The sequence below is a fragment of the Salvelinus alpinus genome, chromosome 3 (assembly GCF_045679555.1).
Source record: "Salvelinus alpinus chromosome 3, SLU_Salpinus.1, whole genome shotgun sequence".
NCBI lineage: Eukaryota > Metazoa > Chordata > Actinopteri > Salmoniformes > Salmonidae > Salvelinus > Salvelinus alpinus.
Window position 1 is genome coordinate 22,189,189 of NC_092088.1, and position 72,089 is coordinate 22,261,277.

At 42.9% G+C, this 72,089-nt stretch overlaps 2 protein-coding genes across 5 annotated transcripts in view; one reads left to right on the top strand and one right to left on the bottom strand.

Moving 5' to 3' along the window:
* LOC139570295 (PDZ domain-containing protein 7-like) overlaps positions 1-7,553 on the top strand; it is a 15,122-nt gene extending 7,569 nt beyond the window's left edge. Inside the window, exons 4-16 of the mRNA XM_071392064.1 lie at positions 1,024-1,198; positions 2,039-2,221; positions 2,402-2,549; positions 3,334-3,394; positions 3,581-4,003; positions 4,146-4,313; positions 4,516-4,637; positions 4,745-4,836; positions 5,023-5,114; positions 5,239-5,310; positions 5,530-6,156; positions 6,388-6,488; positions 7,028-7,553. Of these exons, the coding sequence (XP_071248165.1) occupies positions 1,024-1,198; positions 2,039-2,221; positions 2,402-2,549; positions 3,334-3,394; positions 3,581-4,003; positions 4,146-4,313; positions 4,516-4,637; positions 4,745-4,836; positions 5,023-5,114; positions 5,239-5,310; positions 5,530-6,156; positions 6,388-6,488; positions 7,028-7,171 (2,408 nt within the window). The 3' untranslated portion in view covers positions 7,172-7,553. The remainder of the gene's footprint in view (positions 1-1,023; positions 1,199-2,038; positions 2,222-2,401; positions 2,550-3,333; positions 3,395-3,580; positions 4,004-4,145; positions 4,314-4,515; positions 4,638-4,744; positions 4,837-5,022; positions 5,115-5,238; positions 5,311-5,529; positions 6,157-6,387; positions 6,489-7,027) is intronic.
* An 862-nt stretch (positions 7,554-8,415) lies between these two features.
* On the bottom strand, positions 8,416-51,156 carry LOC139570296 (leucine zipper putative tumor suppressor 2 homolog). Of its 4 annotated transcripts, none has more exons than XM_071392065.1 (6): positions 50,783-51,154; positions 28,477-28,597; positions 14,846-15,439; positions 14,074-14,679; positions 13,531-13,800; positions 8,416-10,906 (listed from the first exon to the last, which is right to left on the bottom strand). In XM_071392065.1, exons 3-6 carry the CDS (start codon positions 15,404-15,406, stop codon positions 10,166-10,168), a joined length of 2,178 nt encoding a protein of 725 aa, XP_071248166.1. In that variant the 5' UTR covers positions 15,407-15,439; positions 28,477-28,597; positions 50,783-51,154; the 3' UTR covers positions 8,416-10,165. The 4 variants fall into 4 exon arrangements, with proteins under 4 accessions (XP_071248166.1, XP_071248168.1, XP_071248170.1 ...); XM_071392067.1 differs by lacking the exon at positions 50,783-51,154 and adding an exon at positions 28,869-28,888; XM_071392069.1 differs by lacking the exon at positions 28,477-28,597 and having other exon boundaries at positions 50,783-51,156.
* Positions 51,157-72,089: the final 20,933 nt, after the last annotated feature.

The window sequence follows — 72,089 nt, forward strand, 5'->3', positions numbered from 1 at the left end:
TAGGTAATGCTTATCATGTGAAACAAAAAATGGCTCGAGACTTCCTTAGATATCATGCACCAGCTGTTGTTTACAAAAATACATACACCGCCGCCCCTTGTCTTACCAGACGCCGCTGTTCTATCCTGCCGGTACATCGTATAACCAGCCAGCTGTATGTTGATATTGTCGTCGTTCAGCCACGACTCCGTGAAGCATAAGATGTTACAGTTTTTAATGTCCCGTTGGTAGTTTAATCTTCCCAATAACTCGTCCATGTTATTGTTCAAAGATTGCATGTTTGCGAGCAGAATTGAGGGGAGTGGGGGTTTATTCGATCACCTCCTACTCCTCAGAAGGCAGCCCGCCCTCCGGCCTCTCTTTCTCCACCTCCTCTTCACGCAGATCACTGGGGTCGGGGCCTGTTCCCGAGGGAGCCGTATTTCCTCCGCCTTGGCTCGTCAGAGTTGTGAAAGAAGAAAAAGGATTCTGCTTGTCCGTGGTGAGTAATCGCAGTCCTGATGTCTAGAAGTTATTTTCGGTCATAAGAGACGGTAGCGGCAACATTATGTACAAAATACGTTTAAAAAAATAAGTTACAAACAATGCAGATAAACAAACAAAATCACAATCGGTTGGGGGCACATAAAACGTCTGCCTTCTGCTCCGGCGCCATTTTTAAAATGGCATTTTTATCTCTGAATGTCCTTGAGTGGCCCAGCCAGAGCCCGGACTTGAACCCGATCGAGCATAGCTGTGCAGCGACCCTCCCCATCCCACCTGACAGAGCTTGAGAGGATCTGCAGAAAAGAATGGGAGAAACTCCCCAAATACAGGTGTGCCAAGCTTGTAGCGTCATACCCAAGAAGACTTGAGGCTGTAATCGCTGCCATTGGGGCATTAACAAAGTACTGAGTAAAGGGTCTGAATACTTATGGATTAAAACATTTTTTTTTTTTTTGAAGAATAAGGCTGCAATGTAACAAAATGTGGAAAAAGTCATGGGGTCTGAATACTTTACGAATGCACTGCATGTGTCCACAGAGCAGGCAGGCCTGTGTGTGGGGGACAAGCTGGTGGAGGTGAATGGGGTGAGCTTGGAGAGCATCACTATGAGCAGTGCAGTTAAAGTCCTGACAGGGAACAACAGACTGAGGATGGTGGTGAGACGCGTGGGCAAAGTACCCGGTATCCGCTACTCCAAAGAGAAGACAACCTGGTAAGCACCGACCTCTGATTATAAATTACACATTTTCTCTGTCAATGGAGCCACATTTTGGAATCCCTTTCACCCCTTGTGAGTCCCTTTCACCCCTTGAATTGTCTTACTGATTTGATTGTGTCTAGTTAGAATCCTGTCAATGAAGCAACTTATCTAATTTATCTAAAGCAATTTATCTAAATTATAAATTTATCTAATTTATCTAAAATTTCAATTTATCTAATTAGCAACTTAAATTCCATAGTTTATCTTTAAGTACTTATATAGGTCTGATCATGTCTTTACATGTATTTGATACATGTATACAGTATATATCAATGGTTCGATTACTCCTAGCCTAAATGTTAGTGAGTATAACTCTATTGCAGTATATATCCTTATGCACCAGTATACACTGAGTGTTGAGTGTAAAAAACCCAGCAGCGTTGCAGTTCTTGACAGACTCAAACCCGTGTGCCTGGCACCTACTACCATACCCCGCTCAAAGGCACTTCAATATTTTGTCTCGCCCATTCACCCTCTGAATGGCACATACACAATCCATGTCTCAGTTGTCTCAAGGCTTAAAAATCCTTCTTTAACCTGTCACCTCCCCTTCATCTACACTGATTTTGAAGTGAATTTAACAAGTGACATCATTAAGGGATCATAGATTTCACCTGGATTCACCTGGTCAGTCTGTCATGGAAAGAGCAAGTGTTCATAATGTTTTGTACACTTAGTGTATGCCAATGGTTTGATTACTCATAATAAAGCAGAACTCTACTACAGTGTGTATCCATATGTGCCAGTGTACGTCACGAAAACATTCGACCCCATAACATATCTCCATTGCAGGGTGGATCTGATCCACGGTAGGATGGTGGTGGAGGAGAGTGGGCGTACACCCTCCGCCTCGGTGGCCAGTTCAGATGGGGCCCTGCGGAGGATCATCCACCTCTACACCACCTCAGATGACTACTGCCTGGGCTTCAACATCCGAGGGGGCAAGGAGTTCGGCCTGGGCATCTACGTCTCCAAGTAGGCTCATACTGTAACATCTCCGGCTTGAGAAACAAAGAAATCATTCAAAATAAAGTTGAACCGCTTTTTGAATTCATAATTTAAATCCTTGCTTAGTTTGCAGTGTCTGTGTTTCCTGTGCTGTGCCGGACTTATGCCCTTCGCTGTTTAGTGATATTATGATGTGTGCTGTGTCAGATTGGATCCTGGTGGTCTGGGTGAACGGAACGGCATCAATATGGGCGACCAGATCCTTGCGGCCAACGGTGTAAGCTTTGAGGACATCAGCCACAGCAGTGCCGTGGAGGTGCTGAAGAGCCACACACACATCATGCTGACCATCAAGGTGAGTGTGGGTGACCTTTGACCTTCTACCTTGAACGTCGAAGACTTTGAAAACAGACAATTGGAGCTTGTGATTCAATATAGATCCAAATGAGATTATAGATTTTTTCCACCGCTGTGTTCATATTTACACGTGGAGATCCATGCTTCTTGGTGTATTGATGACCTGGTAATGAAGGTGTATCACCTTCCAGAATGAACCATGACTACTCTCCATTGAGAAAGTGTGTAGCCCAATTGTACTGGTCAGTGAAAATGGCCCACACAGTCACTCACTCACTGTCTCTCTCTTTCACACACACCCACGGACACCGTTGCTACAGTACACACACCAAGAGAGCAGGTTGCGTGGCAGGGCAGACAGCTGGCGTACAGTCGTAATATTGCTCGCTCACTTTACCTGTGGCGGGTTGGGTTTCACCCTGTGAAAAATAGCCAGGCCGCATGCATTATTCACCTGGCAGCTCGGCCAGGATCAGGTGATGATCAAAAGCACACAGGCGCATTTTGTACCTTAATGTTCTCCAATTCTTTACCTTGCCTTGGCCCCTCTAAGGGAAACACCATTACCAGTACTAGGGAAAATAACAGTACGAAGCATGTCAAAGGTGGAATATGTGTTGGGAATAGAACCATTTCCATTGCTTGTTGTCGACCTTTTTGCTGCTCTTTCTCTACGTTATATATGACTCTGTCTTTGTGGTTCTAGAGTTACTCTTGATCCTGTGAACGGGTCAAGAACTCTACTGTAACCTATTTGCATATCTCTGGCCGCATCTTTGCAGGAAGCGGGACGATACCCTGCCTATAAGGAGATGGTGGCAGAATACAGGTGGCTTAACAAGTGTATGTAACCATCTCCTTACCTCATGTAGCCTATATTATGTTTCAGGTGTGTTTTTGAATTATTTAAGAAAGCAACGTGCCACTGGTGACTTTTGCTAACTTTTATTTTTGAATATAGATCTTCCACACAAACAATTCAAAACAAACACTATATCTGTACTGATGTATGTGTCTCCTCTCTCTCAGTGGCCAGTGGCAATGGGACTCGGCCGTCTTCCTCCCAGGGCTCGGACTCCAACTCCTCTGCCTCATCCTTGTCCTCTGGGACTCCTATCTCCTCTCTGAGCGGACTGTCTCAGGTCATGTTCCCCCCCAGCCTGCCCTTCGGCATGGACATGGTGGACGTCTGTATCTCTACTGAGGACCAGAGGTCTGAGTCTGGCCAGTGCACTGACACCGCCATCCAGACCGACCCCTCGCCTCACAGGATGGGTGCGGACACTAGCCACAGCCTGGGGGCCACCACCCTCCTGCAGGACTCGGCCATCCGGGGGGAGGGAGGGGAGGGAGGCAGGGGGAGAGGAGAGTCCCCAAAAACGGCTGTCCTAATGGCCCTCAGTAGACCGAGTCAGCCCATCCATCGCTCCCAGAGCCAGGTCACTGTAGCAGGTGAGGCCAGAGGGGTGGACTGGTTTAGATAGAAAGGGAGTTTACTGCAATGATTGGACAACTCAGAAGACCCTGTTTTTGTAAAATGACTGAGTATAGTCTTGTTTGGTTGAGGCCCTGTCTCCTTCCTGTCCTGCCATAGAGGTGAAGCAGACGAAGCAGAGGAAACAACAGCAGAAAGGAGGGAAGAATCCTGAGAGGAGCACTCTACAGCGCTCCAAGACCTTTGTCAACCTGCTGTTCAGGGGTCGCAGGAGAGACACCTCCAAGGGGCGCTCCAAGTCCCCCCCCAAATCCGGGGCAGGCGGAGGTTAGTAGTACCTTCAATCATCCTGTAGACTATAAGAGAATAACATTAGTCGATGGTGCAACTAGCTGTTATTTCAACCGGAGTTTTACTCTGTCATTGTGAGTCAATGTGTCTGAGTATAAGTATGGCTAAAACCAGAGTTAGTTTGTTATAGAGTTGAGTTGGTATACTACAATCAGCTGGGTGTTGGTTATGTCCCTAGATGGGGAGCGCAGGCGCAGACCCAGCGGGCCGGACCCAGAGATGCTGGGGGTGGTGGAGGGCATGGCCCGCAGGCTGCTGAGTGAGGACGAGGTGGCCTCCGTCATGAAGACCTGCCGACGGGTATGGAGCCTGGGGCCTGGGCAGGAGAGGCACCGAAAATATGAACTGTTATCATCCTTATTCCATGGATTTGTGCATGCTGTGTTATAGTCACTATTCTCTTGCAGTACATAACAGAGCGTGTGGTGGAGAACCTGGTGCGCCACCTGCTGGCCGTGCTGGACCGGCCTGAGAAGCTGTTGCTGCTGAGAGAGATCAGGTACACAGAGAGGCAACAACAATAGTAACAACATTCACTTTAAGGATTTAGATAGGAAGGGGAACGGCCAGTTGAAGGATTTAGCATTCGGCTTAACTCACAAATCCAATTATCTGATGACTGGACAATGAAAACAATCCTGTTCTTTTTATAAGCTAATAACTCTCTCTCTCTCTTCCACTTTAGAATGCTGCTGCCTCCAGCTGACCTAGGGCTTTTCAACAACATGGTGGTCCCATTCGAAGTGGAGGCCTATGATATCTTGAAGTACCGTTCTGGTGAGGAAAGACATGAATATTCATAGAGTAATGTACACACTACCCCACACATTCAACAATATATTTAAAGGAAAGCGTTTCCATTCTTTAAATTACCCCTTTTCTCCCCTCCTTTATCATGTAGTCAGATCCCCACTTCTGCGCTCCCCCCAGTCTGGACGAGCCCCCAGACGACACCTCATCACCCCCATTCCAGGTCAGTACGGTCCCATCTACAGTATAGCAGTGTTTCTTTCATTCATTCTTGGGGAAGTGCAGGCTTTTGTTCCAGCCCGGCACTATCACACCTGATTCAACTAATTGTGGTTCAGGTTGAAGACCATGATTGTTGGAAACCGGTTTTACAGTCATGTTGGAACACAAGTCTGCTCTTCAGGATCTTGGTTGTTACACTGACTCCTGAATCCCCATGTAGACTTCCAGGGTGGCTTTGAGCTCCACAGTGCCCAGGAGGTGGAGAGGGAGAGCCAGCTGCTGGAGGAGCTAGAGCGGCTGCGTCTGTCTGCGTCCCAGAGCCCCCGGCAGCAGCACACCCATACCTCCAGAGCATTCCCCCCCCTGCTGGACGTCCCAGTGGATGGCTACGCCTCCTCAGACTCCCTCCGTCCTCCCTTCGTCAGCCCCCTGCTCCCCAACTGGCTGCTGGCCCACAGCAACACCACCGATCCCCGCTCCACTCTACGAGGACACAGTGGTACGGTCCGCTCCGTCCACTTTGATGTGTCAATGAACCAGGGAGATACCATCTCAGAGCGGGGGAGGTCTCCCTTCAGGAATGGGACTTCCAAGGGTAAAAAGGAGAAAACTGATAAAAGGGAGAAAGAAACTGTGTTCACTCTGCAGAGCGCTCCTCGACGCAGCAGGCCCCTGTTGTCCCAGGTGTTTGGCTCTGGCCTGGACGCTGACTTCACAGCAGAGGGGTTGGGAAGGGAGCGGTTGAACGGGCATCCCAGCTCCTCTGAGAATGGCCTCAATGGCAGCGCGCCGGTCATAGAGTACGAGTTCAAAACCGTCAGCATCTCCAAGACTAAGCAGTCACTGGGTGAGTTCATGTAAAATTCTTATGTCACGTTGTCAGTTTGCCATCCGCATGGTTTACCAAACAATTGCACCTCCAGTACTTCTCTGTAATATGTATTTATTAATTATTATAGAAAGGGGTCAGCAAAGTTGCTTACAACAGAGCCAATACAAATGTGATGTTTCACTCATACAATTCAACACATTTTTGGTTGTTTGTGTATGAAATAATGCCTTTGTTTTCCTGGTCCAGGCATCAGTATCTCCGGTGGGATGGAGTCCAAGGTGCAGCCGGTGGTGAAGATAGAGAAGATCTTCCCAGGAGGAGCCGCCTCCACGTGTGAAGTCCTGAAGGTACAGCTGTTCTAACCTGTGTTATGACCTGTTATAAGCTCCAAGGCGTCTCACTACAACCTGACCCATAAACCACCATTCAGATAAGCATTTCACCTTATGAACATCACACATTCCATTCAGATCTTTTCCAACTAATTTGATTTGACCTGATTAATGGAAATATGAATGTAGCTAGTGATGAAATCAAACATAGTGATGAGATGGAGGCCCAAGGTAATCTCAAGGGATCCTTGTTATAATAAGCCTTTTGAAGGAGCTCTTTTATTTGAGGGCAGAGTACTGATCTGAGGGGGGGGGGGGGTTATTTGAGTAATGCATGTTTTGAACCGGGGCATTTAGACTCTTTGGCACCACATTATAGAAAGAACAGAGAGCAATGCAATCAGAATTATGTTTTTGAGCTCAAATAACAACGCAAAGTGATGTTGAATTGAAAGATGGCAATGTGTGTGTGTGTGTGCACAAACTAGAGCAACAGAGCATGCACAAGACAAATGTATTCACTCTAACCTTCCTTCCTCTGGTTGCATCCCCAGGCTGGATTTGAGCTGGTGTCAGTGGATGGAGTGTCCCTGCAGGGCGTGACTCACCCCCACGCTGTGGAGATCATCCGCAGGGCTTTCAGCAACAAGGCCAAAGACCCCATGGTGTTTATAGTCAAAGTCCCCAAAAGCCCTTGACCCAAGACTGACTCACTGCAGAGAAAAATAGGTCTTTGGCCTGGAGGCACAAGACCTAAAGAGACTAGAAGCAACACAAACAGAACTACAGTGTGTTTGTTGGAAGAAGAGGAGAAGAGTGAGGAGTGAAAAGTGACAGTCTGATGGAATTCTGTGGGTTAATAGGAAACTCCTGTTTCCTCTATGGTGAACAAGAAGGATCCGGTCAATCAAATGAGGGGACTAAGAGACCTGCTGCCATGGGAACCAGCAGCCAGTGATGTGTGTGCTGTCCTAGAGCGCCAGTTCACACAATCCTTCACTTTTCATTATTTGTTATAATGTATTAATAATCGCATCAGACTTTCACAAATGTAAAATAAATACACATTTCTTAGGACAATACTTTACTTAAGTCATTTAAACAAACTGGCTAATTTATGCAAACTGTAATCCGAGTGCCTTCCAGGACCCCTGTGAACTGAACGAATGGTTGTCTGTCCGAGCCATAGAGATAGATAGACAAAGATGAGTCCTCTACGTGCCATTATAGCGTCTGTGACAGCATGGGCAGCGCCATTGAGGCAATCTCCATTTTGAAGTAGTCAATTTTCTTCTTCAAGATTGGCAGATCCCTCCTGATGACTTGGTTGAACATGACTCCAGTCACCAGGAGGGATCAGCCCATGCTAATTACAGCCTTTTGGCCACTAGAGGCCTCTATCATTGGCTATGGTCTGAGCCAGTGTGGAGCGGTGGCTAGCACACCTGCTTGTGATCAGAAGATGGCAGGCTTGGATCCACCTGTCAGTTGATGGTAATGTTAATAACATGTATAGACACACCGAGCCATAAACTGATAGTGATCATCTTGATTGGAAAGTCACATGTTAATATCTGGTGTAAACATGACCTGAGTTTCTCCAATTCTTGGTGAAACGTCTACAGGCCACACAATCTGGATACAGGAGAGTGACATGTTAGCACACTGTATAAACAGGACTTAATAAAGAGCCTCTGACTATTTATTTTACTACTGTGGCTTGATGTTCCTTTTCTGACCTACTCACAGAATAAACCACTTAATACATGCTTTTTGATAATTACATTGTTTATCGCACTGCTTTGATTTATCTTGGCCAGGTCGCAGTTGTAAATGAGAACTTGTCCTCAACTGACCTACCTGGTTAAATAAAGGTGAAATATATATATATATTTTTTCAATAACAGAAATGTCAAATCAGTAAGCCATTTAAAAGCAGCTATGCGTTTTTATCAATGGTTTTTATTAAAAACAGTCGGTTGGTACAATAAATTTACAGCATGAAAATATACATTTAATGTCTTCATACAAATACTGTGGATAAAAAAAATAATGGAATATAGAACCATGGAAGGGGTATTCACTCAAACGTCAATATGCCGACATGGTACTGTAAGGACCCAACAGGACATGTGACATTGCTTTGGTCTATTCACAGTGACTATGTTTATTTTGAAGTAGATCATATCTATATTTCACCATATGTGATTTATCAGTATTAGGGATATCTACAATGAAGGGTTAACAGCGATATGGGGACATGTAGAGTAAGTGTCTTTCTCTTGTGAATGGGTGTGCTTCGTTATACAGAATTTGATGAAAAGTTAACAGTCATAGCTTGGCCAGTCTAATTTAACTTAATAAAAAGACTAAGCATCTCTCACTTAGTGCATGTCCTCTCACCTGTACAAAAAGCATGTTCGCAAAACGGCCAGAGCTGCATACAAATCTTTTCAGAGAAACAACGATCCATAGAGATGAATACATCCATGCTATTGTACTTCTGCGGGAGACAGATCACAAAAACGTCAAGCAGATTATCTTCACAACAATAGAAAGCATATCGGAGTGTGCTTTAATGACATGTCTCCTTTTGAATTTCCACGGTTTCTGTTTTTCTCGCTGAAGACACTGTGCAGATACCGAATGAAATGACATCCTGTGTGTAATAGGGAAATTCGAGATCACTAATGTACAAATTTAGATACTCAAATATGTCATGGAATGAGGAGACTTTTGGTAATTGTGACATTGAAGCGTTTCCCTTCTTTTTTGCCAATTAACCTGTTGTATTTGAGAACATGCCGAAGAAAACAAGTTTTATAAGGCTCTACCTACCAAGAACACCCACAGTGAATAAGGAGGAAGTACACATTTCTAGGGAATAGGAGGAGTTACATGATGTTCAGTGAATACCACAGAAAGACAGGATGTATCCCCTCCACGCTGTACAAGACTCATCTGACTTCACCATCACTCTCCCTGTCAGCGTACTCTCCTATTGTCACATCAGATCACACACTGTTTGTACAATTTCAAGCCAATAAGGGTCAAAATTGGGTTATCTTTTCAGAACGCTGAGGAACTACCTGCAACTCCTCCACCTGCTCCAGTTTCAGAAAGGCCCAATAAATTCAACCCTCCAAAGCTGCTTGCCGCAGTGGTACGTTAGTGTGCTTAATATCAAGGTCTTAGAAATGTTGGTAGTCTATTAGATTTTACACAATAAGCCCAGCTTAATCTTAAAAAGGTAAGGAAACAAACCAAATTAGCAATATCTGCTTAGAATGGCCATGTTTTGACTAGATGTTCACAAGCGGGAGGAGCCTACTGTAGCACACAGAGAGCTTCAACTGCATTTTAAAATATAGACTAGAAACAGCTGCTGTGTGTGTGCGCATTCTTTTGTGGAAGAGTGTGTGTGTGCACGTGTCGACATTAGCCAGAGGGAGTCAACCATAATAAGACATTTGTGAGACGGAGTAGAAGCGCAGGAACATAGGCAGAGTAGACCAACTATAAAAAGACTACTACATACCGTACTGACCCTGATGGAGACCTACTGAAGGATTCTGAAGTGACCTACTAAGCAATTATAGAGACTCTCTTGGCTTCCTGTAGATGCTCCTAGTGGATCACATGCATATGGCGGATAGAGAGAGGGAGACACACAAAGAGAAAAGGTGGTGGTGTCAGATCTCAGTTGCGGTGATCTCGTCAAAGTTGATCTCGTTGCCGCTGCCTTCGTCCTGCTCCTCCAGCTCGTCCCGGGTCTCCAGTTCTAGACTGAGCTCCCGCAGCATTCCCTCCAGCTCCCGGTTCTTCCGGTACATCCCCACGTAGTTCTGCTGCAGCTGCTTCTGGTACTGGATCACCTTGTCCTTTTCCTCCTGCCAGACCCTGTGCTCCTCCTCAAAGCTGCACGCCTGCTCCTCCCCCCGCTGGCGTTCTGTGGCTAACTCCGCCCTCAGACTCTCCATCTGCACCCGGAGGCTTTGGAGGGCCTCGCTCTCATAGGCCCGCTTGGCCTCGTCGCTCAACAAATGTGGCTCCTCCCCCTCCGGGAAGGCCTGGCACTGCCTGCCTCCACTACCATTGTGGGCGGGGGCCTGGAGGCTTGTCTGATCGGCCGCGGCGGCGTCAGCGCGGAGGCGGGCCGTCTCCTCCTCCAGGCGGCCCACCTTCTGGCGGAGGAGCTGGGTCTCACTCTTGCGGCGCTGCAGCTCGTTCTGGCACACCTCCAGCTCCAGGGTGCGCAGGCGGCCGGCGGAGGTGACCTCCTGTAGCAGGTCCTGGCTTGTAGCGAGCTCGCCACGGGAGTCCCGAAGCTGGCCACGCAGAGAGACAATCTCCCCCACGCGCTGAGCCAGCTCTCCCTGGACATCCTTCAGCTGCTGCTTCAGCAAGGAGATCTCCCCAGACTTCTGGCACACCTGAAGGAAACACAACTAGTGTCATATACACAGTGTACACAACATTAGGAACACCTTCCTAATATTGAGTTGCACCCCCTTTTGCCCTCAGAACAGACTCAATTTTTTATTTACCCTTTATTTAACTAGGCAAGTCAGTTAAGAACAAATTCTTATTTACAATAACAGCCTACCAAAAGGCCTCCTGCGGGGACGGGGGCCTGGGATTAAAATAAATAAATAAATAAAAATATACATACATACATACATACATACATACATACATACATACATACATACATACATACATACCACACACACAATATAAATATAGGACAAAACACATCACAATAAGAGAGACAACACTACATAAGAGAGACATAAGACAACATAGCAAGGCAGAAACACATGAAAACACAACATGGTAGCAGCACAAAACATGGTAAACATGATTGGGCACAGACAACATCACAAAGGGCAAGAAGGTAGAGACAACAATGCATCACACAAAGGAGCCACAACTGTCAGTAAGATTGTCCATGATTGAGTCTTTGAATGAAGAGATTGAGATAAAACTGTCCAGTTTGAGTGTTTGTTGCAGCTCGTTCCAGCCGCTAGCTGCAGCGAACTGAAAAGACGAGCGACTCAGGGATGTGTGTGCTTTGGGGACCTTTAACAGAATGTGACTGGCAGAACGGGTGTTGTATGTGGAGGATGAGGGCTGCAGTAGATATCTCAGATAGGGGGGAGTGAGGCCTAAGAGGGTTTTATAAATAAGCATCAACCAGTGGGTCTTGCGACGGGTATACAGAGATGTTTGTCAGGGCATAGACAACAAGGTGTCGAAAACGTTCCACAGGGATGCTGGCCCATGCTGACTCCAATGCTGTTGTCAATTTGTCTGGATGTCCTTTGGGTGACGGACCATTCTTGATACGCAGCGTGAAAAAAACAGCAGCGTTGCAGTTCTTGACACACTCAAACCTGTGCGCCTGGCACCTACTACCATACCCCGTTCAAAGGCACTTAAACCTTTTGTTTTGCCCATTCCCCCTCTGAACAGCACATGTGCACAATCCAAGTCTCAACTGTCTCAAGGCTTAAAAATCCTGGGGGGGGGGGCCTGATTGGTGTCACACTTTTGCCCCAGCTAACACACCCGTCTCCAATAATCAACTAATCATGATCTTCAGTTTAGAATGCAATTAGTTTAAATCAGCTGTGTTTGCTAGGGATGGAGTAAAAGTGTGACACCACCCCGGCCCCCGAGGACTGGAGTTGCCCACCCCTGGTCTGAGTCATGGAAAGAGCACGTGTTCCTAATGTTTTCTACAATTAGTGTATAGTAGTGATGGGCATTCCGAGTCTTTTTGGTAAGCTGGATCATTTGGCTCCGTTCAGCTAAAAGACCTGTCCATTTGGCTCCCAAACGGCTCTTCGTTCATTAGTGCTTAGAAATGTAACATGACATGACAAAACCAGCAAATATCTTATGTTAAACCTATAAAAGTTGCCTGCCATTATGTCAGATCGTGACATCCGAGTTCAAATACATTTTTACCTGACCAAATTATTAGACGGCCCGCAAAAAAAATGAAGAAATTTGAACGCTTTGAAAAATGCATGTGGACCAGAATGAGTCTCTCTCCTCACTTTCTATTGTTCCTGCAGTGAGGAATTACAGAATGTTTTTATAACTTATCTGCAGATAATCGTGAGCTTAAAAAGCAGTTGTAACAGTATGCAAATCAGGGAGACAGTGTCTAGTTCGAGAAACAGACGCCTCACAAGTCCTCAACTGGCAGCTTCATTAAATAGTATCAGCAAAACACCAGTCTCAACGTCAACAGTGAAGAGGTGACTCCGGGATGCTGACCTAGGCAGAGTTGTAAAGAAAAAGCCATATCTCAGACTGGCCAATAAAAATAAAAGATTGAGGGGGGGGCAAAAGAACACAGACACTGGACAGAAGAACTCTGCCTAGAAGGCCAGCATCCTGGAGTCGCCTCTTCACTGTTGACGTTGAGACTGGTGTTTTGCAGGTAGTATTTAATGAACCTAACAGTTGAGGACTTGTTAGGCGTCTGTTTCTCAAACTAGACACTAATGTACTTGTCCTCTTGGTTAGTTGTAAACCGGGGCCTCCCACTCTTTCTATTCTGGTTAGAGCCAGTTTGCGCTGATAATGTACACCTATGTAGATATATTTTTGTTTTACAAATCTGCCGTTTCCAGCTACAATAGTCATTTACAACATTAACAATGTCTACACTGTATTTCTGATCAATTTGAATGGACAAAAAATGTGCTTTTCTTTCAAAAACAAGGACATTTCTAAGTGACCCCAAACTTTTGAGCACTAGTGTATATATAAAAGAGAGTCTTTGTTATAATGTGATTGATGACGTTGCGACACCGAGCCAGACTCTTGCCCGCCAGCATCTTACAGAGCAGACCGTTTGTACTAGACTACAACAATTACTCAAAAAGGGGTTACAGTGGTATTTATGGATTGTGTAAAATCCACTGTCTCTACCACATCCGCTTTGTCTACTAGATATACAAAAGTGCCAAGGCCTAGGAGGTAGGGACTAGGAGTGAATTTGGAATGGGGCCGCCACAGACAGTATTAAGGCCCACCTCACCTCCCACTTAGTCTCCTCCAGCCGGGGCCCTAGGTCGATCTTCTCATGCTCGTAGGAGGTGCAGCGCTCCTCCAGCTGCTCCCTCTCCTGCAGCAGCTGGCTGAAGTCCTCCTGGAGCTTCTTCTTCTCCTGCTGCAGCTGGAAGACCTGCAGCTGGAGCACCTGCTGGGCACGCTGGGCCTTCTGGGAGTGTGTCTGCATCCGTGTAGCGCAGGTCTGACGCAGCTCCTCCAGCTCCAGCTCACAGCGCTTCTGCTTCTCCTCATACACCTGGGGGGAGAGAGGAGACAGGGGGAGAGGGAGACCGGGTAGGTGAGGGGAGGCATTGTGTGAGGGTTGCATCGTGTGTGTGTGTATAGTGATTGTAATGGTTTGAGTGTCCCAGTATGTCATGACATTTGTCGTTTCATGTGTGTTGGTACATGGTCTGTGTGCCAGGTGCGTGCATGTGTACGTGCGCTTGCATGCCTTCATGTGTTTTAGAATAAGTGAAGGAAGGTGATTGTGTCTAATGCTCTCTGGTCCATTTACGCCACCATGTACCTGACAAATGGCCATCTCGTTCTCGTCCAGATTGTCTCGGAGCTGCTGCAGCTCCACGTCTCTCTCCCTCAGCTTATCCTCCAGGTCCCTCACCACCCCCTCGTACCCCCCCTCCACGGGGGCTGGCGACCGCCCGCTCGACCCGCTGTCCGACAGAGGCTGGACGCGCCCGCTCAGCGACCCCGACCCTGTGCTCTTACTGGACGAGGAGCGCCCGCTATCCGAGTTGGAGTGCCCGTGCACATTGCCGGGCGCCGTCTTCATGGGCTCTAGGTGGCCACTGACAAGCGGGGTGTCTGCGGGCGGCAGATTGTAGGGGATGCTGCCATAGGGTGGCAGGCTCGACAGGGAGTTCCGGCCCGAGTCAGACATGGAGCAGGTCTGGCTGCCCCCGCCCACGTGGCGCCCGCTGCTGTAGGAGGTGCGTTTCTCCGAGCAGGGCGACAAAGTGTCTGTCTGGCTACCAGGTGACAACAGGTTGAGATTGTTCTGGCTGTCTGATAGGCTGGACCGGTCGTGGCGAGGGGAGAGGTACTGCATGGAGTTGCGGCTCTTGGGGATGACGGGTTTGAAGGCGGTGGGCCGGATCACTGTTTTCTCCATGTTCTGAGGGGTGAGATAATTGTTGGGTAAGAGGTTGTAAATAATGTATATTCAGTGAATGTTTCATTTGTTTTTTCTAATTGTGTTCCTGTGAGAGTAGATTGATCTACTGTAAATTTCGAGGAAACTGAATGACTGTACCATATAGCCTGGACAGGGTCATACTCACCTTCTCCAGCTTCCCCGATACGAGGACCAGTTTGGGCGGGGCTCCTCCTACGTTCCCATTGAGGCTCCCCAGCTGCCCCTCCTTGGCCTCCTCGGTGTCAATCCCGGTCCTTGGGCTTCCGTTAGCCATATGGTTGTCATTCCAGTCCCCCACATAGTGCTGGTTCAGATACGAGTAATTCCCATTGGTCCCGCTGTCCTTACTGGAGCCAATCCCCATCAAGGGCTTCCTGTTGCCAGGCGGAGTGAGGCTACTGAGCAGCGGATCCTGGGATGTGTCAGAGGAGCCCAGGCAAGAAGTGGCACCCAATGTGGTTCTGTGGAGCTTGGAAGTGCCCGGCTCGGGACCAATATCAACAGGCCGGTATTGACGCTCCAGGTAGGCCGGGCCGGAGCGGTGGGCGATGAGGCTGCTGACGGAGCCCATGGCCTCCTGGGAGTTGGAGGTGGAGGGGAGGTTAGTGGGCGTGTGGGAGGCAGAGGGGTGGCGGCGGGGGGATCCGTTGAGGCCGGGGGTGTGGTGACGCTCAGCCGGCACGGGTAGAGCCTGAATCAGGGCCATGGTGGCTGCTGCTCAGTGGGACAGCCACACGGTCTGGGGGGACAGAGGTAGAAACAGAGGGACACAGTCAGTCAGATGAATGGGAACTATCAACGTAGCAAAGCAACAACAAAGCGTTACAGTATAAATATTAGGAATGTACAGCTTGTTTGGACTATGGAACCATCCAGGGTCGTGTTCAGGAGGGCTCAGTTCTGAACGTTGCAGATAGAAATGTCTTAGAGATGACCTGAAGAATGTGCACAGACATGCTTCTATGTCATGTAACATATTCTACATTACAGAGAAAGCGTGTCTGAACTTTGTGACCCTGGTAAAACCATAAAGACTGCACGGATACAAACAAAATATGTTCTCCTCCTACAGTTAAATATCCTGTAGCCACACAGACAGAGACAACTCATTTACAGAGCCCTTTCAAGCAGCACAAACATGGGCTTCAGGCCTATGGCTTTCGATGCCTGAGACAGCAAAGGCACAGTCTCATCTCATGGCAAATAGCCCCTGACATGGTACTCATGATGGGAAGCAAGGCGACTGTCTGTCTCCCTACATCCCTTCAACCTCCTTTCAAAACAATGTTAGGGGGAGTGAACGACAAATCCTAGGGTATTCAATTAGTAATGACATCGTACACACGCATGCGCACACCATGGCAACAATCTCCTCCCAACCGGTGATCTCATCCAAAACAGCAACACTACACAGATCGACTGTGACATCATCAGTCCCAAGGCACACCGTCTGGTGGTGATGGGAGAACAATGGTAGACAGGAAATGGCGCATGATGGTGAGGTCACGCTTCGTGTTTTGCAGGAACCCAGCTGTGTCAGGGTTCTCCCCAAAGAACGTAAGAGGGGCGCTGCGCCACCTTGTGGACTGGCTGCGCCGCGTTTCAATCATTTAAGGCTCTAGATTGCAGGAAATGGCACCACCTTGTTAAAAAAAAATCCGGTACGCATTTTAAATAAATCATCACTGCTGTAGGAGTCATCCAGAGCATAACGAGGTCCCAGGGACAGATGTGTCCTGTTGGAGACAGTTCAGTGTCAGAGCTCTGTGAAGTCAGGATCTAAATCCAGATACTGCACTAGCCCTAAACTATGTCAAGTCATTTTCCACACACACACACACACACCAGTGTGTTAAGACCAGGACAGTGATTAAAAATGGGACCGTGGCATGTCTATCAACCAGCCAGCTCCTCATTAATTACAGCCAGCTTGGCACCAGACAGGCACTGCCACCCTGCCAAGACAAACAGCCTACCACTAAGGTTTATCTGTGATTATGACATTCTAATTAGCACAGAGTGGAGGGGTAATAAGTGATCCCTATTTATTTTATCCGATCATAACTGGGGCAGTTGTATGACAAACAGAAATACTACATACAGTAAAGAATGCAGTATACTGTAGTCTCACAGCAAAAGGGTCTGAATATTTTTGTAAATAATGTATTTCTGTTTTCGCTTTGTCATTATGGGATATTGTGTGTAGATTGATGAGGAAAAACATTTATTTAATCAATTTTAGAATAAGGTTGTAACGTAACAAAATGTGGAAAAAGTAAAGTACTTTTTTTTCTGAATACTTAACCGTGTTTGGTCTCTTCAACAGTGGTTAATGCGTCTGACCAAGGACCCGGGCATGTCCTTCATCGACAATTTTGACTCCTGGGATTGGCCTGGCTACTTTGTGGAAGACAGAATTCACCTGGTTGAAAATGGCTCCTGGATGTTGTCATCAAACATTGGGAAGGTTCTTGGTCAACTAAATTGATGTGAGGACAATATTAGCATTACATGTAAGTCTGTTTTTACCATCCCCTCCTCTTTGGTCTCTGTGAGAGTTCCACATGTTGTATCTGAAAGTGGTAACATGCCAAATGGTGCTAACCGGAGAAATGTAATTGCTATTCCTACTTTGTTTTATTTTCCTAATAGGCATAATCCAATCTTTGAGTCTCCTGATATCTCAAAGTAATCTGACTTGTATTGAAACTCCGTATGATTTTAAATGCAGAAAAGGTTTGACATTTTTACATCTAAATATTCGTAGTTTATTACCTAAAATGGATCATGTCAAGGTCTGGTTCTCTCCCTGATATTGTTATTGTATCTGAGACCTGGTTAACTGATAAAACCCTGAACTCTTGAGGTTTCTATGGATGGTTACAATGTGTTTAGGACTGATAGGAAAGGCAAAGGTGGTGGTGTGCTATTTACACAAGGAATATTATTTCTGTGTCTCTGTTAAAGGCTACCTCCAGCCCTAAACAATTTGAATTGTTGGCTTTAAGTCTTCAGTTGGGTTCACACTCAAAAATAAGTCATAGGAATCTATCGTCCACTCTCCGCCAAGAAGTGTGTACTAAACGAACTCACTGATTTAATTGCAATTGTTATTACACCAGAGGTGTTGATTGCCTGAGATTTTAATCTTGCATGGGGAACGCAGGATGCTGACTGTTACATTTTTTTTTTTACTAATTTAAATTTGACCCAGCTGATTACAAAGCCCCCTGTCCAAACTTTAAAGGACCCCACGAAATCGACTGATTGACCTCATATTTACAAATACTCCAGAGAAATATGCTGGGAGTGGGCTATTTGCTTTAGATATTAGTGACCACTGTCCCATTGTATGTGTCAGGGATATACAGATGCCTCGATCCAAACCCTGTTTTATCAACAAGAGGAATTTTTTACATTTCAACGAACAGGCCTTTTTTTGTGACCTTTACTTCGGTGACTTTGATTGTATTGCATCTATACCTGACCCAGAGTTGGCTTTGAACCACTTCACAAATGTTTTCAATGGTATTATAGATAAACATGCTCCCTTTTTAAAAAAAACTGAGAATTAAAAATCGGTCTTGCCCTTGGTTCTGTCCAGAGCTATCTGAAGTCATACACAACAGAGATGCTGCCTGGGCCAAAGCTAGATTCACACTCGGGCCCAGACGGGCAGTCTTTTAGGCGATTGAGAAATCTGTGTGTAAAACTAGTGTAAAAAAGCAAAATCATATTATTATGTTAATACACTATCTGAATGTACAGGGAACCCAGCTAAATTCTGGAAAGCTGTTAAATCACTGAAGGGTTATGTCTCCTCGTCTCTCCCCCAAGAAATGAATTTAGATTCTGGCCCTATTACTGACAAATTGATATCATTAATGCATTTAATGACCATTTTATCTCCGCAGGCTTTATATTTGAATGCATTTCAAAGCCAGCTCTTGAAAAGAGTAGTTTGGATGTAGATGGTGAAAATCTATTGAATGATACTGAAAATGTTGGTCAGGAGTTTTCTTTTCAGAAATTCACTGATAACAAAGTCCTGGATGCTTTGTTAACATTAGCCCAAAAAAATAAAAAAACAACAGGGGCTGATCATTTGGAGCCTGGTCTGCTTATGTGTGCAGCACCCCTTATTGCTGGCTCAGTAGCCCACGTTTTTTATTTAACATTGTTATCAGGAAGTATTCCAAAAGCATGGAAATCTGCATATCTTGAAAATAGATTTTTCATCTCAATGTGACTCCCTGTTTAAATAAAATACATCTATAACTGCATTGTCAAAATCACACACATTCCCTCTCTCACACAAATTTGTGTTTGCAGTAGTGCACTAAACCTTCAACACACTATTTGTTAGGATATATGTTTGCAGGTTGAGTACTATGCCCTTTTCCATGCTCATTACACAGGTGCACCTTGTGCTGGAGACAATAGGCCACTCTAAAATGTTACTTTTTCTCCAACAACCCAATGCCACAGATTTCTCAAGTTAAGGGAGCATGCAATTAACTACCCCATCCCCATATTGTTATTTATTTTTGCTCTCTTGCACCCCAGTATCTCTACTTGCACATCATCATCTACACATCTATCACTCCAGTGTTATTGCTAAAATTGTAATTATTTCACCACTATGGCCTATTTATTGCCTTACCTCCCTAATCTTACTACATTTGCACACAGTGTATATAGATTTTTCTATTGTGTTATTGACTGTACGTTTGTTTATCCCATGTGTAACTCTGTGTTGTTGTTTTTGTTGCAATATATAAAAAAGAAATTGACAGGAATGTCCACCAGAGCTGTTGCCAGAGAACTTTGTTCATTTCTCTACCATGAGCCACCTCCTACGTTGTGTTAGAGAATTTGGCAGTACAACCGCGGACCACGTGTATGGCGTCGTGTGGGTGAGCGGTTTGCTGATGTCACCATTGTGAACAGAGTGCCCCATGGTGGTGGTCGGGTTATAGCATGTGCAGTGCATAAGCTACGGACAACGACCACAATTGCATTTTATCGATGGCAATTTGAATGCATAGAGATACTGTGACGAGATCCTAAGGCAGATTATCACGCCATTCATCCGCCGCCATCACGTCATGTTTCAGCATGATAATGTCACAAGGATCTGTACACAATTCCTGGAAGCTGAAAATGTCCCAGTTCTGCCATGGACTGCATACTCACCAGACATGTCACCCATTGAGCCTGTTTGGGTCGCTCTGGATCGATGTGTACGACAGCGTGTTCCTGTTCCCACCGATATCCAGCAATTTTGCACAGCCATTGAAGATGAGTGGGATATTCCACAGGCCACAATCAACAGCCTGATCAACTCTATGAGAAGGAGGTGGGTAGCACTGCATGAGGCAAATGGTCACACCAGATATTGACTGGTTTTCAGATCCACTCCCCTACCTTTTTTAAAGGTATCTGTGTGACCAACAGACGCATATCTGTATTCCCAGTCATGTGAAATCCATAGATTAGGGCCTAATACATTTATTTCAATTGACTGATTTCTTTATATGAACTGTAACTAGGTAAAATCTTTGACATTGTTGCCTGTTGCATTTATATTTTTGTTCAGTATAATTTCATTCAACATTCTGGCATGCAAGGAAAATTACCATGCTTTTCAGTGCTTTGTTTCAGACTGTATTCCAAGAACTGGTATCAAATTTCTGATTTATTAGGCAAGGAAGTAACCCTACTCCTCGGCCAGAGGTCGTGTGGTGCTCTGAACACTCCGAGAGCTAAGCGCTCTGAATTTACGAACGGACAATCTGACAGCGCTCTGAATTTACGAATGGCCCAGAGAGCACTCTGACATTCTCATTCAACTCAGCTGACCGCAGCGTCGAAGACGTTCTCTGAGGAAATTGTTTTTGTCTCTCTGGGAAAGGCCTATTATGTATTTAGACAGGTAGACAGACGCTCCCGCAGAAATAGCAATTTGCAGCCACATCGGCTATAACCACTTGTTTCCCTGAGAGAAACAAGTGGTCAGAGGAGGTAGTGGCCCGTGGGTTCAGTTCAGTATCACTGGTAGGTGGAAGAGCTCCAGTCTACCGTGATTTAATAACCACTGCATGGCAACGCTCACAGTCACATGACATGGCTATAGGGGTGCTCCGTCACGGGCAATAAAGTAATGGCAGCTTACCCCTCAGGTATTTTTAAACAGCATACCAAGTAATTAAATGAACATGCCATTGGCAGATTTGGTAAAAAAGTGAAAACGAACTTTACCTTCTCCAGATGCAGCGGGTTCTAGACTGCTGGACTGATAGGTGCAGGCCACACCCCAGGACAGCAGCATTTAGCTTATTCGCTACTTTCTTAAGTCGTCTCTTTGACGAAAAACTGCCATGAAATAAACATGCATGGTCTACACTAAGCACAGGGATCAAGCACAGAGAAGACCAAACATGAACGCATCTCATTTATTGGTGTAACACACAGACACGCATGGACACAAACATATACACTAGGCCCAGCAGACCCTGCTTGGCTTGTACGCAACATCACGCCAACATGCTTTGATACAAACCAAGAGGTTGCAGTAAATCCCTCAGAGTCAGTTGTACACATACACACGCCAACACAGCCAGAGGGATCTGGGCCCAAAAATACACCGTGCATACAAGGGGATGTGTCAGGACCGTGAATAAGAACAGCTCTGTTTTACAGGCTGGTTTCGAGGCCGACTGGAAGAGGCACCACGAGCAGCACTTCTGATTTGGGATATATGAGTGAGAGTGAGAGAGCGTGAGTGAGAAAGTGTGAGTGAACAATGGGAAAATCACAGAAAGTGAGAAAGATAGAGAGCGTGTGCATGAGCAGTTGGGAACAAACGGTCTGGAAATCCCATTCTCCACTCTACATCTCCCTCCCAATCTAATCCACTCTCTCTATCTATCTCCCTCCCCCTTTCCATCTTGATTCAGAGAGTGTCCAACACTGAAAGTAGACCACAGAGGAAAAGTGTGACATTGCTATTTTGGTCCAACAGACAACCTACCTATCCAAGAAAATAGACCTGTTTTTCTCAGCCCCGGTCTGTATGCTAAATCCCACATTGTGAGGCCATCGTCGTGATACGAACTGTCATAGTGCTTCTATGGATAATGAGGTGAGTCTTACACGTATACTTAATGCCATTCTCTCCCTCTGAGGGCTAACAAATTGAGGCAGCACGGATAATAATGAGACCAGTGAGGGAAAAAAAGAGGCCTCTTCTCACATGCATGCGCACATACAACACACACACACACATTCCTGTCACCACCTTTGTTTCAGTGAGCAGAAAGAGCTCTCCCACGCTAATAGCCATCTATAATAGTATAGATACAATGTTGCCTTACGGTAAACTTGCTACTATCCCATTTCAGATGACTCTGGTCATCAGAATGATCACTTACTTCACATTTTAGTCATTTAGCAGACTCTCTCATTCCAACTGACTTAAAATACATTCAACTTATGTAGGTGAGACTAAACAAAAATAGAAGAAAGAGATTTTTTTTTTTTTTTTTAAACATTCACCTCTAGGAGAAGTTAATTACACCACCAGGCGTCAAGGCTAACAGCTAACCCTCATGGCTCACTTTGTCAACAAATGTTCTATGTCTACAGTTTTGGGAACCCCATCTCGCCCGTTTCTATTTTACATCAAACTACCTTTTTCCCAGTGCTCTATTCACAAAGCCCCCAACGTTCCCCGTCACAGAGTTACTACACACACGTACCCCAAGATGACCCTTGCATAACTGCTTCTGCACTGGGCCTCCTCTCGTTCACTTCAAAGTCTTTCAGCTCCCAGATAACTTGCATCCACTTTCAATGTGTTCCAATCCTCCCGCTGCTCTGTGTCGGTCTCTTCTCCTGAGGGAAACTTCTCTCTGAGTCCAAACGCGGCTTATTGCTCAGGCCAAATGCCACCAATGTGGATGGACGCTCCGGTCCCTCCTCTTCCTTTTTTCCTCTACCCCTCCCTCTCCCTCTCTCACACACTCCCCCACACCACCTCATCTCTCAACTCTCTCGCTCGCCCTCTCTCCACTTCTCTCTCCTGTGTGGCTTTGACCAAACAGGCTCCACTAGGCATAGTGTGCCTTGCTGCCTTTCTCAAGTAATAAAAAGGAGGAAAAGAGAGAGCGAGAGACCAGTCAAAGGGGAATTCTCCCCTCCTCCAGTCTGTCTAAATAGGGATGGAAATAAAGAAAGAAACTGGGCCAGCATGCTGATATTGGATCATTTTCCAACTTTTATGGCTCCTGTGATGTTGCTGCAGACATGCTTTCCTAACTAATCAGATAACTGGCTGTACAGATGTGCCATCTTAATTTGATCACTCTGTTCTTGCTGACTTAATGTATTCATGTTTTAAAAATACTTTTAAAGTCTGTAATTTCCACTTAAAAATGTCTGACTTGATAAATGTATCAACCCCTATAAAAATGTCCATTAATTATAATCCGCATAATAATTCACATGTCCTGTTGCTGCAGGATTATTTTCCTGCTGTGAGAAACTGGTCAAATTAAAGGTCAACTGCTCTTGAAAACCAACTTCTCCTTTTGAAAACAGCCTGTATCTCATCGATATGAGTCAGAAACATTTATTCTACTGTCAAAAAAAGTGTAAATAGAATAATGTTGGTCATAAAGTCAGTCTCATCCAAAACAGAGTCATGACTAACTTCAGGGTTTGGTTTGGATTCCAATTATGTCAACAATTCATGCCCCCTTTTGCCTATTAACACATGGTCGCATCGTGTTTTCATGGAAAAGACTGGGTGAGTTCGCTTTGCATGGCCGGGAGCCCCGAGCGGGCGTAGACCTCTCCTTAGGAGGACCAATGGAATGTTTGAAAATGAGCAAACCCCGCATACCTGGCCATGCAAACCAAATTCCCCAGACAACACGGTGTATCTTTGGCAGTAGCTTGATATGCAATGCACATATTGATCAGGAAATAACTAAGTCTAGTGAAAATGGGCTTCTGTAAAGTTGATCAAGAATCAGATGGCCAGGATATGGATTAAATGCAACGCTAGCTACAAGTTATGCGGGCTACCAACCGTCAAACTGTGCCTGGTGTGGTTGCTGACAGTGAGTTGGTTACACTAGCTAGCTACATTATTTGATAATGCTAGCAGATCGCATGATGCTGTGTCTCATGAAACACATTCCAGACACTGATTCTCGCTACCTTTGGCATAACTGTGATTTGACCGAGAAATATCAGCTAGCTAACATTAGATGCCGCTAGCTATCCCCCAAGCTATGCCAACTAGCTGCTGGCAGCTTGGCTAAACTAAAGGTCAGCGCTGGCTTTACTTTATATTCGCCTCTTCCTCTCTACTCTAGCCCACACATAGAACTGTATTAGCCCTTGTTTGTTGTGGTTGAATGGCAAAGACAAAAAAAACACCCATATGAAACCACGCCCGGAAGACAACTCGTTTGCCTTCAGTCATGGCCGCTAGCATTTCTTATTGAGCATTGATGAAAAATGAGACCAAATCAGGAAGTGCTGCTCTTCTTTAAGATAGTACGCCCATGAATGCATGTGTAAAAGACATAAGGTCTGTTCAACTCATAAGATAAATACATTTCCTTTTTATTAAAGATTATTCGGGATTTTGGCAAAGAGGCCCTTTATCTACTTCCCCAGAGTCAGATGAACTGGTTGATACCATTTTTATGACCCTACGTGCAGTTTGAACGAAGTTGCTAACTACTGCAATTGCTAACTAATGTTAGCATAATGACTGGAAGTCTATGGTATCTGCTAGCACTCTAGCAGATACCCATAGGCATCCAGTCATTGTGCTAACGCTAGTTAGCATTGGCTCATGAAACTACCTTCATACTGGACACAGAGACATAACAATTGTACCCACGAGTTCATCTGACTCTGGGGAAGTAGATAAAGAGCCTCATTGCCGGGGGACGTGCTACAGACAAGCAACATAACCCTTCACAGTTCATAGCAGGGTCCCACTTCAGTCAGTCACAGTGTGTTACAGTTTCTTAATGAAGCCTCGACAGACAGTGAGATCCAAACACCTACTGACAGTCCCTGTTTTCAGCCTGTCTGTTTCCAGAGAAGTTATATTATACTCCTCCAGGCAGACACCATTCAGCCTCAACCCTGACCTGCAAATCCTCCATCTGGCCATAATCAATGAACAACTGTTTCAATCAATGTTAAGCTGTCTGACAGAGTAGACTAAAGTAGGGTAGCTAGAGAAGTAGGCTACAGCACATACATCTCTCTCTCTCAAAAGTCCTACAAGTGGGTCACACACTGCTCAGTGGTCTGCTTGTGTCCTTCATACAGTGAGGTGTTGAATAGGTAGAGCTCTTCACTCACCTTGAGGGAAACCAAAGTGAGGCTGGGAGAGGGGTGTAAAGCAAGGTGACCCCTGGTATTGGTCCAATCCAGTACTATAAGAGCTCTAAAGTTGTCTGCAGGAGACTGGATAACAAGAATCCCCCCGTGAGTGTCCAGACCGGGTGACAATTAATCATGGGCCCAGTCGCTCACCAACCTCTCTGGCACCAATTGACATTGTGTCTCACAGCATTATTGCATGAGAAGGTTTCTGCTGGAGCCAGACCCTATTGGAAAAATCTGACAACCCCATAGTAGAATAATTGTATCTATTTACCTAGTCCAAATCAAATCAAATTGTATTGGTCACATACACATGGTTAGCAGATGTTATTGCGAGCGTATCGAAATGCTTGTGCTTCTAGTTCCGACAGTGCAGTAATATCTAACAATTCCACAACAGATACCTAATACACACAAATCTAAGTAAAGGAATGGAATAAGAATATATAAATATATGGATGAGCAATGAGAGCGGCATATGCAAGATGCAATAGATGGTATAAAATACAGTATATACATATGAGTTGAGTAATGCAAGGTATGTAAACATTATTAAAGTGGCATTATTAAAGTGACTAGTGATCCGTTTATTAAAGTGGCCAATGATTTTGTAGGCAGCAGCCTCTCGGTGTTAGTGATGGCTGTTAAACAGTCTGATGGCCTTGAGATAGAAGCTGTTTTCCATTCTCTCGGTCCCAGCTTTGATGCACCTGTACTGACCTCACTTGTTGTGTGTTCTATGCAAGAAAAATGTTTCTTGAGGCGCATTCAAGTTACGAGTGCCATAGGGAGGGAATTCCCAGAATATAGTATAGTTAACTAGCCAGCTAGCTTTGTAGCCATAGATAGTTAAACAATGGAAGGTGCACTAAGTAGCTAGCTGGTTGAGGTTTTCCTTTGGTAACCAGGGCAGATGAAAGCAACATTCACCTCCACAAATGCTATTTACATTGATATCTATACTGAATGAAGCAGTTAAGGGACCTCATAGGCACCCTTAACTTTTACACTTCATTTAGGGGGGGGGGGAATTCACCTTAAAATGTTTTATGCAACGGACTTAAAGTTAAGGAAACTTTAAGGGAAAAGATGAGGGGAAAATTAACTTAAGGTGTTTTATGTAACCTAGGTCCAGTTCCCGTCTCCACACACTCTCAATGTGCGCGTGGCTGGTAGGCTTATGTCTGCCTGGCCGCAATGCAACACAACTAGCTCCTAGGTTTTTAAAAAGTGGATTATCTTGATTTAAAATGTTTCCCCATCCGCAATGTAATTACTCTGAACCGTGAACCGACCCACGGGTTGACAGAATGTTTTCAGTCTACCCGCCTCAACTGTGGGCATCCAAACCGATGCAGGACTGATTAGCTCAATAGGGTAAATGCAGATTGGCAACCCCATGCATCAACCTATTTATGCATAGCCACTATGCTGCGTCAGTTGGGCTAGAGGTGAGTATGCTTATTGTTGCTAATAGCATACCTGATATTATGAACCATGCAAAAGCTATATGCATGGTCCAATATGTTACAATAATAAATCATTTTACCATTGTTATTTGGCTCATTTCTGGAGGTGGAAATGATACTTTAGATGGTGTCAGCATAATTTCATCCAACAGGTTAAACAAACACCTCCATCATGACTTAGTTGGGAGGAGATTTTCGATGTACTGATTCCATGGCACATGGTTTAGGAACTGATACACAAAACGCCACCTGACTCAAATCTTAAAATATTTATACAAAATTCTTCTATATATATGGGATACAACCATCATAGTTCTGCAGATTTTGCTGCGAAGTGACAGAATCATTAGGTCACTTGTTTTGGTACTGCCCATATGTAGCTTGTTTAGGTCATAGGTTCAGCAATGGCTGAAAACTTTAAAAACATTTACTTGGAGCCAACTCTGCAGATGGCACTGCTGGGTGATTTGAAAAGTCATAGTCAACTGATTATTATTATATTATTGCTCTTAGCAAAAATGTTTCTTTAATTTACAATCTGTAGAAACTAAGAGAATAGAAATGTTCAGAATTTTTGTGAAACACAGCGGAATAATATATGGCAGCTAGAAATCAAAACTGGATGGTCTTCAGAGATAGATGGGAGCGGTTGATGGTAATGAAACGATGCAGACAATTACATTGATAGAAGTCACAATCTGCAATATTAAATCTGATCTACCCCTTAAAAACAAAAACAAAAATGTTCAACCCCCCCTCCATAGTCTGTACTTGGGACATTTAAGGTATTACCCAGGACAAATGCAACCTGCCAACTCGGTGTACCCATCTGGCTGTTCCTCTATTATATTTTCATAACAAGGGCTCCTGTCTGTGGCCAACAGAAAGCTAGGTAATCCATCAGTGTCTGGTCTGCTATCGCTGCATGGGGTCATCACTCCCAGGGGGAGCCAGAGCTAAACTTGCCTCAAACAACCTCTCAACCAACCCTCTCCCAAAAATCCCTCTATGTCACCAATCACTTAGCCTAGAAATTCTAAACTAGATTTCCAAGGCTAGTACCGTAGAAATAGAATTCTATGGCTGGTATTGTACCAATCAGTCAAAATGCTCCAACAAATAAACCAAGCCAGATGTTTACCGCTTTGCACTTCCTTTAAATCGCTTTACACTGAAGTTGACGAGAAAAAGCTATTGGCATTAACCGGAGTTGCCTTTGTGGATAAAAAAATTAGTAAATCACTATTGTAAGAGCTCTATTACATCTGTACAGTATTCACTTAGCAGACGCCTTAGTTACTCACACACACACTCAGACTTACAGTATTGTGTGCCAAAGAGATTAGGGGTTACGCCTCGATCTTAAGAGTTACAGCAGTTACAGGGTGGTTAAGTGACTTAATGCTTACTTCAAACAGCTGGAATTAGGTCATGTACGAGGATACAATTGCTCGACTTCAAAATTGACTTGGTAACACTTTACTGAAAGCCCACAGGCATAATGCATTCTACAAAATATCATAAGAACATATAACACCCTTAAATTGTCTTAGTATGATATACATAGGTCCGCAATAGCCCCAACGCTGCTGTGTCTTCTATAACACTTCTATCCGAAAGCACCCTTAGAAACAGAATGGTTCCAAACTGTTTCTGTTATGAAAGTATAAAGACAATTCAAAGCAGCTGTGAGCTCTAAAGTAACATTGCCACAGAGAGTCAATCTCAGTAGTAATTTGAGAATGTTTCCAGAGTCTAACTTCAAGGTAGAGGACAAAATGAAGATGCGTGAAAGCCAGAAAGCCATCGCTTTCTAGGAGAACCAGCTGAGTAATGGAATGGTAAATTGACAGTATAATCAGAAGCACATTGGGTTCTTGAGCTCGCTCACCTCTCAATGGCAGCCGGTCTTCAGCTTCTGGGGGCCTGAGAGAATTAGGGGGAACGGGTCGGCTGTGCATCCCAGGGACTCACTGTCGCTGTTGGGCCTCTACTCCCTCTCTGCTCCTAGACTACAGAAGCAACCAGAAAGAAAGATTTGAAGTTAGCAAAACACAGGACCTTAGCTACAACTGCTACAGTACCAACGCAGAGCTGGAAGATCTGAAGGGTCACAACTGAGTGTGTATACTACACCAGCATGTAAGGTGGAAGTAGCCTTTCCAAGGAAAATCAGAGTCATCATGTTAATACTTGAAGGGTAGGAAGCATTAGTTTTTCCTCACCAATGTAAACACACTCATGTTAATACTTGAAGGGTAGGAAGCATTAGTTTTTCCTCACCAATGTAAACACAGTGTGGTCAAAGACTTAGTAACGGAGTTGTAGTCACAATCTGGTTACCTATAAGTACAAACACAGTTATGTTTTTGGGTTACGACATATTTATTATCTCATTTCCGGTTATCTTCTCAAAGAATTTGCTTGTAAGTTGGCTGAACATTTTATTGAAACCTGTCGTCATGAGTGCAAACAATTTGTTTAATTTGAAGTTAGAGTTTACATTATAGGGAATAGGCTGGCTTGCCGGGTCCTCCATATTACATCACCCCCCTGAAAAACCTTTTACGACACGACTACGGCATTCTGATCTGTCTTATGTAATGACCTGAAAGATGGCGAAGTGAGGTGTAACTTTGCATTGGCACTTTTGATGTGTATACTATTGCAAATCCACATGTAACATGTGGTTACGTTTTGCTGCCTACCCTGATTCAGGAGGGGTTGGGTTAAATGCAGAAGACACATTTCTGAATGCATTCAGTTGTGCAACTGACTAGGTATCCCCTTTCCCCTTCCCATAAAGGAGGAACGCAGAGGGGAATTCCATGCCAACTTAAGAGAACACTTCTTACGTTTGCCCTCATTTACGACTGAGTAATACTTAAACTTTGACCTCTCCACTATGTTCATTAGTAATCTCTAAAGCACTTCTGTCCCCAACTCTTTTGTCTTCCTCTGAGTGCCAGAGTATGGGTGAAACTCAAGACAGTCCGGCAAACAGAGAGCTTCCAATGGGAAATAAAGCCCTCTGGTTGCCATGGCAGCCTGCTCATGAAGCGGATTCCTCCCAGCAGCCTCTTGGACTGGGGCCCCGTTCCAATACTTTGATAATGCATCCTTCATTCCTTAATTTCTTTATGCGGCAACGTGGGACAAACTTGCGGTGAAACTTATGCTGGACAAAGCATTCATATGTGAAAGCAGCCATTTGCGACCACACTGCTCTGGCTGACTATCTGTGCCAGGTTCATAATAGGGAGGGTATTTGAAATGATTTTACTTTTAGAATAATATTATTAACTTTTCAGATATACCCCAAAGAATATTGTAGAAAATGCTCTCGACTAATCAAAATGATGCAAATGGCAGAGGTAAACAGCGAACATGTTTTTTTCCAGGTAATTTTGGCTTACAGCTACAGTTTAAGATTATAGAACGGATTCTGAATCATAAAGGTTTTCTGGTGAGTGTTTTCCATTGAACTGTGTCAGGTATTGTGGAAACACCATTAGGTGCGCGCCTGTAATTGCTATTTTAAGAGGGGAAAATAGCATACCGATGTCAGGACAGACTGGAGGGCTAAATGCCCAGCAGTAGCTCAACACACCGTTATAAAAACTACATTCAAAGGTTTGCTGTTTTATTCAATTAAGAATTTCAAACGTCATGGTATATCCTTGTAGGTAACTGTTGGATTCTAGCTTGAAATATACTTATTCATGTTCAAGTTATTACTTTACATGTACAAGGAATGTATATGTTAGGGGTCAAGGAAGGGTAAAGAGGAACTTGGTGTGTGGAAAGTTACGGTGAGAGAAAAGGGGAACAGAGTTTATGACCCAGGTCTGTTGAGTAAGGTGAACAGGAGGTCACTGATAAACATCATGGAGAAGTCACCAGGTAACCAGGAACTGCCCGACTGAAGACAACAACGCAACATTTCAAATCAAATTTTAATTAGTCACATGCGCCGAATTCAACAGGTATAGTAGACCTTAGTGAAACTCTTACTTACGAGCCCCTAACCAACAATGCAGTTTAAAAAAAATACGGATAAGAAATAAAAGTAACAAGTAATTAAATAGCAGCAGTAAAATAACAATAGCGAGACTATATACAGAGGGGTGCCGGTACAGAGTCAATGTGCGGGGGCACCGGTTAGTTGCCCCCTCTTTTATACCGCTGCTACTCTGTTATCATCTATGCAGTCACTTTCATAACTCTACCTGCATGTACAGTGGGAAGAAAAAGTATGTGAACCCTTTAGAATTACCTGGATTTCTGCAAAAATTGGTCATAAAATGTTATCGGATCTTCATCTAAGTCACAAAAATAGACAAACACAATCTGCTTAAACTAATAACACAAACTATTATAATTTTTCATATTTTTATTGATCACACCGTGTAAACATTCACAGTGCAGGTTGGAAAAGTATGTGAACCCTTGAGTTTATTAACAGGTTGACCCTGCTTTGACAGCAATAACCTCAGGAGGAATATTGGACCATTCCTCTTTACAAAACGTTTTCAGTACCACAATATTCTTGGGATGTCTGGTGTGAACCGCTCGAGGTAATGCCACAGCATCGCAATCGGTTTGAGGTCAGGAATGACTGGGCCACTCCAGAAGGCCTATTTTCTTCTGTTCAAGCCATTCTGTTGTTGATTTACATCTGTCTAAAGGGTTGTTGTCCTGTTGCATCACCTAACTTCTGTTGCGTTTCAATTGGCGGACAGATATCAAGACATTTTGCAGGAGAATGTAAGGCTAAACTTGGGAATTCATTTTTCTGTTGATAGCAAGCTGTACAGGCCCCGAGGCAGCCCCAAACCATGATGCTCCATCCACCATACTTTACAGTTGGGATGAGGTTTTGATGTTAGTGTGCTGTGCCTTTTTTTCTCCACACATCGTGTTGTGTGTTCTTTCCAAACAACACAACTTTAGTTTCATCTGTCCACAGAATATTTTGCCAGTAGCGCTGTGGAACATCCAGGTGCTCTTTTGCGAACTTCAGATATTTTTGGGGGACAGCAGTGGCTTCTTCCGTGGTGTCCTTGCATGAACACCATTCTTGTTTAGTGTTTTACGTATTGTAGACTTGTCAACAAAGATGTTAACATCTTCCAGAGATTTCTGTAAGTCTTTAGCTGACACTCTAGGATTCTTCTTAACCTCATTGAGCATTCTGCACTGTGCTCTTGCAGTCATTTTTGCAGGACGGCCACTCCTAGGGAGAGAAGCAACCGTGCTGAACTTTCTCCATTTATAGACAATTTGTCTTACCGTGGACTGATGAACATCATGGCTTTTAGAGATACTTTTGTAACTCTTTCCAGCTTTATTCAAGTCAACAATTCTTAATCTTAGGTCTTCTGAGATCTATTTTGTTCCAGGCATGCTTCACATTAAGCAATGCTTCTTGTGAAGAGCAAAATCTAATTTTGTGAGTTTTTTTACAGGGCAAGACAGCTCTAACCAACAGCTCCAATCACGTCTCATTGATTGGACTCCAGGTTCTGATTTCTGACTCCAATTAGCTTTTGGAGAAGTCATTAGCCTAGAGGTTCACATACCTTTTCTAACCTACACTGTGAATGTTAAAATGATGATTCAATAAAGACAAGAAAAATACAATGTGTGTTATTAGTTTAAGCACACTGTGGTTGTCTATTGTTGGTGACTTAGACTTAGATCAGGTCAAATTTATGCAGAAAGGGTTCACATACTTTTTCTTGCCAGTGTGCATGCAGGTAGAGTTATTAAAGTGACTGCATAGATGATAACAACCGAGAGTAGCAGCAGTGTAGAAGAGGAGGGGGGGGGGGGGGGGCAATGCAAATAGTCTGGGTAGCCCTTTGATTAGGAGTTCGGGAGTCTAATGGCTTGGGGGTAGAAGCTGTTTAGAAGCTTCTTGGACCTAGATATGGCGCTCCGGTACCGCGCGGTAGCAGAGAGAGTAGTCTATGACTAGGGTGGCTGGTGATACCAGGCAGTGATGCAACAAGTCAGGATGCTCTCGATGGTGCAGCTGTAGAAGCTTTTGAGGATCTGAGAACCCATGCCAAATCTTTTCAGTCTCCTGAGGAGGAATAGGTTTTGTCGTGCCCTCTTCACGACTGTCTTGGTGTGCTTGGACCACGTTAGTTTGTTGTTTATGTGGACACCAAGGAACTTGAATCTCTCAACCTGCTCCAATGCAGCCCTGTTGATGAGAATGGGTGCCTGCTCGGTCCTCTTTTTCCTGTAGTCAACAATCATCTCCTTTGTCTTGATCACATTGAGGGAGAGGTTTTTGTCCTGGCATCACACGGACAGGACTCTGACCTGCTACCTATAGGCTGTCTCGTCATTTTCGGTGATCACTGTTGTGTCATCGCCAAACTTAATGATGGGGTTGGAGTCGTGCAGTCATGAGTGAACAGGGAGTACAAGAGGGGACTGAGCACGCACCCCTGAGGGGCCCGTGTTGAGGATCAGCGTGGCGGATGTGTTGTTAGGCAGTATTGGGCAACAGATAGCACTTCTGAGAAGTTACACCCCTAATCTCATCTTGACATAAATGCCTGTTTGTTTGTGTGCAAAATGTGCTTGCAGCTGAGGCACCCAGTCAGAAAAATAAACTGGGTTTAAGCTTTTTCTAGTTGTCCATTTGAGGTTTTACTCTGTTTGTTCAGAACCTAACGTAACAATGTCACAAGGATCATTTAAATGTAATTTAGACAAAGCTTTTTCATTGTTAAAATAGGTGTGAAAAATGAACATGAATCAAATACTAAAGTCCTTTCGGATATTCTATTAATCAATTTACAGTATCCATCCCTAGTTCATTATAGGGCATAACGTTGGAGGAATGTTAGGATATCAACATGCCCAGCCCCCCCGTTCACAGGCACATAAATCTTTTGGCTTGCCCTCAATTGTCTCAAGGCTTAAAAATCTTTAAACTGTCTCCTCTCCTTCATCTAAACCAATTGAAGTGGATTTAACAAGTGAAATCAATAAGGGATCATAGCTGTCACCTGGATTCACCTGGTCAGTCTATGTCAGATGTTCGTAATGTTTTGTACACTCAGTGTACAGTGTATATCCTGGATATTTGCAGGATCAGAGATGTTCGCTAAGCCCTCGTGTCACGACTTCTGCCGAAGTCGACGACTCTCGTTGTTCGGGCGGTGCTAGGCGATCGACGTCAGCGGTCTTCGAGCCATCATTGATCTACGTTTCATTTTCCATTGGTTTTGTCTTGTCACGCACCTGGTTCCAATCCCATTCATTAATTGTTGTGTATTTAACCCTCTGTTTCCCCTCATGTCCTTGTCAGAGATTGTTTATTGTTATGTTCATGTTTTATGGATTGGTGTGCGATGGGTTCTTGTACCCACATTTATTTTATTATGGACTTTGGTTTTGGAGTTTGTTAAGTTATTAAAATACTCCATTTATACCAAGGTTAATTCTCCTGCGCTTGACTTCCCTGCCACCTACATACAAGACGTGACACCTCGATTCTTCTATTACAAGTGGAGGAATATTGCAATTTGTTCTTCGGCTTATTTATTGACTTTTTCCTTAAGCCAGGCAGAGTAAATATGTTGGTAACAGATGGAAGTGTTAAGAAAACTGTGGCTTCCCACATGTAATGCAGCTCAAGCCACATGACGATAAACTGGCTTCAGAAATATCACACTGTGGCAATATAATGCCAGTGTTGGATAACACCACATTGGATACACAGTGTGTGGGAGGGAGGTGCTACAAGACATATTGGATGATATGACAACATAATAGTAACTCCTGGAGGTTGATAGTTGGCCCACACGGACCATTAACAGGTGCTTAGCTGTGCCAGCCCTCTCTCAACTCCTACTCTGAATCGATTGGAAGCAGTAATCCACGTTATTGCCCCACCAGCTGCCAGATAGAGGGGGATTAAACTCCATGCAGAGAGAGAGAGAGAGAAGAGAGCGAAAAGAGACTGCGAACCCTCTGTTCACCATTTCATTACATTATTAATCTGCTGAACAGGCACCCTCACAGACAGCCATCGATAACACTAACCTCTCAATGACCTGTTCAGTGAGCCATTACCACGACAGACCTTTATTGCAGGCTACCTTGGGGTGGCAGGTAGCGTTGAGGTTAAAGAGGTGGGCTAGTAAACAGAGGGTTACCAGTTCGAATCCCAGATCTGTCAGGAGTGTAGGATGGAGGATAGCTGGAGATCGCTCTCACTATCTCCAATCTGTTAAAATATCTTATTGAAGGGAGAGGTTCACAGGTTCATATTCAAGGGTGCACTTGGATACGTAAACTGTATTGATTGATTTTGTGAAACACTAAGGGTGTTTGCAAGGCCTTATAAACCTAAAAAGGGGAATTATTTGGTTAATGCTCTGTTTTGCAAAGTCATGAATAATATGGTACCCAATTGCGCCTTTAGTGTGAATAAGTAGCTTTGTTTCAAAAAAATAATCTCTTTGGGCCATTGTCCTGTTGAAAAACAAATGATAGTCCCACTAAGAACAAACCAGATGGGATGGCATATCGCTGCAGAATGCTGTGGTAGCCATGCTGATTAAGTGTGCATTGAATTCTAAATAAATTACAGTGTCACCAGCAAAGCACCATCACACCTCCTCCTCCATGCTTCACGGTGGGAACCACACATGCGGCGATCATCCGTTCACCTACTCTGCGTCACACAAAGACACAGCGGTTGGAACCAAAAATCTCAAATTTGGACTCATCAGACCAAAAGACCGGTGGAAATCTGTCCAAAGCTCCTGTTTTTTGACCCAAGCAAGTCTCTTCTTATTATTGGTGTCCTTTACTAGTGGTTTCTTTGAAACAATTTGACCATGAAGGCCTGATTCACGCAGTCTCCTTTGAACAGTTGATGATGTGTCTGTTACTTGAACTCTGTGAAGCATTTATTTGGGCTGCAATCTGAGGCTGGTAACTATAATGAACTTATCCTCTCCAGCAGAGGTAACTCTAGGTCGTCCTTTCCTGTGGTGGTCCTCACGAGAGCCAGTTTCATCATAGCGCTTGATGGTTTTTGCGACTGCACTTGAAGAAACTTTCAAAGTTCTTGACATTTTCCGAATTGGTGTCTTAAAATAATAGACTGACGTTTGTCTCTGCTTATTTGAGCTGTTATTGCCATAATATGGACTTGGTCTATTACCAAATAGGGCTGTCTTCTGTATACCACCGCTACCTTGTCATAACACAACTGATTGGCTAAAACGCATTAAGAAGAAAATAAATTCCACAAATTAACTTTTAACAAGGCACACCTGTTAATTGAAATGCATTCCAGGTGACTACCTCATGAAGCTAGTTGAGAGAATGCCAAGAGTGTGCAAAGCTGTCAAGGCAAAGGGTGCCTACTTTGAAGAATCTCAAATATAAAATCTATTTTGATTTGTTTAACACTTTTTTACTACATGATTCCATGTGTTATTTCACAGTTTTGATCTCCTCACTATTATTCTACAATGTATAAAATAGTACAAATAAAGAAAAACCCTGGAATGAGTAGGTGTATCCAAACTTTTGACTGGTACTGTAAGTATTCAGACTCTTTGATATGAGCCTAGAAATAGAGCTCAGGTGCATCCTGTTTCCACTGATCATCCTTGAGATGTTTCTACAATTTGATTGGAGGCCACCTGTGGTAAATTCAATTGATTGAACATGATTTGGAAAGGCACACACCTGTCTAAATAAGGTCCCACAATTCACAATGCGTGTCAGAGCAAAAACCAAGCCATAAGGTTGAAGGAATTGTCTGTAGAGCTCCGAGACAGGATTGTGTCAAGGCACAGATCTGGGGAAGGGTACCAAAAAATGTCTGCAGCATTGAAGGTCCCCAAGAACACAGTGGCCTCTATCATTCTTAAATGGAAGTTTGTAACCACTAAGACTTCCTAGAGCTGGCCGCCCGGCCAAACTGAGCAATCGGGGGAGAAGTGCCTTGGTCAGGGTGGTGACCAAGAACCCGATGGTCACTCTGACAGAGCTCCAGAGTTCCTCTGTGGAGATGGGAGAACCTTCCAGAAGGACAACCAACTCTGTAGCACTCCACCAATCAGGCCTCTATGGTCGAGTGGCCAGACGGAAGCCACTCCTCAGTAAAAGCCACATGACAGCCCGCTTGGAGTTTGCCAAAAGGCACCTAAGGACTTTCAGGTCATGAGAAACAAGATTATCTGGTCTGATAAAACCAAGATTGAACTCTTTGGCCTGAGTGCCAAGCGTCACATCTGGAGGAAACCTGGCACCATCCCTACAGTGAAGCATGGTGGTGGCAGCAACGTGCTGTGGGGATGCTTTTCAGTGGCAGGAACTTGGAGACTAGTCAGGATCGAAGCAAAGATGAACAGAGCAAAGTACAGAGAGATCCTTGATGAAGTCCTGAGTGCTCTGGAGCAGGTTCTCAGACTGGGGCAAAGGTTCTCCTTCCAACATGACCACAACCCTAAGCAGACAGCCAAGACAACGCAGGAGTGGCTTTGGGACCAGTCTCTGAATGCCCTTGAGTGGCCCTGCCAGAGCCCGGACATCTCTGGTGAGACCTGAAAACACTGTGCAACGACGCTCCCCATCCAACCTGACAGAGCTTGAGGGGATCTGCAGAGGAGAATGTGAGGAACTCCCCAAATACAAGTGTGCCAAGCTTGTAGCGTCATACCCAAGAAGACTCAAGGCTGTAATCACTGCCAAAAGGTGCTTCATCAAAGTACCGAGTAAAGGGTCTGAATACTTATGTAAATGTGATATTTCAGTGTTTCATTTTTTTATACATTTGCAAACATTTCTAAGAAACAGTTTTTGCTTTGTCATTATGGGGTATTGTGTGTCGATTGAGGGAAAAAACAATTTAATCAATTTTAGAATAAGGCTGTAATGTAACAAAATGTGGGAAAGGTTAAGGGGTCTGAATACTTTGGATGCACTTTATAGTATTTCCGACCAGTAACTAATAACATACTGAGGATGTGATGTACAGCAAAGTGAAAAAAACGTACTACCTTACAATTACTAGTTCTTATCAGGCAGGGGCTTCAGATGGTCTTGCCACAAACAGCAGGTCCATGATGTCCTGATTCTTTCACCTTTTGTGTACGTGAGAGTTAGGGCTGTGACGGTAATTGACACATCCACATTCCATACCCGTTGCCGACAGGTGTATAAAATCGAGCACACAGCCATGAAATCTCCATAGACAAACATTGGCAGTAGAATGGCCTTACTGAAGAGCTCAGTGACTTTCAACATGGCACCGCCATAGGATGCCACCTTTCCAACAAGTCAGTTTCCTTAAATTTCTGCCCTGCTAGAGCTGTCCCGGGTCAACTGTAAGTGCTGTTATTGTGAAGTGGAAACGTCTAGGAGCAAGAACGGTATCTGCGAAGTGGTAGGCCACACAAGCTCGCAGAACGAGACCACCGAGTGATGAAGCATGTCTCTGGAAGCAAAGTCAGCACAGGAACTGTTCGTCAGGCACTTCAAGCCTAAGATCACCATGCGCAATGCCAAGCGTCGGCTGGAGTGGTGCAAAGCTCGCCGCCAATGGACTCTGGAGCAGTGGAAATGCGTTCTCTGGAGTGATGAATCGCGCTTCACCATCTGGCAGTCTGATGGACAAATCTGGGTTTGGCAGATGCCAGGAGAAAGCACTATGCATTCGGGCAGGTAGCGAACTGTAAAGTTGGGTAGAGGAATAATGGTCTGGGGCTGTTTTTCATAGTTTTGGCTAGGCCCCTTAGTTACAGTGAAGAGACATCTTAACGCTACAGCATACAATGACATTCTAGATGATTCTGTGCTTCCAACTTTGTGGCAACAGTTTGGGGAAGGCCCTTTCCTATTTCAGCATGACAAGAACCCTGTGCACAAAGTGAGGTCCATACATAAATGGTTTGTCGAGATCGGTATGGAAGAACTTGACTGGCCTGCACAGAGCCCTGACCTCAACCCCATCAAACACCTTTGGGATAAATTGGTACACCGACTGTGAGCCAGGCATAATCGCCCAACATCAGTGCCCAACCTCAATAATGCTCATGGCTGAATGGAAGCAAGTCCTCGCAGCAATGTTCCAACATCTAGTGGAAAGCCTTCCCAGTAGAGTGGAGGCTGTTTTAGCAAAAAGGGGGGACCAACTCCATATTAATACCCATGATTTTGGAATGAGATGTTTGACGAGCAGGTGGCCACACACTTTTGGTCATGTAGTGTATGTAATCATTCCATTCTAGGTCAAAAGTTTACACTGTTCAGTTAATAAAATATTGGATGAAAATATTTTTGGCAAACCATCAATTACCAAGATTGTGTGTGTGGGTACGCGTGACAAGAAAGAGCCCTCCAAAAAGCAGATGTTAAGATCTTCTAAAAACAGACTGCGTTGATTGACCGCTTGGGGTTTAGAGGAACGGAGAGAAAAAGTGAGGACAGATTAAACCCTATAATCTGCAGGCAGGACAGCCAGCAATCTATCGTCCAAATTTGACCAAAACAAAAAGAGCCTTCAGAGTCAGATTATACCTTGTATCTCAGTTCCCCGTGTACTGCGTTCCACACTATACATAGGCTACAAATCATTTTTAGATCATGGCCATCATTCTAAACACCCTTAAAAGTCTAGAGAGACAAAGTGGGCTAATAATGACCTGTTGGGGGGGAAAAAATTGTTTTTTTATACGTCTAATTCTGTCTATTTGACTGTTATGCATCTTCAGATGTTTAAATGCTATTTTCTTTAAATTAAGTTTGATGTAGCACAGGAAGAGAAGTAATTAGGGGGTGGGGGTTGTCTTGGCCAGGGTTCTCCACATAGTGGAGGTCTACATTCTACAACAGGATAAGAGGCGGTGGCCCACCACTTCCTCCGAGTCCAAACACTGCCGTCACACGCACCACAAGGGTTTGTTATTGTACAGCCTTATGCCAAGGAGTTTGTTGGCTATACAGCACAAACAGATCTGGGATCAGGCTAATGGCTTCAGACAAGCAGTGATGGGACCACATCCTTACCACAGAGGGGGAATAAGGAAGTGATGAAACAACAGTTGGTACATGATTGTAATGTAAACACTCGTAGTAGAGGTTTTTGCTAACCACCAAGCTAGGATCAAGTTACTTCACCCAAAATTCTAACCTTAACCATTAGGAGGATTTTCCAAATCTGAGCCTGGACTAGCAGTTAGGGGTAATTTCTACCAGCTCCAATACAAACAGTTCAAACTAGGTGCCCCTGTCAAGGTTGTGTGAGCAAGTCTGAACTGTAAGAATGTGTACAGATGTAGGATCTTAATTTGATTCATCTTTTGTTGCTGAAAATGTTTATGCAGATGAGCTTTGTGATTTACATAAATTCAATGAAAACCTACACTAACACAGTTATATTGACAGTATTCCACATTTAATGTAGCCTCATTTTGACCAGATAATTGCCTAACCACAGATCAAGTAACATTATGGACTAAATGTTCAAATCCTGTTGCTGCAGGAATATTTTGCTCAAATTAAGATCCTACATCTGTACATTAGTCATTCTGTCCAATAGAGAGCATTTGTTTATGGAAGGAATGGCACACAGATTATTCGGGCACATGCCCAGGAGAACACTGGCATGCTTATCCTATACGACGGAAAAGAGTGATGTCTACATGAGAAGAAAAGCATTCTGCACCAAGATGTCCCAATCTTAGTTTATTTTTCTATGAGATCCTTCCTCATTGAGGATCATTACAGCCAAAACCTCAGTAATTCCCCCTGTCCTGAGAACACAGAGGAAAGAGGAAAATCCATTCAAATCCAATGTACATTAAAGTGGCTGGCGAGGAGGGAGGGAATATCATTAGACACAAGGACTGTGTTTCGAATTGCATAGATACTCCCATAGTCGTAGCACATGCTCATTTTAATGTACTTGAATAACTAGGATGTCTGTTTCATTAGCCATAAATGGGATATGAGAACACTACACATTATGCATCAAGGATAATGTGGAGTGTAGGACTTCCTTCCTTGGTGATTTGAAAAGAACACAGAAATTAGAAGAATACAGGGTGGTAGTCAACAACTCAAGCAGACTGTTTCCACCCCACCCTGGCACAGTGGGCTACTGAAACTGTGTGTGTGTGTGTGTGTGTGTGTGTGTGTCAGCAGTGTAGGCAGACCGTCTCTCCAAACTAATTACTTCAGACCCAGTTCCCCTCGGTATGACACGTCTGCGCCCCATGCAGCCCTCTGCTCCGACAGGCCCTGTGCATCACCCTCTGCCTACCACACGATTTGCTTCAATTCACCCATCAAACCTAATCTCTTAAACAGCTTCTTCCTATAGGACAACTGCTATTAAGTTATGCTCATCAAAGGGTCACATACACCTGACCAGTGTCTGTTTTTCATTGTGTGTGTGTTTGTGCGTACGCGCGCGTGTGCATGTTTTTTTTGTTTAACTATCCTTGTGGGTACCAGACCTCACAAGGGTAGTAAAACAATGGAGATTCAGACAAGTGGGGACATTTTGCTGGTCCCCATGAGGAAAAATGCTATTTTAGGCTTAGAGGTTAGATTTAGGGATTTGTGTGTGTGTGTGTGTGTGTGTATATATATATGTCTTTCTATTTCAGCAGGAGGCTAATCAGGCAAGATCAATGAGTAGTGCTGAGCGATTAGTGCTTTGAGGTCAGTTCGGTTACGTTTGATAATTTTTTTTTAAGTGTCATTTTTCCAGGTTTCTATTATTTTTTTAAACATTAAATGCATTATGCGAGAATAATACAATTAATAAAATCCCAAGATGGTAGTGACTGCCTTATCACTTATTATACACTGGGTGGTTCGAGCCCTGAATGCTGAAAACCGTGATATCAGACTGTATACCACAGGTATGACAAAACATTTATTTTGACTGCTCTAATTACGTTAGTAACCATTTTATACTGTATGGCCAATACACCACACCTCCTCGGGCCTTATTGCTTAATTAACCACCCTTCATTCACAAACCAAGCCATGAGGTCTAAGGAATCGTCCATAGAACTCTGAGACAGGATTGTGTCGAGGCACAGATCTGGGGAAGGGTACCAAAACATTTATTCAGCATTGAAGGTCCCCAAGAACACAGTGGCCTCCGTCATTCCTAAATGGAAGAAGTTTGGAACCACCAAGACTCTTCCTAGAGCTGACCGCCTGGCCAAACTGAGCAATCGGGGGAGAAGTGCCCTGGTCAGGGGGGTGACCAAGAACCCGATGGTCACTGACAGAGCTCCAGAGTTCTGGTCTGATGAATCCAAGATTGAACTCTTTGGCCTGAATGCCAAGCGTCACGTCTGAAGGAAACCTGGCACCATCCCTGCGGTGAAGCATGGTGGTGGCAGCATCATGCTGTGGGGATGTTTTTCAGCGGCAGGGATAGGGAGACTAGTCAGGATCGAGGGAAAGATGAACTGAGCAAAGTACAGAGAGATTCTTGATGGAAAATCTGCTCCAGAGCACTCAGGACCTCAGACTGGGTAAAAGGTTGACCTTCCAACAGGACAACAACCCTAAGTACACAGCCAAGACAACGCAGGAGGGGCTTCGGGACAAGTCTCTGAATGTCCTTGAGTGGCCCAGCCAGAGTCCAGACTTGAACTGATCGAACATCTCTGGAGAGACCTGAAAATAGCTGTGCAGCGACCTCCCCATCCAACCGGACAGAGCTTGAGAGGGTCTGCAGAGAAGAATGGGAGAAACTCCCTAAATACAGGTGTGCCAAGCTTATAGTATCATACCCAAAAAGACTTGAGGCTATAATCGCTGCCAAAGGTAGTTCAACAAAGTACTGAGTAAAGGGTCTGAATACTTATGGAAATGTAATAACCGTTTTTTATTTTAAATACATTTGCAAATAAATGTAAAACCTGTTTTTGCTTTGTCATTATGGGGTATTGTGTGTCGATTGATGAGGGGGAAAAAACAATTTAACCCTTTTTAGAATAAGGCTGTAACGTAACAAAATGTGGAAAAAGTCAAGGGGTTTGAATACTTTCCGAATGCACTGTACAGCGCACAGTTTGGGCTTGATCTGATTTCTCTATAGAGAAACTACACAATGTGTGCATTGAGCCCCCCCCCAAAAAATGAAAAAAATAGAATTTAAATAATTGAACACAAGTCAAGTCGGCCGATTAGTTGTTTGAAAACCAAAATGTTGGTTAATTGCTCAGCACTAGTAATGAGAAAGTATATTTAAAAATAACCAAACAAACAACCCCGGTTACGTAAGCCTAGGTAATACCTTCACAGCACTGCAGGAAACGTTAGCAAGGGGAAAAGGAGTGAGAGAAGTACAGTACAGTTCAGTACATGAGGGCCATCCCACACCAGCTGTGAATGTCATCACAAACTACCACCGCCCAATCACAAAGCACTCAGGAAGAACATGACATTTATACCATGTCACACTTTATTAAACCAATGGCTTTTTGCCACTGAAACAATTTGTGATGTGTTGCTTTGTTGTTTATTTTATACATGTATGTTTATTTAATTTGATCCCTTAGGTCTCGAGTGGGGTGGGATTAGGATGTGGGAAGGGGGGAGTGCAACACCCTTTTGTATTCATGTTTGCTGACAATTATTATTACTAAATAAAATAACATTTGATCACAAAAGAATACCATTTTGTTTTTCAACCTCAGTTTGTATTCATCTGAATTTACAGTAACCAGAACATAGGTCAAAAATTCCCCAGACAGGATATTAAAGTAGTGTAAAAACTCATTGACTGAAATCTGCAGACCTCATTCCTTTGATTTTGGAAATATAAGGCAGGCAGGCTCCGGCACAAAGAAAAAAAACTGTCCACTACAAACAGCCCCTGGGTCCTAGCTTTCTAGTCCTTTCTGTAATAATATCAGCAATAATATTCTGCAATATCAGCAAAACTGTACTGCACTGACCATCACTAAAATTTTATTTTACCGTCCATTGAATCAACAAATTCAATCACTACAGATTATAAGACTGGTGACAAATCGACAGTCAGTGCAAAAATGCAATAAGGCAGCAGATTCCACTAGTCGCCTAGTCTGACGTCTTATCGGGAATGTTTACCAAACTGTAAATCTAATTCCCAGCTCCAGCCCAGCAGTTACTGGGCCACTTGTCAAAGTGCTTAAATGAATGCAGGGTTAAAGTCGAGCCTGAGAAGTGAAGCGGGAGAGAAAGCATTGGAGGAAGATAAAGAGGGTAATGCAGTTACAGTGGTGGTGGAGCACAGATTGTGTACGGTCAGGACATATTGGGGTTCGTATGCTGGCTATCTGTCTGTCTGATACCCAGGGAGATGACTTGGAGCCGAAGGTTGAGGGTGCGAGAGCTCCTTACAACATGAGGCAGAGAGGCACTGTTTATGATCCGGCTCAAAGGACCACTGCGTCAGGATACACTATTACAACCCAGACATTTCAGATTGACTTTTTCATTTTCAAGCCCCTTAGTTAATCCTAACCACATCGTGACCTGACCAGGAAAAACTCCTGCCTCCTGAAGATGATGCATGACGAACAGTATTGAGCCTTTAATGAAAATAATCTCCATTTTATCTGGATCTTATACCAACATTTTGTCTCAAAATACCATCATTAACCTTTCCCAGGGAGTGATAACCCTCATTAACCGGCCCCCTTGACTGTCCCCTGTCCCAGTGCCCTTCAGAAAGCTGTGTGGCCCAGCTGTTCACTTAGCTTAATGCTGAGAACATCACTAAAGCCTGAGGGCAAGACAGTGGCCCGGCTCGGTCTGTGTCATCAGGCATTGAAAGGGATCCATTGTAAAGGAGGAAGTAGTACTGTTGACAGATATTTTACAGACACATCCAGATAAAAGTAGGTAGGCACACACAGAACCTTTTATTAGCCTTTAGGTTAAGGGCCGAGCCTCCCTGAAGTGCTCGTCTTTTCAGTCTGATAAAGTCCTCAGAGCTCAGCTCAAACCTCCCTTTACTCGTAAACGATTGAGGAATTTCATAGACTTCTCCCAACCCAAATATACAAAGAACAAGAAGTTTCCTCCATGGCATTGTTGTTGTTTCAAACTGTTTAACATATTGTGGTGAAATGAGTGGGAAGAAAACTATGCAACATCACTAATTACAATGAGAAACAGGAGGTTGATGTGGCAGTGGGACAGAGACATAAACTAGCCAACTCACAGATCCTGAAGACAGGGAAAATGACTTGTGTAAGCACTTTACAAGATGCTCCCTTTGAAATTAACTACAGTAAACCTTGAAATAGAATGGCACTATATTCACCTTTCCTGTTATACAAAAAGACAATACTGGCAAGTCTAGAGGGACTTGACCTTCAGTTTCAATGTCTTTCAAGGGAAAAACCAAAGTATCCCTTACACAAGCAGGTCATCCACTGAACAGGAAACTGGACCGGGCCCAGGTTAAAATAAACAACACAAACCCTCTTCCTCATATTTCCCAAGCATCTTCCAGGCCCACAAGGGGAATTCCTCCATGACACAGCAAAATGCTCACAGACAAACACTGCTTTCACTTATTGACAATGCCCTCTACCTCACCCTTTGTTCTGGTCCCTATTCCAAGCAAGTGAAATGGTCAAGGAAATTCTACATACAGTATTGCAGGTTACCCAAATTAACTTGATCATTGAACAAAAAACTACAGTAGTTCTCTCAGATCCAGTCTCAAATTCCCTTGGGTCCTTGAGCCCGGATGAGTTATTATATTTTTAGCATCATTAGTTACAAGACATGCAGCCTCTTTGCGTGATGATTGCCTCAGTGAAGCACATCTAAAGCCTGCTCCCTGGTGTTTCATACGTACAAAGCAGAACAGATACTGCTAAACCATTTTTTTTTAAAGCCCGCACCAACAGAAGTCAATGATTTTGCTGAGAAATAAACACAGGAGGAGGGAGGTATTGGAAGGACACATTTTCAAAGTATTAAAACACTGTCTCTCACTGTAGCGAGGAGAATGGGGGAAAAAGGGAAAGATTTCAGATAAATCATTGCATTTCCCCACAGGTTGTACATACAGTGCATTCTGAAAGTATTCAGACCTTCACTTTTTCCACATTAATCTAGCAGAAAACCCCATAATGACAAAGCAAAAACTTTTTAGCAAATATATTGAAAATAAACTGAAATATCACATTTGCATAAGTATACAGACCCTTTTCTCAGTACTTTGTTGAAGCACCTTTTGCAGCAATTACAGCCTCGGGTCTTCTTGGGTATGACGCTACAAGCTTGTCACAACTGTATTTGGGGGGTTTCTCCCATTCCTCTCTGCAGATCCTCTCAAGCGCTGTCAGGTTGGATGGGGAGCGTCACTGCACAGCTATTTTCAGGTCTTTCCAGAGATGTTCGATCGGGTTCAAGTCCGGGCTCAGGCTAGGACACTCAAGGACATTCAGAGACTTGTCCCGAAGCCACTCCTGCTTTGTCTTGGCTGTGTGCTTAGGGTCGTTGTCCTGTTGAAAGGGGAACCTTCACCCCAAGCTGAGATTCTGAGCGGGTTTTCATCAAGGATGTCTCTGTACTTTACTCCGTTCATCTTTCCCTCGATCCTGACTAGTCTCCAAGTCCCTGCCGCTAAAAAACCTCCCCACAGCATGATGCTGCCACCACCATGCTTCACCGTAGGGATGATGCCAGATTTCCTCCAGACGTGACGCTTGGCATTCAGGCCAAAGAGTTCAAACTTGGTTTCATCAGGCCAGAGAATCTTGTTTCTCATGGTCTGAGAGTCCATTAGGTGCCTTGGTGGTTCCAAACTTCTTCCATTTAAGAATGATGGAGGCCACTGCGTTCTTGGGGACCTTCAATGCTGCAGAAATTGTTTGGTACCCTTCCCCAGATCTTTGCCTCTACACAATCCTGTCTCGGAGCTCTACGGACAATTCCTTCGAACTCATGGCTTGGTTTCTGCTCTGACATGCACTGTCCACTGTGGGACCTTATATAGACAGTTATGTGCCTTTCCAAATCATGTCCAATCAAATGAATTTACCACAGGTGGACTCCAATCAAGTTGTAGAAATATCTGAAGAATGATCAATGGAAACAGGATGCACCTGAGCTCAATTTCGAGTCTCATAGCAAAGGGTCTGAATACTTATGTAAATGGTGTGGTTTTTTTAAAATCATTTTTTAAATCTAAAAACCTGTTTTTGCTGTGTGTAGATTGATGAGGGGAAAAACATGTTTTTGTAATAGGGGTTGTGGTATCCATATACACTAGTGGCGGTCGGTGCTGTTTAAGATGAGGGAGGACACTTTTTTTATGAGCATGGCCTTATTTCTATTACAGCATATTGGATGACTCTCATTCATATTCCATTCACCCAGCTCAATGTAATAACATTGATAGGTTTAGGCTACTACACGATACTGAAATCTTCCCTATACCCATAATGATACAACAGGTAGAGAGAAACATTTGCGTAATCCAGACAGTGACAAATTCAATACCACCTTGCACACTCTTGCCTGCATCTAGCTGATCTGGGGTGTTATCATTAATAAAAACAGTTGCAAATTAGAGTTTCTATTGGACAAATTCAGGTATGTTTATTCAAGTTTCGTTCGATTTGCTTTCGTTCAAGGAACATTGTTCAACAGAATCGGCAGAATGAATACACCCTTGATCAGAACAAACACAGTTCACTTTCATAGCAGCCACATACAAACACCATGATGATTTGCTCATTGTATAATTCCTTCATGCATCTACATGCTCTCCTCCTCTCACCTTTTACTTTCGCTTGTGGACTTTAGTGCGCAGTACAACAGCTGTCTGTGACTAGGCAAAAAAAACTTTCCAAGCCAAACCTTCACACCATAACCACTAACTGTTACACACAGCCTACATCGTTGTCACCTAACGTCATAGTCAACATAGCTAGCTACTAGAACTAACACATGAATAAACCTGCTACAATGATGCAGTACAGTGTACATCAGCGGGCCCCAGTGGCAATAAATTAATAAAACCCCAAAACGTACCTTGACTTGGAAGACTTCCAGTGTTGGATAGCCATAGCCAGCTAGCTAACATAGCATCCCTCGGTCTTTGAGCCGGGTGTTTGAGTAGGTTAAACTACTCGCTAGCTAGGTAAGTGAGAAAATAAAAAAATCTACAAAATCTCTCTCTACTCATCACATTTTATTCACTGCAGTGCTAGCTAGCTGTAGCTTATGCTTTTAGTACTAGATTCATTCTCTGATCCTTTTATTGGGTCCACAACATGTCACTTCACACTGCAAGAGCACTGATAGGTTGGAGGATGTCCTCCAAAAGTTGTCATAATTACTGTGTAATTCTATGGAAGGTGGTGAGAACCATGAGCCTCCTAAGTTTTGTTTTGATGTCAATGTACCCAGAGGAGGATAGAAACTAGCTGTTCTTCAGCTACACAAGGGGTGGGCAACTCCAGTCCTGTGGGGCCTGATTGGTGTCACACTTTTACTCCATCCCTAGCAAACACAGCTGTTTAATCAAATTGCATTCTAAACTGAAGATCACGATTAGGTGATTATTGGAGTCAGTTGTGTTACCTGGGGCTGGGGAAAAACTGACACCAATCCGGCGCCCGAGGACTGGAATTGCCCACCCCTGGCTACACCATGGTTCTACCCCAGAGTGCTGTTGAGGCTACTGTAGAACAGTAGTGTGTTTTAATCAATTATTTGATGACATTAATATATTTAGTGTAGTTTTATCTAAAAATTAGAACTTTTGTTTCACCATTTTAATTTCTGAAATTCACTGAGGATGGTCCTCCCCTTCCTCCTCTTAAGAGCCTCCACTGACACACACACACAGAGCAGAGTCTTATCCACATACACACAGACTGATGATTGGTTTTAAGACATTGATAATAAGATTGTGGGAGCTGTACTATTAGATTTCAGTGCAGCTTTTGATATTATTGACCATAATATGTTGTTTAGAAAACTTGTGTTATGGCTTTTCAACCTCTGATTACTTTGATTCCACGATATGGCAATGTAATAGAACTCAGGGTTTTCATTAATGGAATCTTCTCTAATGTTAAACATGTAAAGGGTGGTGTACTGCAGGGCAGCTCTCTACTCTTTTTGAATTTTACCAATGACCTGCCACAGGCATTAAACAAAGCATGTGTGTCCATGTACGCTGATGATTTAACCATATACGCATCAGCAACCACAGCTAATGAAGTCACTGAAACTCTAAACAAAGAGTTGCAGTCTGTTTTGGAATGGGTGGCCAGTAATGAACTGTTCCTGAACACCTCTGAAACTAAGAGCATTGTATTTGGTACAAATCATTCCCTAAGTTCTAGACCTCAGCTGCATCTGGTAATGAATGGTGTGGCTGTTGAACAAGTTGAGGATACTTTTTTGACACCACACTCCACAAAGCAAGTGCTGCAGGCTCTAATTTTTATAGTATCTTGATTATTGTCCAGTCATATGGTCAAGTTCTGCAAAGAAAGACCTAGTTAAGCTGCAGCTGGCCCAGAACAGAGCGACACGTCTTGCTCTTCGTTGTAATCATAGGGCTAATATTAACACTATGCATGCCATTCTCTCTTGGCTAAGAGCTGCGTCACTTCTTGTTTATATAAGAAACATTAAATGTGTTGGAAATTCCAAATTGTTTGCATAATCAACATTCACATAGCAATGACACACACACACACTTACTCCACCAGACAAGCCACCAGGGTCTTTTCAGAGTCCCCAGGTCCAGAACAAATTCAAGGAAATGTACAGTATTATACAGAGCCATGAGTGAATGGAACTCCCTTCCACTTTATATAGGGCAAGTGAACAGCAAACCTAGTTTCAAAAAACAAATAAAGCAACACGGCTCTCCCCCATGTGACCTACTTGTTGTGTGTATGTACTGACATGTATGTATAACTGATAGATAGATATACACACACACAATGTTAATGTTTTTAAATGTATGTAAATGGTAGTCTTTTGTCTGTAATGTCTTTTCGTTGTGTGTCAGACCCCAGTAAGACTAGCTGTTGCCATTGGCGTCATCTAATGGGGATCCTAATAAATCACAAATCAAATAGAACAGTTTTGTTTAACGGAGAGCAAGGTCTGACACACTACAACAGAAGAGTACCCAAAACCCCTGTATGGATGAATTACAAAGGAACTGTATTCAGTTCAGATCCAAGATAAGATAAAGATAGTTTTTTTCACAAGAAGTGCCTACACAGGCAACATGGGATCAGGATGTTGCATTGTCTAAAACTCACCCAACCAGTAAAGTCTGATAAACACTAATATAACTCTTAAAAAGTGAAAAACAAAAGGACCAAAATAAATAGGCTATTAATCTACCTTTAAGGTAGGTCTACCACAGGTTCTATCCTACCTGTCAACACCACTCCTGTGCCACACAGGCATCCCAAACCACATTATGCATCCCTGTCCCGAGCCAGTTATTGACTGAACTTTAACAACTTTGCATTATTGACCTATCTGCATAAGGATTTTATGTGACCCTGCTGGTTATCTATGAACATGGAATAACAATCTGGCCTTAATGAGTATGTACTCTTATAATCTCCACCTGGCACAGCCAGATTAGGACTGGCCACCACATGCAGGGGTTGGGAAACTCCAGTCCTCAAGGGCCTGATTGGTGTCACACTTTCACTCCATCCCTAGTAAACACAGCTGATTAATCAAATTGCATTCAAAACTGAAGATCATGATTAGGTGATTATTGGAGTCAGGTGTGTTAGCTGGGGCAAAACATTTGATTGAAAAAGGCAAAAGGTCAGTCAAACCTGCCATGATGAAAATGACATGCATGAAAGTATAAAAATATGTTTATCAGAGAAGCCAAACTTTTAAAAAAAATAAAGAAGCAATGTATAAATTGACAGCCTACACCTGCGTCAAATGAAATAGAAAGGAGTTGGACTGAGCCTACGCTGCTGCCTTTCAACGTTTCGACTAATCCCATATGGGACTGTCTTTTGTGAACAAAAACTACGATAAACGTACATTATTACACAACATATTTGGTGCGTTATAACAAAGTCACTATAGATCGTTATTTTCACAAGCTCGAGAAAGAAGAGCAACACTGGCTGCAGCATTGTACCAGTTATTTTTTATTTTTAACTTACCATGAAAAGCCTCGATGCACAGCTCAGGAGGAGGATGCCAGGACATTTAAGTAAATTCTTTATAAATTGTTTGGCGTGGGTGTTCTTCTTTTTAATCTAGAATTTGTGGCCGAAAACGATTTTTCGAGTGTACAATTTCCGTCTCTTCCTCCTTGTGTATGGCGATGGCGCGTGTTTTTGATGTGAGCGCTCCAGCACACTGTTCAGGTCAGATGCTTGTAGAAAAATTCCCGTTCCGTCTCCGTCTGACTCTGAGCCCAGCCCCCAATTGGCTGCCAACCATAGCTTCACCACCACTGGCTGAAGTAATGTGATGACCAGTGAACTGAAGAATGGGTCTCTTGTCTACGACTGCTGTTTTTTAGATGCTGAATGTGCAGTGAAACACAGACAAGTGGAAATTATATGATTTCCTGACAATAACAACAGTCTCTCAGAACCATCGACAGTGACCTTCAATATAAGATATTACACATCTAGCACGTCACTCTAACTTCCATTGGCTACTATAAAACACAAGTAAATTAACAGGTGACGTCATTATAAAATCCAAATGGTTTGTCCTGAAGATAAGTGACCCATTTTCCCTACCTGTTCTAGCACAACCGGTTCCCGTCTATTCTAAATATGTAATACCAAAGGGTAAACTAAGTCTACACTGCAAAGCGGGTTCAACGAGTTAGCCAGCTAACTTTGATAAGCGACTTTGATAAGCGACCAGAAATATATATTTTTTTAAAGCGAAACTCTATACACCGGTATATGTTTTCATTTGCTAAATCAATTAAACCATGCCCATTTCAAGCTTATCCTTTATTTATATATATATATATATATATATAAACATTTATATATACATATATAAAAATTTATATACATATATAAAAATGTATACACATACATATATATATATGTATGTATATATATGTATGTGTATATATATATATATATGTATGTATATATATGTATGTGTATATATATATATATATATGTATGTATATATATATATGTATGTGTGTATATATATATATATGTATATGTGTATATATATATATATATGTGTATGTGTATATATATGTGTATGCATGTGTATATATGTATGTATGTATGTGTGTGTATATATATATATGTATGTGTGTGTATATATATATATATATGTGTGTGTGTGTGTTTAAATCAGGCTAACTCCTTAATCCTGCTTTGTAGTATACCCCCCTGGTCGTACCTGACAACTCCATCCTCACATTGACAATCCTTTATTCACTCAAATTAAACAAGGCCACAATATACTGTAGTAGTTGAATTCAATTTAAGCAGTGTTATTTTTCTTCAACAGACAGAAGTTTTTATTCTTGAACTTGGCATGACCCCTTACCGGGTCCAAATTACAGTATCCTGGGCCTCCCGGGTGGCGCAGTGGTCTAGAGCACTGCATCGCAGTGCTATGCTGCGCCACCAGAGTCTGGGTTCGCGCCCAGGCTCTGTCGCAGCCGGCCGCGACCGGGAGGTCCGTGGGGCGACGCACAATTGGCTTAGCGTCGTCCGGGTTAGGGAGGGTTTGGCCGGTAGGGATATCCTTGTCTCATCGCGCTCCAGCGACTCCTGTGGCGGGCCGGGCGCAGTGCGCGCTAACTGAGGGGGGCGGGTGCACGGTGTTTCCTCCGACACATTGGTGCGGCTGGCTTCCGGGTTGGAGGCGCGCTGTGTTAAGAAGCAGTGCGGCTTGGTTGGGTTGTGCTTCGGAGGACGCATGACTTTCGACCGTCTCTCCCGAGCCCGTACGGGAGTTGTAGCGATGAGACAAGATAGTAATTACTAGCGATTGGATACCACGAAAATTGGGGAGAAAAGGGGATAAAATTTAAAAAAAAAAAAAAAAAAAAAAAAAAATTACAGTATCCTACCACGCTCCATGTATACACATACATTAATAATTTTGTGTATGGCTCGGTAAAGAAACTACATGGAAAAAAGTGGTAAGCAAGTTCTGTCCAAAAAAAGATTTTCACCAAGTCAAATTAATTTATTGTGTTAGAGGTTTCATGATACGTGTATTTTAACCAAAGTAAATCTTTTAAAGATTGTTCTATACATCAGTTGGGGTCTCTATACGCTTCAATATGAGGTCCTAAACCTAGCATGAAAGTGCATCCTTGTAGCTGTGTGGGCTAATATAGTTAACATTTTTGCCTTGGGGTAAGTTGAGCAAATTGAAGCGTTTTCTTCCCAGGCGTAATGTAAGGCATTCTCACCGGAATGTGAGCTAATAACAGAGCCTGGCCTATGTTAAAAGTGTTAAAAAAGTACAAAGTGTTTGTTAGGTGTTAAGCCTGTGTTAAAATATGCTTACAATTATTTTGAAAAAGCAATTGTGATCGTGTTGAATTGTGTTTGGGAAATAAAGATAGACATGGTTTTTAAAAAGCAGTGGTAATGTTTCATTCAGTACTAAAATGTATAGGCGGCTAAACTCACACTGTGCCGTGGCTCAATTTACCCCAAACCCGGGGTGAACTGACAAGCTATTTTTCAAAACTGTAGTCTTTACATGAATTCAGATTATTTCCAGGGATACACAACATCTTGAAATATATGTAGATGTATTTGTTAGAAAGAATGCTATATTCCAATTGATGGAGTGATGCTGAATGCAAAAAAAAATCTCAGTTTACCCCACTCTCCTCTACAAATCATTGTAAAAAAAATAAAAAAAATAATCAGCCATACAAAGAATGAGGGTCATTCAACCGTAGGGCCTACTTATTTGACCACAGGAGAAATTGAGGAGCCGTTTTGTTACAGTAATTGATAATTGTGTAGATTGTATGCAAGAGTATCTGTTAACAATGAGGCCCTGCAAACCACTGGATCTTCCCTATCTCAGTTGCAGTATGAGCAATGAGACTTTTTGTGTTTTTGTCTTTCCACTGCTCTCACTTTAGACAGGGCTACATGCTCAAGATGTTTATCATTGCAAGACAGCCTGCTTAGCTGTAATTTGAGTGATAATGGTTTCCACTGTATCCAGTGGGTTTTTTCCTCTCAAAAATTGCTGAATGGAAATAATCATCCTAAAGTAATTGGCCAATAACTAATTTAACTCAAAATGGTCGCTCTGTGGCTTCTGCGATATTAACTCACACAGATTCACACAGCCAATTTTTACACATGGATATGATCAGTTGAATAGGGTAAACACACCATACCAGATATGTTCTATAATGTTGATACAGGTTTTGACCGTACACCCTCTTGCTGCTCTTGTTTATCACATAACATGACATGTGTAGAACACTTAGGATGGCCACTTGCTTCACCCAATCTGGTCCCAGATCTGTGTGTGCTGTCTTGACAAATCCTATGGTTATTTTCATACCAAACATGCCATGACAACGACCATAGGAGCTAGCTATACAGCACAAACAGATCTGGGACCAGGTAACATCAGTGACCTTTCCCCTCAATGCATTCAAAACTGTTTCTCTGCAGACGCCCTGAAACCTGAACCCAACGCCTGCCTACCTTTTTTACCTTGCTCGGCCACTCTGACACAATGCTAGGAACTCAGGACAGCATAAAATCACCTATCATGTGATCTACTCTCCTACCAGCTTAGCAGCCTGTTTTGTCTGGCCCTGCAAGTCACAGCCCTAGTGATAGATGCTAGTGTGTAATGCTCATGTAGTGCAATCCCGTGTTAATTGGAGCATGTTATGTGGGTTCCATTCCCACATGGACCACATACAATTATGAATGTGGTAACTGTAAGTGGTTTTGGATGTAAGCTTATTATTATTATCATGCATTATATGATTAGGGAGACTATTTCCAACAGAATGCAAATTGTTTTTTATGTGGCTTTTCTTCTTATCTCTGAAATGGATAGGGAACATCTTAGTACATTGGAGATTATATTTTTTGTATTTTCAGCTCAGGTGGGGGCAGGTTAAATATGTAGTAACCTAAAGGTATTTACAAGCAGGCATGGTGAAAGACACAACTTTATAACCAAACCAGGAATGAAGCTCAAGCTATTGCTCTGTTTACTCGAAATAAACAGAGCAAACAACATTACATAAACCCATGTCAATCCGTTGGAATGTTATGACAGTGGGTTTCTTCAGCGCTCCTTAATTCATCCCTTACATACTTCCCTATTCAAAGTAAATAGAGCAAACAAGATTACATAAACCCATCTCAAACCATTAGAATGTTATGACAGGGGGGTTTCTTCAGCACTCCATAATTCGTCCCTTACATAGACTGAGTATACAAAACATGAATCACAAGACTTGTCTGAAGGTCCCCCTGTACCAGTTGAAAACAGTGTTGGAAGTCTACAGTACCAGTCAAAACTTTGGACACATCTACTCATTCAAGGGTTTTTCTTAATTTCTACTATTTTATACATTGTAGAATGGTAGTGAAGACATCAAAACTATGAAATAACACATATGGAATCATGTAGTAAGCAAAAAAGTGTTAAACAAATCAAAATATATTTTATATTTGAGATTCTTCAAAGTAGCCGCACTTTGCCTTGATGACATATTTGCACGCTCTTGGCATTCTATCAACCAGCTTCAGGAGAAAATCACCTGGAATGCATTTCCATTAACAGGTGTGCCTTGTTAAAAGTACATTTTATGCATTTGAGCCAATCAGTTGTGTTGTGACAAGGTAGGGGTGGTATACAGAAGATAGCACTATTTGGTAAAAGACCAAGTCCATATTACAGCAAAAACAGCTCAAATAAGCAAAGAGAAACGACAGTTCATCATTACTTTAAGACATGAAGGTCAGTCAATACGGAAAATGTCAAAAACTTAGAAATTTTCTTCAAGTGCAGTCGCAAAAACCATCAAGCGCTATGATGAAACTGGCTCTCACGAGGACCGCCACATGAAAGGAAGACGCAGAGTTACCTCTGCGGCAGAGAATAAGTTCAGTTAACTGCACCTCAGATTGCAGCCCAAACAAATGCTTCACAGAGTTCAAGTAACAGACACATCTCAACATCAACTGTTCAGAGGAGACTGCATGAATCAGGCCTTCATGGTCAAATTGCTGCAAAAAAAACACTACTAAAGGACACCACTAAGAAGAAGAGACTTGCTTGGGCCAAGAAACACAAGCAATGGACATTAAACCGGTAGAAATCTGTCCTTTGGTCTGATGAGTTCAAATTTGCGAATTTTGGTTCCAACCACCGTGTCTTTGTGAGATGCAGAGTAGGTGAACGAATGAGCTCCGCATGTGTGGTTCCCACCGTGAAGCATGGAGGAGGAGGTGTGATGGTGATGGGTGCTTTGCTGGTGACACTGTCTGTCATAAATTTAGAATTCAAGACACACTTAACCAGCACGGTTACCACAGCATTCTCCAGCGATACCCCATCCCATCTGGTTTGCGCTTAGTAGAACTATCATTTGTTTTTCAACAGGACAATGACCTAACACACCTCCAGGCTGTGTAAAGGCTGTTTGACAAAGAAGGACAGTGATGGAGGGCTGCATCAGATGACTTGGACTCCACAATCACCCAACCTTTTGGGTTGAGTTGGACCGCAGAGTGAAGAAAAAGCAGCCAACAAATGCTCAGCTTAAGTGGGAACTCCTTCAAGACTGTTGTAAAAGTATTCCTCATGAAGATGGTTGAGAGAATGCCAAGAGTGTGCAAAGCTGTCATCAAGGCAAAGGGCTACTTTGAAAAATCTAAAATATTTTTAGATTTTCTGACACTTTTTTGGTTACTAAATTATTCCATATGTGTTATTTCATAATTTTTATTGCTTCACTATTATTCTACAATGTAGAAAATAGTAAAAATAAAGAAAAACCCTTGAATGAGTAGGTGTGCCCAAACTTTTGACTGGTACTGTATATGGAGACTGTTAAATAACCCAAATAAGGGGTTAAAATAAACTGTTTCCTGATCTTTCTTACATCTCTCAGATACAGGACAGACACTTCAGAACAAACTTCCTTTTTATTTTTTGTGATTTTCTGTTGTTCCATGTAGTGAATCTCTTATTCAATGCTTTTGTATGGGCTAATACCAGTATATATATTTTTTTAATATATTTTTGGGATTCCTACAGTTGAAGTCGGAGGTTTACATACACTTAGGTTGCAATCATTATAACTCGTTTTTCAACCACTCCACAAATTTCTTGTTAACAAACTATAGTTTTGGCCAGTTGGTTAGGAAAGTTATCTACTTTCTGCATGACACAATTCATTTTTCCAACAATTGTTTACAGACAGATTATTTCACTTATAATTCACTATATCACCATTCCAGTGGGTCAAAAGTTTACATGCACTAAGTTGACTGTGCCTTTAAACAGCTTGGAAAATTCCAGAAAATGGCTTTAGAAGATTCTGATAGGCTAATTGACATAATTTGAGTCAATTGAAGGTGTACCCGTGGATGTATTTCAAGGCCTACCTTCAAACTCAGTGCCTCTTTGCTTGACATCATGGGAAAATCAAAAGAAATCAGCCAAGACCTCAGAAAAACAATTGTAGACCTCCACAAGTCTGGTTCATCCATGGGAGCAATTTCCAAACACCTGAAGGTACCACGTTTTTCTGTACAGACAATAGTATGCAAGTTTAAACACCACGGGACCACGCAGCCGTCATACCACTCAGGAAGGAGACACGTGCTGTCTCCTAGAGATGAGCGTACTTTGGTGCGAAAAGTGCAAATCAATCCCAGAACAACAGCAAAGGATCTTGTGAAGATGCTGGAGGAAACAGGTACAAAAGCATCTATATTCACAGCAAAACGAGTCCTATATCGACATAACCTGAAAGGCCTCTCAGCGAGGAAGAAGCCACTGCTCCAAAACCGCCATAAAAATCCAGACTACGGTTTGCAACTGCACATGGGGACAAAGATCGTACCTTTTGGAGAAATGTCCTCTGGTCTGATGAAACAAAAATAGAACTGTTTGGCCATAATGACCATCGTTATGTTTGGAGGAAAAAGGCGGAAGCTTGCAAGCCGAAGAACACCATCCCAACCGTGAAGCACGGGGGTGGCAGCATCAAGTTGTGGGGGTGCTTTGCTGCAGGAGGGACTGGTGCACTTCACAAAATAGATGGCATCATGAGGGAGGAAAATTATGTGGATATATTAAATCAACATCTCAAGACATCAGTCAGGAAGTTACAGCTTGGTCGCAAATGGGTCTTCCAAATGGACAATGACCCGAAGCATACTTCCAAAGTTGTTGCAAAATGGCTTAATGATAACAAAGTCAAGGTCTTGGAGTGGCCATCACAAAGCCCTGACCTTAATCCCATAGAACATTTGTGGGCAGAACTGAAAACGTGTGCGAGCAAGGAGGCCTACAAATCTGACTCGGTTACACCAGTTCTGTCAGGAGGAATGGGCCAAAATTCCCCCAACTTATTGTGGGAAGCTTTTGGAAGGCTACCCGAAACGTTTGACCCAAGTTAAAACATTTAAAGGCAATGCTACCAAATACTAATTGAGTGTTTGTAAACTTCTGACCCACTGGGAATGTGATGAAATAAATAAAAGCTGAAATAAATCTATTATTCTGACATTTTACATTCTTAAAATAAAGTAGTGATCCTAACTGACCTAAGACAGAGAATATTTACTTGGATTTAATGTTAGGAATTGTGAAAAACTGAGTTTAAATGTATTTGGCTAAGGTGTATGTAAACTTCCGACTTCAACTGTATGTAAAAATGCTGTTCATTGACTACACCGTAGCTCAGCATTCAACACCATAGTACCTTCCAAGCTCATCATTAAGCTTGAGGCCCTTGGTCTCAACCCCGCCCTGTGCAATTGGGTCCTGGACTTCCTGTCGTTCCGCCCCCAGGCCGCCCACTCTCCATTTCACTGATCCTCAACACTGGGGCCCCACAAGTGTGCATGCTCAGCCCTGTCCTGTACTCCCTGTTCACCCATGACTGCGTGGCCATGCATGCCTCCATCTCAATCATCAAGTTTGCAGACGGCACAATAATAGTAGGCTTGATTACCAACAACGACGAGACAGCCTAGAGGGAGGAGGTGAGGGATCTCGGAGTGTGGTGTCAGGGAAAATAACCTCTCATGTCAACAAAACAAAGGAGATGATCGTGGACTTCAGGAAACAGCAGAGGGAGCATCCCCCTATCCACATCGATGGGACAGTAGTGGAGAATGTGGACACATCACTGACAAACTGAAATGGTCCACCCACACAGACAGCAACAGCGCCTCTTCAACCTCAGGAGGCTGAAGAAATTTGGCTTGGCACCTAAAACCCTCACAAACTTTTGCAGATGCACAATTGAGTCGGGCTGTATCACCGCCTGGTACGGCAACTGTACCCACAACCGCAGGGCTCTCCAGAGGGTGGTTAAGTCTGCACAACGCATCAACGGGAGTAAACTACATGCCTTCCAGGACACCTACAGCGCCCGATGTCACAGGAAGGCCAAAAAGATCATCAAGGACAACAACCACCCGAGCCACTACCTGTTCACCCCGCTACCAGAAGGCGAGGTCAGTACAAATGCATCAAAGCAGGGACCGAGAGACTGAAAAACAGCTTCTATCTCAAGGCCATCAGACAGCTAAACAGCCATCACTAGGACAGAGAGGCTGCTGCCTACATACAGACTTGAAATCATTGGCCATTTTAATAAATGGAACACTAGTCACTTTAATAATGCAGCTTTAATACTATTTACATATCTTGCATTACTCATCTCATATGTATATACTGTTTTCTATACTATCTTTTGCATCTTAGCCTATGCCGCTCTGTCATTGCTCATCCATATATTTATATATTCTTATTCCATTCCATTCCTTATTCCATTAGGTATTTGTTGTGGAATTGTTAGATATTACTTGTTAGATATTGCTGCACTGTCGGTACTAGAACCACAAGCACTCCGCAACACTCGCAATAACATCTGCTAACCATGTGTATGTGACCAATAGAATTTGATTTCACCCTTTGAATGGCACACAAACACAATCTCTAGGGTTTAAAAATACATCTTTAACCTGTCCCTTCCCCTTCAACTACACCGATTTAAGAGGATTTAACAATTGACCTCAATAAGGTATCATAGCTTTCAGCTGGATTCACCTGGTCAGTCTGTCATGGAAATGCCAGGTGTCCTTAATGTTTTGAACACTCTGTGTACTTCCCTATTCATTCATTTAAAAGACATCAATGAACTCCTATGAAAATAACCACTCTAAAGGTGGATTTAACTGAGGTTCTCATTATTCTGGTCCAATGTAATGTCTCACATGAGAGACTAGTCTATATAACACTGAGCCATAAGGGAAATAACTACTCCAAGTTGCTTTGTCAACACTTCCAGGGAGCTTTAATGAAATGGTATTCTAATGTATTCATAGTGTGTCCTACATTTGAATTTGTAAATGCCCTGTGCCAAAATAAGACAAATGTTAATCAGCATGTGACTGGGACGTTACAGAAATTGGCATGCCTGTTTATTTTTGCCATCACGTTATGAAAAGAGAAATAAGAAGGAAAGCTGTTTCGTATACTGTGAATAACCATGGCAAAACTTCTGCTAAATTGCTGTTGTTATGGTGGTTATATTCTAGAATTCATTTTCGTGGTAAGTAGGGAAAATGGCATGGATCATGTCCCTAATCAGAATAAGTTGATTATAAATGAAATTTCCATCTGTTTTCCATGGAGAAAAAATAAGCTCAGTTGTGTCATTATCCATAATCCTGCATTTTAATCAATAAAGCATTGAATAACTGTGTTTTATTTGGTATTCACTAATGTGCATGTAAATGAACAATTGGGACAACAATTGGGAAATGGGGATAGTAAAGGGGTTATTTTCAGTCATTGCACGGTCAGAATGTGCCATTCGATATGATAATTAACATTTTTGTTCTGGTTCCATTCTGTCTCCCTGGTTGCTATCTGTGGTAATTCTACAGGCATCGGTCTTGGGATTACTGCCTGGAGCTGGAGACTTGACCGGCTTGGAGACAAAGGTGTTCCAACCGAGCCAACTATCCCGGCGTAGCCAATCAGAGGGCCAGAGGAATTGCTTTGTCATCCAGTGAATGGCGCACTTACTTTGATGCCAGGTTTATTAGTCTTTAGGTAACTGAACTACAACATCATGTGGATTTTTCTGTAACGTTTCATTTTGTACTGTATTTCAGATCAAATGAGCTGAGGATGTTGGTTATTTTATCCAATACAGAATGACACATTATTTCAAACTAGAAAGAAAAAACACCACCTTTTGATGCATAGTAAAACTCCATGCATATCACAGTCTACAGTACTGCTCTCTACCTTACCAAGTCATTCTCCACAGTCAGCACTTTAGGAGACATAATGGACTGAAAGATTGCAAAATTACCCTCACTCATGCATAATAGACAGGTTGGCATATTTTGTGGGTATATTTATGGGGACCATTGGGGTTGGACACTGCACTGTTAGGTAATCGGCTTCTGGGACATGGCATATGCCGATAATGCTGCAATTAACTGCTGTGCCGAGAGATCATTGGCTCTGTACATATGCTGCACACTGGCTTTCATGGTGGTGAGCAGCATATGTACAGAGCCAATGATCTCTCGGCATATGCAGCGCATGTGTTTAGTAATAGTGGATTAGGCTTACTAGGGCCCACTTTGAAGGCCTGTACAGACGCCTAATTTGAGAGTGAATTCAATTCGCTTTTTTTGGGGGGGGGGGCTCTTGTTTAGCTGAGTACAGCTCTCTTTCTCTCTCTCTCCCCCCTCAGTCTGTGAAGCCTTCTGGTGTGAGGTATAAGAGGCCTGGCGAGGGCCTCACTCATTCAGCGTGCAGTAGTCATTTTCAATGCCCCCTTATTAGTAGTATGAGGCCCCCACTCCAGCTGAGAGTTTTTTTTTATGTGTCCTCACAGAGTTAGGTGGCCCCTTCTACTCCCTGTTAAAGCCCCACCACAGCTTCCAGACTCATTATCCCCTTTACCCTCCCTCCCTCTCAACATACCTCAACTCCTAAGCCTCCAATGGTCTGACCGCAGCATTTAATTACCCACCGATTATTAGCCCACTGCCAGCCCCTCTACCCTGAAATCTCCTAAACACCCCCTTTTCCACCTCTGTTGAAAAGTGGTCGTGATAGGTTGCGGGGGCCACTCACACTCCCTCTCCCACAGGGCTCGGGATTATATTGCGTCCATATCCACCCTGAAGGTGTACACATTAAGCCTCCCAGTCTCTCTGGGTCTCGAAACACATTATGTAATGTGAAAGCTTGGCTTTCTCTCTCCAGAAGGCCTCCTGTTGTGTTCAAAGGCAAAATGCAGGCGGTTGAGTACAGTTTGTATGTGAGAAAGCAGGAGTGTACAGCACAGCGCTGTCAGTGGGAGTCCATGGCCAGGCAAACATGAAGCACTGACAACTTATGACAGCAAACCATGTGAGGCTTCAGTAAACTGTGTGTACACTTCACAGAGTTGAAGTAACTGTAGGTCAAGGTCTGCGATCTACATGGGCAATTGGTGTTAGGAAGGGAGGCTTTGTGACCAGGATGTGTAGGGCAGGTAGAACGTGACCAAAGGAAATGTGTAGGGCAGGCAGAAGTAAGCATCATGTGTCAGATTACCTTTTTTGTCTCCAGTAACAGCTAGAGACAGACAGACAAACAGACAGACAGACAGACAGACAGAGACAACACTCCAGGACAGGCATCCACAGAGGGATCCAGGTCATATCAAGTTGCTTTCACTCAGGTCCAGTCCTGTGTGACACATCAAGGTCTTTACAGCTCAGACCTCAAAGCTTACTTTATTTAACCCTAAAAGTGTCAACTAGGGTCATTTTTACCCGAAATTGGTAATGATTGCAAAGCGACACTGTCTGTCAAGCCGTATTTTTTTTTACAGTATGCAAAATAAGCATTCTATAGAAACAGTTCCTTCGGAAAGTATTCAGACCCCTTGAATTTTTCTATAATTTGTTACGTTTCAGGCTTATTCTAAACATTTTTTTCCCCCTCAGCAAACTACACAAAATACCCAATAATGCCAAAGAAAAAACAGGTTATTAGACATTTTTGCCAATTTATTTGAAATAAAAAACTGAAATACCTTATTTACATTACTTTTCAGACCCTTTGCTATGAGACTCGAAATTAAGGTCAGGTGCATCCTGTTTCCATTGATCATCCTTGAGATGTTTCTGCAACTTGATTGGAGTCCACCTGGGGTAAATTCTATTGATTGGACATGCTTTGGAAAGGCACACAACTGTCTATATAAGGTCCCACAGTGGACAGTGCATGTCAGAGCAGAAACCAAGCCATGAGGTCGAAGGAATTGTCCGTAGAGCTCCGAGACAGGATTGTGTAGAGGCACAGATCTGGAGAAGGGTACCAAAACAGTTCTGCAGCATTGAAGGTCCCCAAGAACACAGTGGCCTCCATCATTCTTAAATGGAAAATGTTTGGAACCACCAAGACTCTTCCTAGAGCTGGAGGCCCGGCCAAACTGCGCAATCGGGGGAGAAGGGCCTTTGTCAGGGAGGTGACCAAGAACCTGATGGTCACTCTGACAGAGCTCTAGAGTTCCTCTGAGGAGATGGGAGAACCTTCCAGAAGGACAACCATCTCTGTAGAACTCCATCAATCAGGCCTCTATGGTAGAGTGGCCAGACGGAAGCCACTCCTCAGTAAAAGGCACATGACAGCTCGCTTGGAGTTTGTCAAAAAGCACCTAAAGGACTCTCAGACCATGAGAAACAAGATTCTCTGGTCTGATGAAACCAATAATGAACTCTTTGGCCTGAATGCCTAGTGTCACGTCTGGAGGAAACCTGGCACCACCCCTACGGTGATGCATGGTGGTGGCAGCATCAAGCTGTGGGGAGGTTTTTCAGAGAAAGGGACTTGGAGACTAGTCAGGATCGAGGCAAAGATGAACGGTGCAAAGTACAGAGAGATCCTTGATGAAAGCCTGCTCCAGAGTGCTCAGGACCTCTGACTGGGGGCGAAGGTTCAACTTCCACAGGACAACGAACCTAAGCACACAGCCAAGACAACGCAGGAGTGGCTTCGGGACAAGTCTCTGAATGTCTTTGAGTTGCCCAGCCAGAGCCTGGACTTAAACCTGATCGAACATCTCTGGAAATACCTGAAAATAGCTGTGCAGCGATGCTCCCCATCCAGCATGACAGAGCTTGAGAGGATCTGCAGAGATGAATGGGAGAAACTCCCCAAATATAGGTGTGCCAAGCTTGTAGCGTCATACCCAAGAAGACTCAATGCTGTAATCGCTGCCCTCAAAACTTTAAACATCTGTGGCATTGTGTTGTGACAAAACTGCAAATTTAAGAGTGGTCTTTTATTGTCACCAGTACAAGGTGCACCTGTGTAATGACCATGCTGTTTAATCAGCTTCTTCATATGCCACATCTGTCAGGTGGATGGATTATCTTGGCAAAGGAGAAATGCTCAGTACATGGATGTAACTAATCTCTGCACAAAATGTGAGAAAAATAAGCATTTTTGTGAATATGGAACATTTCTGGGATATTTTACTTCAGTTCATGAAACATGGGACCAACACTTTACATGTTGAGTTTATAATTTTGTTCAGTATGTAGTATGTATTAAGTATTTTTTTACTGCAACCGCCAACCACAGGAGGACTCAGGAGCCCGCTCGCAATGAGAGTAGACAGCCTGCTGCTGCCTACCACTGCTCTGCTAATCATCAGATGGGGGAGGAGAGGAGGTAGGGTGCCCACATGGGTGACTGGGGGGCCCTGCCTTGATTGGGTAACGGATACATGAAAAAATAAACTGCATGGTAAATACATGTGTCTGGTCAGTGATGGAAAAAGTAATCAATTCTCATACTTGAGTAAAAGTAAAGATACCTTAATAGAAAAGGACTCAAGTAAAAGTGAAAGTCACCCATTAAATACTACTTGAGTAAAAGCCTAAAAGTATTTGGTTTTAAATATACTTAAGTATCAAAAGTAAATGTAGTTGCTAAAATATACTTAAGTATCAAAAGTAAAAGTATGAAAAAAATAAAAAATCCTTATATTAAGCAAACCAGACAGCACAGTTTTGTTGTTTTTATTTATTTATGGAGAGCCAGGGTCACACTCCAACACTCAGACATCATTTAAAAACAAAGATTTTGTGTTTCGTGAGTCTGCCAGATTAGTAGGGATGACCAGGGATGTTCTCTTGATAAGAGTGCGAATTGGACCATTTTCTGTCCCGCTAAGCATTCAGAATGTAACGAGTACTTTTGGGTTTCGGGGAAAATGTATGGAGTAAAAAGTATATGATATTCTTTAGGAATGTATTGAAGTAAAAGTAAAAGTAGTCAAAAATATAAATATTCAAGTACAGATACCCCCAAAAAATACTTCAGTAAAAATACTTTAAAGTACTACTTAAGTACTTTACACCACTGTGTCTGGTCAATTGTGAGTCAAGGGCTGGGCCCAAGCATGTAGGCATCAAAAAAAATATGACATACTTTTATTTGTATCATATATTTTTTTTATCCAACCACATTCTTCAAAATACACCAGAGAGTATAATTTAGCAACAGAGGTTTAATAGTTTAAAAAATAATAATACAGGTACCTGTCAAAATAAAGGAAACACCAACATAAAGCGTCTTAAAGGGTTGTTTAGTCCACCACGAGCTGCCAGAACAGCTTAAATGCACCCTGGCATAGATTCTACAAGTGGCCCTAAACCATGCCATGAAAATGCATCCCACACCATAACATATACTTTGCCTACAGTCGGGAAAGCAGCACTTTGAGCAGCATGCAGGGCCAAATATACAGCTTGTTGTGTTGTGGTCATATAATCAATAGAAGGGTTTTGTAACCTCTTACCCTGGCAATTTGACTGTTAATAAGCTCATGGGTACATGAGCAATGTAGCAATGGCTGCCAGTCCTGACATGAATGGGAACTGCAATCTATGGATTATATTACTATGGTTGGTTGCAGCTGTAGGTTTGCCATTTGCAGATTTCAAAATACAATCGGAAAAACATACAGTTTGGAGAGCAAATGCGTACTGCTGAAAAGAAAAGACTAATCTGTCGACCCAATATAATTTGTTTTACCTCAACTCGCAGTTTATTGGGAACTGCAACACTGTTTTTCAAAGTAGCTCATCTTGAGATAGGCTATTGCCATGGCGTGACTAGTACCCTATGGCTTCATCTTCATCATTAGGTGAGTCAGTGTGCCACTGGAAATGTTATTTAGTAGCTTACTGTAGCCTACAGTGGATCTTCCTTTAAAAGTTGCGTCATACTGCAGCACAGCTTGCGGGCATGTTATTTAACTGTCAGCCATTGTTGCCATTAGTGCTAGTTTGCCCACCAGAAGGCATCTTTGAGAAGCTAAGTTATTGAAATGACATGGAGCTGTAGTCCTAAGAGTCTTATTTACTGTAGCTGTTTTAGCGTAACATACTTATTGGCAAAGCATACAAGTCATCCATGTCTTTAAATACGGTCAAGCATTTTAGTTATAACATGAAATAACAAAGGGAGCCTTGAATAATGAAACTGAATAAACCGCAACATGTCGGCGAAAGCGATTTGAATTCAGGAATGCATTTCACTGTTCTTAATTTTGGCTGTACTAGAGACTTTAAAACCCTTTTTTGTTAGAACAGACTATATGGGATGGAATTTTAGAAATGTAGTTTAATTAATTAGATTCATATTTTGGTGTTTCTATTCCAATAAAAACTAAAATGCATTTTACAGTAGCCTATGTAGCCCTCAGGGTTTCCGTTAGGAAAATATGGCGCTGTACACCGTGACCGGTCAGGAGTAGGCCTACTGTAGGCTACTAAGTGACTGCGAGTGAAGAGCAAAATAATCCTAACATTCCACACCCTAATTGTAGGCCAACCAATACCCAAACAGAGATTCAGTGGAAATAAAAATCTGATTGATTTATCAAGACCAATCCCCATGCTTGTCTCAAAGCAGCGCGAAACGGTGCTGAAAACGTTGACCACACCCGGGTAGGCTATTGAGAAAGGAACCTTGAATAATTAAACAATGAATAAACCACAACATGTCGGCTAAAGCAATTTAATTCAGGAATTCATTCAAAATATGTGAAACCTTTTAGATTTAAAAAAAATCTGTGCTTAGTAGCAGAGGCTTTATGGCTTCGCCATCACCCAAAAACATAGCATCTACCGTGGTAGAAATATATTACTGAATTCGATAAAAAGACAAACTATTTTAAAATGCAAATGTTTATTAGGCTACTGTGCAGTGTCTTTAAATACAATGCGCCACCTGTCCTCCTTTCCTACCCTCCTCCTTGATGTCCTTCTTGGCAGGAGTCTATTGTCCTGCTAATAACCCGTCATGGGTTGATGGCTTCTTTTGTACTCCAATGTATTGAATGAATGTATTAATTACAGTCATTTAACATTCATTCTCGGAGTGGAAATGTTGTTTGCAGAGTTCACAACCTGCTACACTTGTGAAAAACAAGTGTTTAAAGACATGTTTCAAAATGCCTCCAGCTGTCCATCACTACTGTAAACAGAGAACTATAGTCTAAAAATAACTACACAGCATCTACAGTGGTACAAATATGAAATAAATTTGATTTAAAAAATACTGTTTTAAAATGTATATGTTTAATAGGCTACTGTGCAGTCTGACAAAACCAACAGGACAATGAGATGTTTACTGTAGCCTACATAGCAAAGTGCCTAATTCCTTCCATAAGGGAGAGCAGGCCATGTCTAGACTTTCTCTGTGACCTCAAGTACTCATTAACTCTGTCTTTAATGCTTTTTCAGGTTGCATCACTCATGGACAGAAACTTCTGAGACACAGTATTAATGAACACTCTGAGGTTCACTGGTAAGCCACATTTTCCTCCGGATCCTACCCAGTTGGTATTTTGTGTCCACTCGTGGTATCTCTCTTCAGTTACACGTTGTCGTGACTTGCCTTTAACATCAATCTGATGACTGTTATTTATCTAATCAACTAACTATGTTTAATTGTTACCCGATTTAAATTAATGTAACAATTAACTAATTGGGATCAGGCGCACCACGGTACCATCTCCCGGATTAAGCTCTAGAAGGTCTTTACCTATCACATCAATAAAAAGTCAACTTATTAATCATAACCTTGTATCATATCATCATTCTGAACAGTTGTAAACTTCTTGCATCTGCAAAAACCCGAGCCTTACTTATGATTCAGTACTACACAAATTGGTTTCATTATTTATGTATTTCAAACTTTGAAGACCGAGATCGAGTCATTCTCAGGTCCCTAGCGGACTGACAACAATATGGCTGCTTGTTACAAAAGAGATGGAGAGTGCGAGAGAGAGGGACAGAGACCCTTAACGTTGGTACATTTTGAAACTACTCTCACCTACAGTAACCATATACTTTGTACAGGAACCGCCGCCCCCTTTGAGTAAGAAATCATGAATGTATTTACATGAAAGGCCTTGGTTTGCCGGATCTCTCTCGTGCACAGGGCCACCTTGTAAAGGGAGTTGGGCCTTTTCGCGGCAGGCTTGTAAGGTTCTGATTGTCCAAAAGGGTTCCAACAAGTCTTCTACTGTTGTTCTTCTCTGTAGTTGTCCTGTATCCGGTGACTTGTCGTGTAGTCCTGAAAAGAACTACATCGTTTATTTTCCTTCCATTAGCTCTTGAAGATGCTTCTTTGAAGATAGGCTAGCCAGCAGTGTCGATGGTTCCCAGTGGGGTGATGAGAGTAGCGTAATACAATGGTTTGAACAGAGTAGTAGAATTGTCCCACTTAAATTCGCTTTCGAAGATACTTTACTTAGGATAGCTAATCAGCCGTACCAGTGATTGTCCAGGAGGTGAGTTTATCGTCTCTACCTCGTGTTGAGATTCAAAGTTCAAACCACTTTAAACATGCAGCTTCACGCTTTTCTGGTCTAGCATGTTAATTTCTTAACCCATCATTTTAGACAGTTGGTTCGAAAGGGGCGGATCCGTCAGGCTGATACGCTCTCTGACCTCACTCAGGGGCGTGACTTGTCACTTGTACAAAGTTTTGTAAAACAGTTATCTCTTATAGTTTCTCAAATAACATCCCTCTCTTATCAAAAACTCTCATAATTCTTCATATTACATGCACACCACATAGACTGTACATGTAGTTGGTATACTTTCCAAGTTACAGTATTTCCTTCATAACATTTTTAATGACATCACAAAATAACAAACAAAATGGCATTAGTGTTCTATAGATCGCTTCTGACCATTCCCCACGTTCTATGTTAGAAATATTGTTCCAGTAGGTGCTTTTGAACGTGATAGAGTTTTGTCAGGAAAAGTATCTTGAAACAAAGGACATTCCTTTGGGAGTATACGTGACAATACCCCCTCCCCGACGCGCGGCTCCGGCCACAGGACGCCGTCAAAGGGGACGATCCCAGGGATCAGGAGCGGATTGGTCACCCCTGCTGAGGCGCGAGAACCTGTCACGCGGGAACCTGACAGATCGGTTGAGGCAGGGGAGCCCGGCGAGCCGGCTGAGGCATGGGAGCCCGGCGAGCCGGCTGAGGCATGGGAGCCCGGCGAACCGGCTGAGGCATGGGAGCCTGTAGCAGTTCCTGGACCCGATGTCAAAAAATGAAAAATAAACACCCTGATGCTTCCCTTAGGAGAGGTGTTATTCTGTAACGAGTGCGCTGAGTGTCGGGAAGCAAGTTCAGGGTGTGAGTGTTTTTAATAAATAAAATAAACAATGAACACAAAACACAAACAACGCACCAACATGAAAACAGAGTCAATAGCACCTGAGGAAAGAACCAGGGGGAGTGACAAATATAGGGAAGATAATCAAGAAAGTGATGGAGTCCAGGTGAGTGTCATGAGGTGCAGGTGTGCGAGACGATGGTGACAGGTGTACAGGATAATCAGCAGCCTGATGATCTAGAGGCCGGAGAGGGAGTATACGTGACATGAGTGTCACTCGGCTTTATGCTGGCAAACATAGCTTTAGGCTGCGAAATAGCCTACTACGTAGGCCAAGCCTAAACAAATATATTAAATTACCTAAATTATAATGCATGGTTAAATACACATTATTTCTGATTGTCAATAGCAATTATTATGTGAATTATAATAAATTGATATATTTGTAGGGTTGATGCATTTTTCGTTAGGGTAAATCTGGTCTGTGATATTGAGTTAGAAATGGAAAAACTTTAGAATACTTAAGCGTCGAATACATTGCAAGTTTGCCCTTTTTTGGCCATTAGGCTACACTTTACAAAAGGACTCAACTCTGACTGACCGCAGCATTTATCGGTAGTCTAAACTTTTGGATTAATTGGGGGATTTTTCACAACTAGCCGAGCTTTTAGACTATCCTTTTGTAAATTAATGGAGGTGTGAATGTTTGTCTATCTTCAATATAATCATTTATTCAGAAGGTTAAACCCATAGGTCTTAGGCCTGCAGTAAATTAAATTAGATAACCAGGTTCATTTTGCATTAGGTTATAATATTCCATGCTTTCTGGGAATGTTAAAAAGTCCAAAAGTTATGAGTGGAGTTAAAAATTTGGATATCAGAAGTATTAAAATCAATCAACGTCAGCCTTTAAATGCTTTATTATCCAAATATTGAAAGTGCATGTGGGCGACGGAGAGAAACCAAATGGTATAGTTTGAGGACTTGTGGCAGAGAGTGATGCGGGCGCTGGATATGGGGGTGTGAGCAGGTGGGTATGGGCAGGTGTGATGTAGTTCGTATGTGTATGTTTTGTATTGTCTAAAAAGATTCAATAAAATCTTACAAAAAAGAAGGAAAAATTACAAGCTTGCAACACACATTATTATTCATTATGAATAGGGTTTATTTCATTTACATTCTTCATTGTAACCACAATGTCACAAACAATTGAACACACGCATGGCGGATTAACTTGGTCAAAACATGTATTTATTAAAGACTATCAGAAAGAATGTTGGTACTTATTTATTTTGATCCAAAGCCATGAATGAGTCACTCAGCTTTATGCTGACAAATACTCACTGGACTCTCTTTCATTCAACTTCTTCTTCACATCAGCAAAGAAGGACTCCATGTTTCAGAAACTCACTTTATATAGAGGGGCTACTGTATCCCTCTTTCACACTGTGGTAAATAAAGCTAGTTTGTTATGTAGAATGATTTCTTTCTGTTTTTAAAGGGAGAGAAACCAAAAGCCCACTGTGCGTATTTTTCAAAAATCATCAGTCCACATGTCAAGTGTAATTGCGTCATTGTATTTACCCAAGTTCTCTCTCAACTCCAGGACCGCCGCCAGCAAACATTTTTTTTTACTGATGCAGGACTCTAGTGCCAGAGAAGAGAGACTCTCGGACTCTCGGACTCACACCTCCATTAATTTACGAAAAGATAGTCAATTTGTGCCACAGCCTAGACTACCGATAGATCAGCATTCTAACTCCCCCTTGTGTGGTGCAATGACAGAATGAAGCAAATTACGACAATTGCCACCATCTATCACAAACGGTCGCGGCATAAACTCAAAACTTTTAAAGGAAGAACCACTGTATAATATGTATATAATTCCTCCTAATATTGTACCATCTGTGTGTCGCTTCATTGGCTTGGGCTATTGATTGCTGGAATTCAAGACCAGATTGATCTCAGTTTGTCAATGTCATAGTAGCGACTCATTTTGGCCATTCGTGTGGTATTAAAAAAGATTCAGCTAATGTCTTCTGTCATTTAAATGGGGTAGAATTGCATGAAATGTGTTTTTAAAAAGCAGATTATTTCCAAACCCTGCCAAAAAAAAGGCCCCTTGTGTGGAAATCCTAAAAATGCCTCTGCTCAACTGACTGTAGCCTATACCACATCACAAATGTTATTATGGCTTATTATAAATGGGCTTTTTCTTCAACAGTAAATTTACCATGCAATGAATTGCATCTTGGTGCATGGATTTGTTTACAGAACATTACTGTCTATGATTTGTTAATCCGGCCCTGTAGAGGCGATATGGGCACCGGTGCCATCAGACTTTTAGCCCATATCGTTCCTAAGTTAGAACTATCAACTCTGTTCCAATTGCATCTGAAAGATGCAACTTAGCATAGAGACATTGACTGGAAGCTAAATATGTATTTAAATGTTTGAGTAATGTTTTAATATCTTATATATACATATATATACCAGGGTACATTTCACGGTACATGCATCTACATCAACACCACATTTGGTGCTTTTATCACAA

Coding starts and splice junctions, on each gene's coding strand:
- LOC139570296 (XM_071392069.1), bottom strand. CDS start 15,406: ATGGCCCTGATTCAGGCTCTACCCGTGCCGGCTGAGCGTCACCACACC. Junction 13,801..14,073: donor ACGAGATGGCCATTTGTCAG/GTACATGGTGGC, acceptor CTCTCCCCCCAG/GTGTATGAGGAGAAGCAGAA. Junction 10,907..13,530: donor TGGAGGAGACTAAGTGGGAG/GTGAGGTGGGCC, acceptor TGTTTCCTTCAG/GTGTGCCAGAAGTCTGGGGA.